The sequence below is a fragment of the Lacerta agilis genome, chromosome 4, assembly GCF_009819535.1.
Source record: "Lacerta agilis isolate rLacAgi1 chromosome 4, rLacAgi1.pri, whole genome shotgun sequence".
Lineage (NCBI taxonomy): Eukaryota > Metazoa > Chordata > Lepidosauria > Squamata > Lacertidae > Lacerta > Lacerta agilis.
Genome location: NC_046315.1, coordinates 96,191,085 through 96,263,173, shown reverse-complemented (window position 1 = coordinate 96,263,173; position 72,089 = coordinate 96,191,085). Strand labels below are relative to the sequence as shown.

Below are 72,089 nucleotides of genomic sequence, written 5' to 3'. Positions count from 1 at the left end.
GCGGGAAGGTAAACGGCGTTTTCATGCACGGCTCTCGTTCGCCAGAAGCGGGTTAGTCATGCTGGCCACATGACCCGGAAGCTGTACGCTGGCTCTCTTCGACTTTACCCTTTACCTTTAATACAGATACAAGTTATTCAGACTTTTGAGAAATTCACTTTTAGTATATAAATGTCTCTTTTTACTATGCAACACAGCCATTATTTTATCCATTAACATAACAACATAAATTTTGTAATGCCAACACAGACTTGCTAAAAGACTTCCCAACTCTTGGGCCTTTGAACAAGACCAAACCAATCGTTACGGTTATTAAATGTTTGTGTTCAGACCCAGGGAAAAAATGTATAACATGTAGGTGTGTGTTATTCAAACCTGCCTAAATAAGGTGGAATAACTATCAGGAGCTACTAACATGAGTTTGGCCAAACTGCGGGAGGCAGTGAAGGATAGGCGTGCCTGGCGTGCTCTGGTCCATGGGGTCACGAAGAGTCGGACATGACTGAACAACAACAACAACTATCAGGAACCTGGAATGGATCAGAGCTGTGTGCACTCTGACCCATCTCTAAGTGTGTGTTAACAGTTGGACTAGGTTATGAGTGGGGATTCAAATGCCACTGAAAGCAACACAGGGAAGACAGCCCAGCAGTCACATCCATTCCACTCGCCATTTGGATATACAACAGATTCACACCCCAGTTTCAATCCAGCTATTGATCTGCAAAAAACCCTGCTTGTGTCCTGTATTGCGATGACTTGTTTTGCTTCGAGGGGACTTCCTTCTGTGCCCGTCTCCTTGCAATAATGTCAGGTTCTCTACGGAGTCCCATAGGCGCTTCCATAGTTGTCACCATTTGCAGCATGACAATACAAAGACCTGCTTCCAGAATGCACTGTAGTTTCTTACTTGTCATAAAGAAAAAGATACAGGCTTGCAGTGGCGTAGGAAGGGGAGCGGATGGGGGCAGTTCGCCCCGGGTTGCCACTCTGGGAGGGGTGACAAAATGGCCCCCTGCCTCCCCCCAGCTGTAGAGCGGTCGAGGGCGCTGCATCCATACGGGCTGCCGCTCTCGCGCACCCATCTGTACCGGCATCCCATACGGTCGATTGCACAACGTCCGTACGGGCTGCACCGCCCTGGGTGCCGGAGAGGGTTCCTCTGCCATTGCAGGCTTTATGCTCCTACCGTGTTTCTCCTAAAATAAGACACCGTCTTATTTTTTTTCCCCTCAACAAAACACAGTAAGGCTTATTTTCAGGGGATGTCTTATTTTAACCGCGTGCCACGTCACTATGGCTTATTTTCGGGGAATGGCTTATATTTCGCAAATGCATAGAAATCCTGCTATGGCTTATTTTATGGCTATGTCTTATTTTAGGAGAAACATGGTATATTAAGGACATTCCCTTGCATGCTCCCTAGAAATAAGGTGATCAGAATGCAGGAGACACACAGAAGTTCCCTCTCCCCGATTTGTTTGTTTGTTTCCTGTGGTTTTACTTGATGTTCTTGCTTAGGAAGGAACAGAAAAAAGCCTATCAATAAACGATTTTAATTCAAGACTTAAGGAAGCTTAAAAATATATCTATATTAAATGTATAGATTAGGGTTGTCAAACTCAAATGGACTGGTGAGTCAAACTCACCATCCACCACTTATTCAGGAACCACACCTATAATTATAATTAGTGATTGAAAAGAAAATATCAATTCCATCTGATTTCAATCACAAATGATACATGAAATGCTAAAATTAGACACTAACCTCAATTAGATGCTAAAATTAAACAGTTGCATCTGTTAGTCACTAAAATTAGATTCCGGCTTCTATTAGATATTAAAATTGAGAGCGTGGGGAGAAATTGTTACTGCAGCTGTAGTGAATGATATGTTCTTAAACATTGTTTGGATTTTGGCAAACTGAAACCCTGAAGCCTTGAGTAGGTTACAATAAATTGCAGCACCACACCAGGAGCCCAGATTGGCTGTGCACCCCTCACACCAGCAAGCCCACCGCAAATGCGCAGCAAGAAGCAAGCTGGGATTTCTCTGGCTCCTGCTGTGGCATAAAGAAGCAGGTGCTGGGAGTCAGACCTTTTGTCCTATGAAGACCATCATCAGCTTCCTGGTCCCTCAAGGGGCACTACATGCCACACTGAAGACCTGCTAAAGAAATTATGGAAGCTGTAGCCCAGTAACATCCAGGGGGTCACATGTTAACCCCCCTCTCTTCAAGTACACAGTGCAATTCTGTACATGTTGACTCAGAAGTAAATGCCATTACATTCAGAGGGCCTTACTCCTAGGCAAGTATGTGCAGGATCGATACCACAATCACTTAACACTGCATCATCATCAACCATCATCAAAATTTTATTCGACCGTCAGTCAGAAAACAAGGATTTATCCATACAAAAATTAAAACGACTAAACATCTAAAGGAACATGACACTTAAGCCAGCAGTAAAAGTAGGTTATACATTTAGGACCCATATCAATGCTGTCAATTTTAACCTTACGGCGCCTAAGGGCCAAAAAAGGAATTTGGCCACCAAGGATGCTGTTGGTCCAGTAAGTTATTCAGCAAAACAAAACCTGTTTTTCTCTGTCTGCAGGACTAGGTTGGGATAGCAGTGGAGCTATATATATTTTTCTAAGGTCATTATATATATTTTTTCTAAGAATAGCCATCCCTATGTCCATAGTGTGAAGGGGGGTGGATGGTGGGGGCAGGAGAGGAAGAATAAAACTAATAAAGTATATCTTGGTTTCCTTTCCATCACAACAATGGTATCATTAAAATGTTATCCTCAGTAAATCTTGAAGATAGTACAAAGGGACACAAGGAGGAAATCTGCAGGCATTTCTATGTGGTCTCCACTTCCACAGAGATGAGATGTTCCAACCTACTATAGCTTTGAATTGTCATTATGGTTTTATGTAAACCTATGCCAGCAGGGAACATTAGAAGTAGCAGACTTGTAGCAACAGGAGGCATCAGAGGTCAACCCCAAGGCTGCACCCAGTTCAGCTAACCTAGGAATGCAGGAAGCTCTCTTATACTGCATCAGACCCTTGGGCCCACTGTGCTTATTATTGTCTACACAGATTGGTGGGTGGCTCTCCAGGGTCTCTCCAGGCATTACCAGCTGGTGGACAGATAAAGGGAAGAGACCTACCACTGCTGCCACTGCTATCTGCTATGTCTGTCACAGATGCGGCAGCCAGGCAATAAATATGGGGACATAGGAAGCCAAGCTATTGGTTCTTCTAGCTCAGTAATGCCTACACTGATGGGCAGCAGGTCTCCGGAATTTCAGGCAAGGCAAGGAGTCTCTTTCCCTGTCCTACCTGGAGACACCAGGGACTGAACCTGAGATCTTTTGCGTGCAAAGCATGTGTCCCCATGACTCTTCCCCAGGAGGAGTTTAAAGATAAATAGCCATGTCAAGAAACAGGAAGATGGAAGAGACTTGGAGGAGGAGAGGAGATAATTCAGACTCCAAAATGCTCCCTCTATTAGAAACACAATTGAGTTCTGAAATGTTCCCCTCGTCATAATCTACTAACGGAGAACATCAGAACACATTTCCTGAAGATCAGCATTGTTACTCTGAAATATATTGGGATCAATTATTTTCCAAAAGCACATTACTTAACTTTTGCAACTCTCCAAAATTGAATTGCTCGACAGAAGCAGTCCAAGCTGTGAATATAACAGGATTCTACTCCCAGAGCCACTATGAGAGCCAGGTCTAGGTGGAAAACTTAAAAAAAAAAAATCTACATAGAGCTGCAGAAAAGTTCCAAAGCAACAACACCACTCCCAAGATAGATTCCTATATATAATAGCATTGCCACATTAGGATGACTACAAAATGTAAGAACCAGAAATACAAACTACAATTTACATCCAATCTTAATCCAAACCAGTATAAAGAATTAGATTATATGCCTACCTTAAATGAAGCCCTTGATTTAGTCCTGAGTAACATATCTTATTTAATTTCAATGGGATCTAACTATAACTATTTTTAAGTATTCTTAGGCAGAATGTGTGAAAACTCCTGCAGTGCTAATCCTGAATTTGCTGCCGTATGTTTGAAAAAGAGCCCGAAAATGCTGTGTGCTGCCTTTCTTTCTTGGCAAAAGCTCTTTAGTGTCACCGTTTTTCTGGTAGCCCCCTCAGACAAACAGTTAACCATGGTTTTAAAGCGTGAGACTGATAACAGAAAAGGATAGCTGGTAATAGCAGTAAAACCTGCATCTTCTCCCTTATCACTGTGACAGTTCTTTTTACACTTCACTTCACTTCAGAGTCAGACCACGTTCTTGGTATTGACCTTGTGTGTGGGAAATATATCTGTGTTTGGGGAAAGAAGTGCCAGGCAGAAATGCTTAAAAGAGTTAAAAGGGGGCCTTTAGAATGTCTGGAAATAATACCATCTGAAAGTCACATGTGTATTAAATCACACAAGTCAGCCGTATTATAAATGAGCACTATTTTCAATTTAACTTACACGCCAGTTCTTTTTATTATTATTTCACTCGTGAGTTTCTTTATTTAAATTTCTGCAAATTAATCCTCGTGTTTATCATCAATAAGAGAGCAGCATGATGTAGATGAGATCCACAAATAAGCATGGGCCCATGGGTGTAATCTGCAATGTTTGACTGGAGAAGAGAGCAAGAGGGGTGTGGATGTTTGTGTGTTACACACAGACAGGCAGGCATATGCAAGGTGACAGTGCAATTAATTTTTAAGAAGCTGTCTTGGTCAGGCAGCAGAATCAGGAAGATAATTGAACCCACAGCGACCTGCCGAACATGGCTTGGTGGGTCGCAAGTTGAGTAAGCCTAGTCTAGGATATTATGGTGCTGGAGGAGACTCTTGAGAGTCCCGTGGACTGCAAAAAGATCAAACCTATCCATCCTTAAAGAAATCAGCCCTGAGTGCTCACTGGAAGGAATCATAGAATCATAGAGTTGGAAGAGACCACAAGGGCCATCCAGTCCAACCCCTTGCCAAGCAGGAAACACCATCAAAGCATTCCTGACAGATCCGCTTAAAGACCTCCAAAGAAGGAGACTCGACCACACTCTTTGGTAGCAAATTCCACTGCTGAACAGCTCTCACTGTCAGGAAGTTCTTCCTAATGTTTAGGTGGAATCTTCTTTCTTGTAGTTTGAATCCATTGCCCCGTGTCCGCTTCTCTGGAGCAGCAGAAAACAACCTTTCACCCTCCTCTATATGACATCCTTGTATATTTGAACATGGCTATCATATCACCCCTTAACCTTCTCTTCTCCAGGCTAAACATACCCAGCTCCCTAAGCCGTTCCTCATAAGGCATCGTTCCAGGCCTTTGACCATTTTGGTTGCCCTCTTCTGGACACGTTCCAGCTTGTCAGTATCCAATATAGATCTGAAGTTGAGGCTCCAGTACTTTGGCCACCTCATGAGAAGAGAAGACTCCCTAGAAAAGACCCTGAAGTTGGGAAAGATGGAGGGCACAAGGAGAAGAGGACGACAGAGGATGAGATAGTTGGACAGTGTTCTCGAAGCGACTAGCATGAGTTTGGCCAAACTGCGGGAGGCAGTGAAAGATAGGCGTGCCTGGCGTGCTCTGGTCCATGGGGTCACGAAGAGTTGGACACGACTGAACATCTGAACAACAACAAAGTCTAGGATACCTTCTTGCACTATCATATTTTCCATAGAGCTGTGACCTAAATAACGTAATTTTGTAACCTTGTTTCCAAGCTGATACCTGCACCCTGACTTTGGACAATGCGTCAGGAGAGGCACCAAATCCACCCATTAAGCTGCCTGTTTTGACCCCCATCCTCTTTGACTTCAGATTCATTTCTCCTGTGACTGTTCAGTACCTTGATGATCTCGACAATTTTGTTTTTCCTGCACTTTATGCTACCGCATAGCGGTGGAAGATCAGCAGAACTACCTAGCTGCCTAAGCAATGTTTTGCCTGTAATCTTCATAGCAACTAGCTTGATCTTTAAGGAAAACAACAGTGCAAACAAAGACAGAAGAAACATATCGAAAACACATTGATTGGGGTGGGGGTGGGGTGGGGGGGTAGGAGAATTTAACACACAAACTCCTAATCCTCTTCCCAAATTTTCTTCCGACCAATTGTCTCAGACATATATTATTAACTTGTGAATCTACATATACACATTCAGGTGATTTCTGTAATCCGCCCACAAAGCCATTATCAGTATGCAAGTGCTGAAAAAAGAAGAAGAATGAAACATGCCCCTGACCCAAGGGCAAGAGAGAATTGGTATCATTGACTGATTCCCCGCAAGTCAAAATTTTAATATGGTACAAATTGGGTACCATTCTGTGATTCATCCATACCAGTTCTGTGTTGCTTTAACGGGCATCTTTACATTTTATAAATTAACATCTCTGCAATCCAAACTGAGACCATATGTGAAGTGCTCACATTTCCCTAAAGGAGTCCATCTGTAGCAGCTTCTGTTCAACCCTTTCATCAAATCTTGCTGTGATTACATAAACCATTGCTCTGGTGCAGCCACTATCAAGCAAACAGGCTGAAAAACCCCTGCAGAGTTCCCTCCCTTGCTTGTTCATATATCAGGCAGTGGATTTCAACTTTGTTCCCGATTGTATCATTTCCTAATCTGTTCCTCCAGTGCTTCAGCCATACATGCGAATCTAGTATTACAATCTCTCGATTTCTGCCACCATCTCTCCACCAAGGAGGCAAACAAAAGGAGCTATTTCCTTGCAGATGTTAGAAACTTAAACACCACATTGAAATTCTGATAGTCAGAAATGCACAAAGAACTTGACGGAACTTGAGAGAGAGCTGCAATATTGATGGTGCGGACTCCGTGTCACAAGGTTAGCAACAGAAATCTGAGCCAAATTACCGCCCTCTTAGTGATACTTTCCCCTCCTCCAGTTGCCCTTATAGAAGCAAAACAGTGTGTGAAAGGGCTGGCTTTTGTGGCAAGGAATGCTACGTTGTGGAGATATCAGGGATTGAACCTGAGACTCTCTGCATGCAGAGCAAATGTTCTAGCGCTCTTTCCCTTACAGAACAAGGACTACCAGTGTCATGGGACAGTCCTCTGTTTTGAAGGAGCCCTCCACTTGAAAGGCTGTAGGGTTCAAGTCTGGTTTAAATGGGTGCTCCAAGAGCAATTCTATGCGTAGAGGAGATATAAACAGTCTCAAACACTACTCATGTCACTGGCTTGCTGGAAATCTCATCTTATGACTTTTCCCCATGACCCTATTTCTCGCCCTTCCTCTTCCAGTCCAAAAGCATAACAAAAAAATCCACAAGAGGTCACAAAAACCAAGCAAAGGATTAAGAGGAAAGTGTTCCTTGTTGTTGCATTGAAGCTTAGGCTGTGCTTTTTTGATGTTTTGCAATACAGTATCTGGGTTGCAAATAGGCATAGTTTATTCAACTGACAAGGCTTTTAAGTATGTTTAAAGCTGCCATTCTTTATTTATTTTTATAATTTTATTTGCAATCTTATAATTATTACAATACTTTTCATACATCAGAATCATACAGTAAATTGCATCACATTGTAACTCTACCTTACACAAATTTATTTCTTTATCCCACCACCAAAATTCCCTCACCACACCCCTCTGACTTCCCTCCGTTACCAATTTGACTTCCGCAAAAAAGAACGTTGTAAACTTACTCTTGCATTCCAAATTTTCCTTTATATTAATTTATATATTGATTCACCTAATTCATTTCTAAATTTTCTATCTTATTTACTTCATATCTCTTAATCAAGGCATGATACTATATTAGTTTTTCAGCAATATTTTACCATGTAATCCTCATAGCATTTCCATTCATCCTTTAGCTTTTGTTTGGATGGATTTCTTATTGTGGCCGTTAATTTTGCCAATGATAAATACTCACTTAATTTGCAGATCCATTCCTCCTTTGTTGGGACCCTCTGTGCTTACCAATTTGCCGCTATGACTACCCTAGCGGCAGTGCTTGCATACAGGAATATTTTTTTCTTTCTCTGTGGTATTTCTTTGTCTAATAGCCCTAGTAAATATACTTCAGGCCTTTTAGCCATCAATTTTTTAAGCATTTTTTTTTTTCATTTCATCATGTACCATTATCCAAAAAAATTAATTTGTTCACACGTCCACCACATGTGCAGTATCGTTCCTGTTTCTTTCTTACATCTCCAGCACAGATTCGACCTCTATTTATACATCCTAGCTAATTTTACCGGCGTTAGATACCACCTATAAAACCTCTTAATAAAATTCTCCTTAATCGTATACGAGGCGGTAAATTTTATATCCTCTTTCCAGAATTTTTCCCATTGCTCAGCATGAATTGTATGTCTGAGATCTTTAGACCATTTTACCAATGTTTCCTTGATTTCTTCATCCATTAAATCCCAATTTAGTAATAAATTATATGTCTTAGACAAGAATTTCATATTATTTTGGATTACTTCACTATCAAATTTGAAATCTTCTTTGGAAAAACCTTCCTTTTGATCTGCAATGAAAGCACTTCTCAATTGTATATACTGCCACCTATCTATTCCAAACATTCTTACTTCCTCAAAAGCCTTTAATCTATATTTCCCTTGTTCTTCCTTTATTAACTGTTTATAAGTTGGCCACTTTGACCTTGTATTTAACTTCTTTAATGCAAAGGCTTCAATCGGCGAAATCCACCACGGTGTTTTCAACTCTGCATACCTTCCATTTTTATTCCAAATTTAAAATAATGCTCCTCTTAATATGTGACTAGTAAATTCCTTATTTATCTTAACTTTATCATAATTAAGGTATGCATGCCATCCATATCTACAATTGAAGCTTTCAAGATCTAATATTTTAGTTTTTTTCCAATTTGATCCACTCTCTTATCCAAAAAGCTGCCATTCTTGTATGATTTGACTCCTTTTTTGCTTTTCTATAGTGGCTACTGTTTCTAGTTTAACCTGTAGTTGAAAACATTTGTTTTTCACATATGCTATTTAAGTAAGAAGATGTCATTGTCTTCTAGATTTCACAGGTGTTCAATTAATATCACAAAGGTATAAATAAGTAACACCTATTTTTTGTTGGCTTTGGTTGGTTAGAGAACAGGCATCAGGAAATGGAAAATTATTTGTAAAACTGTAATTTTAAAATCACAGGTGTATATTGCTGAGACACATCTGGCTACAAACGGTTTTGTTGTTTGATGTCATGGTCGGTTAATTACCCTGAAATAAATATGACAACAATTTACATATTTCAGAATGTAGTCCAATGCTGTGAAGGGTGAACGTACGCCTGAGTAACAGTGTTAAAGGAAATGAGGGCATGATCACCTAAGCATCAAAAACTACAGATATGTAATGAAAAACCCTTCCTGGACTGATTCACATGGTGGAATATCATGAAATAGGAGTAATCTCACCACCAGGCACTCCTGGTGAGATTTCAAAGCCCTGCAGGATTGCAATATCATCATGCAAGCATTCATTTATCACATTGATGTCAGGGAATTGAATGCACACCAGAGACCCAAAAATATTGCATCATGACCTCGATTTACAACATTCTCATGAACCTGCACTATTGAAGACATGTCCTGTCTTGCTCAGCAGTGTGAGCCCAATAGGTGAGATGAAGTTGCTGTGGGGGATAAACCTGCCATGCAGAGACAAAAGTAGATATTAATCAGACAGACAGAGAGATATCAGGATTGGTCTGACAGTTCCAAAACAGACAACTTACCACAAGAGTACTTTGGTGTTAAGATGTAAGGAATGTGTGGGGAGAAAAATGCTAGCTTTCTCCCAATCACCACTCCACAAGTTGTGTGGTGAACTTAGGAAGAAGTGAAGAGTCTCCTGTACTCATGAAGGCCCCCCCCCATTTTTTTTTTTAGGAAACCCCCCAATTATTTTTTTTAGGAAACCAAAACAGGAGGTGGGGAGGAAGGGAAAGGAGAATGTTAGCCGCTTTGAGACTCCTTCGGGTAGTGAAAAGCGGGATATCAAATCCAAATCCAAACTCTTCTTCCAATGAGGGTCATGGCTGAGTGTGGATTTGAACACCAAGACGCGGGTGGCACTGTGGGTTAAACCAGAACCTAGGGCTTGCCGATCAGAAGGTTGGCAGTTCAAATCCCTGCCATGGGGTGAGCTCCTGTTGCTCGGTCCCAGCTCCTGCCAACCTAGCAGTTCGAAAGCACGTCAAAGTGCAAGTAGATAAATAGGTACCACTCCGGCAGGAAGGTAGACGCTGTTTCCGTGCGCTGCTCTGGTTCGCCAGAAGTGGCTTAGTCATGCTGGCCACATGACCCAGAAACTGTACGCCGGCTCCCTTGGCCAGTAAAGCGAGATGAGCACCGCAACCCCAGAGTCGTCCGCGACTGGACCGAACGGTCAGGGGTCCCTTTACCTTTACCCTTTACCTCTCAGTATTATCTGAATACCCTACACCAGTGGTGGCCAAACTTGGCCCTCCAGCTGTTTTGGGACTACAATTCCCATCATCCCTAGCCACTGGCCCTGTTAGCTAGGGATGATGGGAGTTGTCCAAAAACAGCTGGAGGGCCATGTTTGGCCAGCACTGCCCTACACATTACTCTACACAAGCTGTGCTACTCTTCTAGTTACAGCTATGCATGTCGTAGAAAACAGCCTGAACATATGATCACATGAATAATAAATGACAAGATCTGGACCAGGGATCTCAGCCAGATGGAGAAACTCCATAACATCATTGCTTCTCTACAACTTCTGTGGCTATATTTAATATTGGTTTTATTTATTTTGACAGCTCAGTCAGGCATCAGTCAATAATTCTTCAGGGACAGGAAAGGAGAAAGATCTTAATTTTCCTTTTAAAACAAGGATTTAAGGGATGGGTATGTGATCAAAACTGAGCAGTCAAATCCACACTTTGACAAAGAGCCTCAGTCCTTAACAGGAGCACAGATAAAATCCACAGATAACATGAGATATGTTTTCTTCCCATGTGAGACTTTCCTGTCCTTCCATTGCGACCCTCCACTAATCTCTTCTGGTGTGTTGGGAGAACCACCAAAACAGGACAGGAGGTGGGTGGGAAGAAGAGAGGGGAGATTGCTCTATCAGGCAGGGATGAATGTTTGCACTGATGAGCCAGTTTTCTTAGTGCTGCTTTGAATGCAACCCCTTGATTTTTAAAATTCACAATTGGGAGCAGATTGTGGTCGAAACTTTTACCCCTATTACCTGGAAGTCAATCTCACTGAACTAAATGGAATTTCCTTAGTACACGTGGTTAAGATTGCAGCCTTAGCACATTTAGGCTGCTTCTGGCATCAAACAACACTTGAAACAAGAAAAGCAAAGAGGTACTAGTCAGGAAAGCTGCAATTAAATGCCAATGAATGTGTAAATAATGTGCATTGCAAAGCAATTTATGTATCTATTTTTACACACAATGTGTGCATGTTTTGCTTTGTTTTTGTTTTTAAGAAAAACAACCTTTCACTACAGAGAGCTGAGATGAAAAGTATTCACAGCAAGATTTGAACAGCAACAATGGGCTCAAATGGCCAGGCACAACTGGTAGAAGGCAATCCATTCACAGTCCCACAGTGAATTTCTCTGACACTCATATGAACAAATATGCCTTGGGTACCTCAAAAGCACAGCAAGGGCCACAAAATCTGCACCCACCCATGATAATTGCCACACATGCTTCTTATAGTTAACTTTGTTGTTGTTTAGTTGTTTAGTCATGTCCGACTCTTCGTGACCCCATGGACCAGAGCACGCCAGGCACGCCTATCCTTCACTGCCTCTCGCAGTTTGGCCAAACTCATGTTAGTAGCTTCGAGAACACTGTCCAACCATCTCGTCCTCTGTCGTCCCCTTCTCCTTGTGCCCTCCATCTTTCCCAACATCAGGGTCTTTTCCAGGGAGTCTTCTCTTCTCATGAGGTGGCCAAAGTACTAGAGCCTCAGCTTCAGGATCTGTCCTTCCAGTGAGCACTCAGGGCTGATTTCCTTCAGAATGGATTGTTTTGATCTTCTTGCAGTCCATGGGACTCTCAAGAGTCTCCTCCAACACCATAATTCAAAAGCACCAATTCTTCAGCGATCAGCCTTCTTTATGGTCCAGCTCTCACTTCCATACATTACTACTGGGAAAACCATAGCTTTAACTAAACAGACCTTTGTCGGCAAGGTGATGTCTCTGCTTTTTCAGATGCTGTCTAGGTTTGTCATTGCTTTTCTCCCAAGAAGCAGGCGTCTTTTAATTTCATGACTGCTGTCACCATCTGCTGTGATCATGGAACCCAGGAAAGTAAAATCTCTCACTGCCTCCATTTGTTCCCCTTCTATTTGCCAGGAGGTGATGGGACTAGTGGCCATGATCTTAGTTTTTTTGGATGCTGAGCTTCAGACCATATAGTTAGCTTAGCAAGCTCCAATAGCTAAGCAAACTCTGAGAGTCTTGTGTCAATATGAATGTCTGAATTAGAAAATACATTTTTGTGGGTATGTCCTACTAACTATTGTACAGACATGAAAATGTAAGGCTAAATCAGTGCTATACTTTTAAAGCAGTTTCATAAAACATCAAACCATCGTGGCTTACCCAAGGAAACTGTAGTTTGCTCAGGGTGCTGAGAGTTGATATTCCCCCCCACAGAGCTACAATTCCCAATCAAAAGCACTTCCCAGGGAATGGTAAGAATTGCATCTCTGTGAGGGGAACAAGGGTCTCCTAACAACTCTCAACATTCTTAGCAAAGTAGAGTTCCCAGGATTCTTAGGGGAAGCCATGACTGTTTAAATGCTTTGAATGTATAGTGCAGGTGGGGATATAAGTGATTTGAGAGAGGGGGGGGGTCTTTTTATTAAAACAAATTCCCTTCAAAATATCAAGCAATATTTACAGAATAACAGTATGGGGCATGAGAGCACACTGATATGAGGAGACAAGAATTTCCAATAAGCCTTACTAAGAAAACGTTCCTCTTCAACTGATTAATATTCTACAGCTTTTTTAATGTGTTTGTGGGAAGGGGTTATTCTTTTGTTTTAACTTTTTATTTGTACTTTTACCTTGTATTTTTATTTTACAGACCACTCTGAGATCTTATGATGAAGAGTGGTGAAAAGGTAAAGGTAAAGGGCCCCCTGTAAATATTTGAATTCATGTTTCTAATGTAGAAATTTGCCTCAGAATTTACTGCCATCTCTTTCAAGGGGAGGCATCAAAAATAAAATAGCAGTAGAATTATCATATGATGTATACATGTAAACCAATTTAAATGTGAATTAATTTAAATTAAGTGAATTGGCTGTCAGAGGACCATATTAGTATTATTTGGAACAAGTTAGGTTGTGTCTAAATGTAACTGGGACTGCAATGAAAACTAGTTTGACTCCTCATGCCTGAAAAGCATTTCACAGATATTTTATGAGTCTCTAACAGAGAAATTCGTCTCAGAAGCAGGCCAGGAAAAACAAGGAAGAGTTCACAACAATAGGGGAAAGATGGGGAAAGAAGGAATTGTGAGTAAATTATGGAGTTTACATCTTGTTTATATGATAGCGAAAGGAAAGTGATGACTCCAAAAATAAGCAAAGGTTATGAAGTATGATCAAAAATACTGTTATTCCATCAAAATGACTTGGGTCAAATTTACCTTTTCATGAGAAAAGTGCTTATATGAACACTTACAGCTGAATTTCATCTCATCTCTTCCCCCCCCCTTTTGCTTACATTGTAGTTTTACAAAACAACATCTTTGCTTTTAGGGTTAACTGGAAGAAATTTAGCCACCTTCAGGTATTCAGGTTAAGTAAATACCTGAGGGGGGCATGGGCAAGCTGTGCCCCCCCATCATGGTCCCATTCTCTCTCATTATGTTCATCAAAGGATGTGGTTGAAGAGAATTAAAAAAAAATGTAAAAGGGCTGTAATATTCATCATATCTCTCTTCGAGCCTATGATGGCGATGCTATGATGTTCGTCTGTCTGTTGTGTTTTGTTAAGTTGCTTTAAACTTGTCACATAGCATCTAGGAACATCAGGTCTATGTGCTTATGATTAGTGACAGACCAGATTTTATACCTGTCTACTGGTAGTTGTCATATTATTGTGAAAATTCAGTTGTATCAGTGCAGACCCTTTGTACCCTTCTCTAGAAATACATCTGAATCCATATCTTTCCATCATTCAGTATCTCAGCTTCTCTTTCAAATCCACCTCTGTATCTATACACACAGTGTATCTATACACACACACACACACACACACACTTGGGGTCTCTCTCTTTTTCCAGAATCATGGAAATCAGAAATCATTCAGAGAGGATTAAATCTGTTGGTGAAATAATAACCAGTTTTATGAAACACCAGTTTTCAAGATGTATAAATTATATTGATTGCATAGTGTGGCAATATAGCCTAATAAAATATGATTCTGCCTCCATTCCACTTTGCTGCTATTGACTGACCTTACTAGGGTACACAAAATAGTTTCTACTATGAAAACTGGAGCCTGACCATGGATATCTATGCGGTGCTAACAGCTTGAATAGATTAGAAAATTGTAATCTTTATAAGGCTGCTGATTGAATGGGAGTAGCACATGCACAAACAAATAAATGTTCTCTGTATAATATATGGCCTTCTATATGTAACGCAGGGTTGAATGAAATCCTAATACACTTTCCCAAACAATGGGAACTGGTTTTGAGCTATATCCCTTTTCCCTGGTTCCAATGAACAACCTGTAAGCTGTCCCTGCATGAATTAGCCTCTTAATAAGCTATGGTTCAACTCCACAGTCCCAAGCAAACAGCAAAAAAACAGAAGGTATATATGTAACTCTCTGGAATAGCAGTATTTAATGATTTCTTGGTAGGTCAGAATGTTGTGAAGGCTATGACACAAGAAAAGGTGCTTAAAAGTCTTGTTATAGAAACACAGGCTCAAAAAACCCACTAAGCCTCATTTGTAAATCACAAAGCATAATCATCAACTTAGAATAAAATTCCATCTTTGAAAATTGAAACAATATTCAGTAGCACTAGCTTCTGTGGTTTTGCTATGACTAATCCTATCATTGCTGTGTTATGTAGTACCGTATGACAATATTCTCTGGCTGTTAGCATAATTTAATTCATTCAGGCTACTTTTATGAGGTTGCTTTAGAACACAAAAGAAACTCTTAATGAAGTCTCTTGTGGCATACTAAATGAAAGAATACATTTGTTTGATTGTGCAAATGAGAAGTTGCACTCTATGGTCCATTTCACTCTTGTTTTCCTTATTCCCCACTGTTGCAATATTGAATCTATTATATTACTTTTGTCAATTTGGTTTTGCAAGTTAGTATACAGCTGACCAGATAATCTCTAGTTATTTTAATGATGGGTCCTCCGATGTTGCAGTCAAAATATGAAAGCTGGCTGAGCCATACATGTTGTTTTTCCCCCAAAAGAAAACCTAATGTAACTTTATTTTAATAGCTATCAATATATTTTATAGTGCTGGGAGCATTTAGTGTCCAAGTTCAACTCTGGTGGGTATTTTTGTTACTTTGCTCTCATCTTGTAGGATGTGTATGAAAAGTTTATAGGCCAAAGGGACAAAGCCTTTCTGCTCACCAGAACCCATTAATTATGCCACATATTTTGATAGATGAGCAGCAAAATCCAAACAAACGTAAAGCTACACACACAAAACCTTATTTGTATTTTTCATTTATACTTACTTCATTTATATACCAGTTTTCTCCAAGAAACTCCAAGGTGCATGTGGTTCTCCCCCATTTGAATCTCACCATGCTAATCTTTTAAATTAGGCTAAAAAATAGTCAATTTATAACTTTGGAAATGGAACCCGGATCTCCACAGTCCAAATCTGACACTTAAACCTGTACACCACACTTCTGCCATGAATTCACTAAGTTGCTTTACACAGGCCACTATACCTTAACCCCGATTTTGTTATATGTACCCATACCTCCACATGCCATATGCCTGCTGGAATGGCCAATATTTTGCTAGCTATTAAAATGAAACAAAAGAAAGAACACACACATACAAATCCAGAAAGAAAATCAAGAAGACTAACTTCACCAAAGTCATGCTGTTCCCTCAGACATCCTGAAATGCCTTATGAATTTTAACTAAGATAAAGAAATAAGTTGAATGATGGACTTCTCTGGGGACAGCTGCCCATTTTTTCTGAGGACAGAAAAAGTTACAAAATTTGCACCATCTTCCTCACATTTCCGAAACAGAAACGTAATGTGAGGGAGAAGGGGAACAACAGTCAATGAGGTAAACAAATATCTCCGCTGAGCACCCATGAGGTTCAAGTGAGCATTAAATGCGCCAAAGGGTAACAATTGGGGCCACTCGCTACTGTGGACTTTCATATGTCCTAATCAAATAGTTTGTCCCTCAACATTTCCAGTTTAGCAAAAAAAAAAAGAACCACACGAGGAAGGGAAACTGAACAATAAGACCTGTCAAGTTGCATTTTGTGTCAAGAGGCATTCTCAGTGATGACACCTGGGCTTAAAGTGCTGTCTGCTCGCATCAGTCTGATCGTGCACTGCTTGAGAATCAGATTAACTGCCGAGGTCAGGATTGCATTTGTAAGCTCCACCAGACATCTGCCATAGGTACAAACAAAAGCAGCACCAACACAGGAGGTTAATTTCTAAAACAGAGGTGCTGAGAAACACAAGAACCCATGAATTGCTTTACCGGATTTGACCAAAGTCCATCTAGTCCAGCATTCTGTTTTCAAATGTGAACAGAGCAGTGACCAGGCCCATGCTCTGGTAGTTCACCAGCAGCACATGACAGTGATAGACTTTCCGCTCTTGCTTATCGCCCTGAGGATAGGGAAGGGCCAGAGTTCAGTGGCAGATTGCATGCTTAGAATGCAGTTCCTGGTTAGTGTGATATCAGGAAGAAGGACGGAGAAAGATTTTTCCCAGAGCCCTCAGAGATGCACTCAATATAAGGCAACTTCATATGTTCATCTTTGACATTGATATTCAAGATACATACTGCCAGTCCTTTCACTGCCAAGTCTAATTGCCACAGAAGATCATAAACTCAAGAATGGGTGAAGGCTGGCTTGGGCTATTCATTAGCTAAAGCAGTTGGTACATGTTTGTGAGGACTCTGCTACCACATCATATTGGCCTATAGTGATGTGTGCACGCAAAGCTAGTAGCTATAGAAGTCAGTAAACCCTGGAATATGTAATGAAAGGCAGCATACAAATTTAGAAATAAATACCTCGAAGACAAAGTCTCCCCCCCCACACACACACACATTACAAGGAAAGCATCTGAGAATACTCAGCATCTCTTAAAAGGCTGAAAATCCCCCTCCTCCAAATTTGGTATGTGGGCCTTGACCAGATTTGGTTGTGCCCCATCACTTAACATTTTGAATCAATATGCAAACTTGAGGCTTCTTCAACTTTGCAGCACCTGGGCCTGTTCACCTCTTCTTTTGCAGTTCTTTCCCTCAGACTGTCCTTTTCTACATTTCTCTGGACCAACCCCTCTGTCTTCATTCATTTCCCATTTCCTCAGCATGCTACTTATTTCTTTCATAAGTCTCAGTTTTCTCTCCATCTTTAGGACCTCAACAGCTCAACCCAGAGCCCTTTGTTGTTGTTGTTGTTGTTGTTGTTGTTGTTCAGTCATTCAGTCGTGTCCGACTCTTCGTGACCCCATGGACCAGAGCACGCCAGGCACGCCTATCCTTCACTGCCTCTCGCAGTTTGGCCAAACTCATGTTAGTAGCTTCGAGAACACTGTCCAACCATCTCATCCTCTGTCGTCCCCTTCTCCTTGTGCCCTCCATCTTTCCCAACATCAGGGTCTTTTCTAGGGAGTCTTCTCTTCTCATGAGGTGGCCAAAATACTGGAGCCTCAACATGGTTTCCATTGCTTACTGCTTTACATTATCACTCATTAGCATTTTTGCATGATTCTTATATATTTAAATCCTGAATTCCCTTTCCTTTCTTTAAAATCCTCAAGTCATTCTGCAAGCATCATCATCACCACCTACCTTAGATTAAAAGCCAGGTGCTAGTTTTACTTTAATTTGTCCTGAACCTGCTCCTTGGACAAATTTTAAAAGTGCTTATATTCACCAAGCCAGAAACGTAACTTGTGAAACTTTTCAACATGATATAGTCTATGCAATCTAATTTAATTATTGTCTTTGCAGCCATTAAACCTTCTAGTGTATTTTCATAAGGCCTGTTTGCAAACAGGTGTTCCTTCCTTCTATGAACATTAATGGCTAGCTGCATCCTTGCATTCGCCACACTGGGGGCTCTTGTTTTGAAAAGTCTGTTTTGTTATCGTCACTCAGGTGAACTGGCATCAGGGTTCTGGCTGCAAGGTGGGGGGAAAGAGCTTTAGAAAACAGACATGGATTCAGGCACTGGGGTTAACACAGGATCAAGCTTACTTCATTGTAGTCGCTCACAGCAGTGCATGGATCACAGTAGGCTCCCTTATTATCTGCTTTGCCTTCCTCACCATCAGAATTCTTGTTCTCAGAGGCAGCCCAATCCTCCAAACACTGGCAAGAAACAAATTCCACTTAAGTATATGGGGTCTGATAACAGCAGAAACCTCAAAAGAACTGGGTTGTTGGTTTGAGTTAATAACACCCTGCTGTGTGAGTGAAGAGCTACATGAAATAGCCCTTTGTTAACTAAAGAACGGCAGTCAAGATATTTAGCAAGGTTTGAACAAAGACTTGAGTAAAAAAAGAAAGGAAAGAAGGAAAGAAAAGAGAGCAAACAGGTTTTGCAAAGCAGCATGCTGGAGACTATAGACTAGTGTGGCTGCTCTTTGGATTTTCTTATGTTTGTCCCAGTACTCCCCAAACCCTGCTAGATTCCCATTTGTCTTGCACCTCTCTATCTCCTCAGCTGTCTCCCCATTGCAGAGGACCACCAGGTGAGCTCTATGCATCTTCACCTGTATGCCTTTCTCCTTTAGTCGTGTACTTAGCGGAAGAATAGCAATAACCACGATCACAACAGGGATAACCGAACAAAACCACCACCATGAAATGTTAAAGCTACCGGGTAGCTGCTTGAGTTAGCTGAAAGCAGAATTTGAAGCAAGTTTAGAGGAGAAATATATGATGAATTTAGGGGAGGTAGTATTATTCAAGGGGATCCCAAACTGTCACCAGAATTCCACCAAAAGTGACATTTGAAGCAAATTTGGAGCCTCCTCCAAATGATTCAAAACATTAAACAATTGTAATAGGAGCACCAACGTTTCTCAGGCAGATAGTCTCAAATCTATAGTTTGGAACTCATGGGAAAAGATGAAGTATATTTCTGAATAACTACATACATAGTTATTTGACAGAGAGCTCATTTCCGAATTGTGTTTCCTATCTCTAAGATTCTGATATATAAAAATCAAGTGCTCAACATTTTTCTGCCTGATCCTGATATTATAAAGAGGGAATACAGTATGAGGCTGATGCCCCCCAAAGTTATTTTATGCCTTTACTCGTGAAGAATAACTGCTTGCATACAGAAAAGCAAATAAACTGTTACATTTCTCCTTAGTGCTGTAAAAACCTGGGCCATCTGTAGCTCATCCTTTTCTTGGTCAATAATAGATGAACGAAGCCCTGAATACTGAATGGATAATCCATCAAAGACAACCAAGGGCATAATGCTTTCTCAAAGCAATTTCACAATCAAGGTAGGAATTGCACTCATTTGACCGCCTACCTTGTTTTATTTCCCGAAGCATAAATTGTCACATGCAAAAGCATTAGCCTCCTGAGGGACATGGTGCTGTAATCCCAGCTCCTTAATTAGAAGAATGGGAGAGTAAGAATTAATGACGTTTCAAGTGACATTGAACAAATTTTAGGTAGGCTGGTATAGTCTCGTCCACAAAGCCTAAAATAATACAGTAATTGGAGCAAGACAAGCAAAGATGAAAACACAATCTTCATTTCATTTAAAACAACAGAATTTTAACCAAATGCACTGCTGGGAAAATTGAATTTACTGCCCTGGCAGCAAAAGCTAATAGGGTCAAGTGAAGAAATGGAAAATTGTATTGTGACGCTGTGCATGGCAGTTTTGTTATTCTAATATTGACAAATAAACCACTTTGCATTTTCAAATCAGAAACATAAGACTCGGTCCTTCAACACACTTGCTCAAGAACAGTCCAGAGCTTTGAATCCCATCAGTAAAAAGTGCATTGAATGAAAGAACAAGGCCTTTTCTGCTGTCTTTCTGAAACCTGAATGAGCTCCCTGTGAAGTATCAGGCAATCTATAGATGTTTGCATAAAAGAGTAATCATACTATGTGAGCACTCAGGCCTGAATTCTTTAAGGATGGATATGTTTGATCTTCTTGCAGTCCATGGGACTCTCAAGAGTCTCCTCCAGCACCAGAATTCAAAAGCATCCATTCTTTGGTGATCAGTCTTCTTTATGGTCCAGCTCTCACTTCCATACATCACTACTGGGAAAACCATAGCTTTAACTATACGGACCTTTGTCGGCAAGGTGATGTCTCTGCTTTTTCAGATGCTGTCTAGGTTTGTCATTGCTTTTCTCCTAAGAAGCAGGCGTCTTCTAATTCCGTGACTGCTGTCACCATCTGCAGTGATCATGGAGCCCAAGAAAGTGAAATCTCTCACTGCCTCAATTTCTTCCCCTTCTATTTGCCAGGAGGTGATGGGACCAGTGGCCCTGATCTTAATTTTTTTGATGTTGAGCTTCAGACCATATTTTGCGCTCTCCTCTTTGGCCCTGCCATACTATCGCTTTTCATACATATTCAGTTGCACCAACTGGGGAGTTCTTAGTTCTTTAATGTCCAAGATCTTGAATTTGTGGTCTTTGGCACAGGACCACCAGATATGTACCATGCCAGCATCTCAGCGAGGCAGAGAGAGACATGTGTGCCAACCTATGAGGGGTTAAGTACTACCTATGAATTATTTTTAGTGTTAATTCTCTGTTCCTCACTAAAATGGATTTGAAAATTGATGTCATAGTTTGGTCCAAGCACCAGCATCAATAGTGCAGCCAATTTCCCCACATCATCTTGGTGCCATTTAAGTTGTTAAATTTTGCATCCAAAAGAAATTTGTACAAAGGTGAAATTAAGCCTCTTGATTTAGTATTCTGCTTTTTAATTAATGTTTCTAAAAAGGTTAAGTGTCAAATAGCACTCTCTGAGTAAGATTTGCTGTTTGTTAAGTTCTGGAGTTGGTCTGGTTGCCTCTTTGGTCTTTTAGTTGCTCTTTAGAGATTGGGGTTGTATTTACATAGGGATTACACAGAAGTTTTATACCTTTGACACTCCATCCCCTGATATCACAACTATGGCATTTATTGAATGTTGAATAGTATTCCATGGGTAAGTGTGGAGATAGTCCAGGAGCTAAGCAAGATGGCTTTTGTGTCCAGCATTTGGAAGTCATAAATAAAAATCTGTTTTGATATTGCGACAGGATCTAAATTTGTTTTCAAAGAACCAAAGACCATGTACTGTATTATTTCAGGTCTGGTCTATGGTTTATACAAGAAGTGGAATTGCATGGGCAATTTAGTTTGTGTTATAATGTAACTCTAGATTTGGTATACTCTATCCGCCACATTTTGTGTTAATGAGTAATAGTTTTGTTGCTAGCCAAGCTTTGTGGCAGTGGTTTTTGATGAAGGACATTTTTTCCAGCTTTGCCTTGCCGTACTTTATTAAGTTGCAAACTGTTAGAGAAATCATTATATCAAAAGCCTTACAGCCAGTAAATTAATATAATCTCCCGCTACTTACTGACAGAATGTTTCTGAAACCTTGTGATAATGGCTAGGGGTTTAGCACTTTTTTTTTCTAAGAATGGTAATTCAACGAAGCTTAAAAGATATTTTACAGAAAGGCCCTGTTTGACTAAAAGATAACTGTCATAATAAAAACTGACAGCAAAAAATAAATCACTTGTGGAGATTATCAATAGTTTTAGAGAATTGACAGTTCAACTGTCAAAGTGTGTCCTCTCCCAATAAGGAATGTGAAAGGAAGGAAGGAAGGACGGACGGGCGGACTCTGGCCACTATCAAGTAGAAGGTAATGTGCTCCAGGAGCAGATTTAGCTCCTACAGGATTGTGTAAAGTAAATACCATCAAGGCATGTATCTGTAGAACTGATTCATGGGAGGGCAAGATTGAGCGTGAAAGTAGTGTGTGAATATAGTCTTACTAAGATGAAGACTACTGAGCAATACTGGCAAGTGGCAGGGGCAGTGGTGGAGCTTCATGCTCCGGCACCGGGGGACGGAGAGCAGGTGGGTGTGGGGCTGACATGCGCCCCAGGGGCGTGGTGCACCACCCACAGAGGCGGGCACGTGTCCTGGGGCGGGGCACACTGCCTGCACCCAGTATGGGCAGGGGGGCAGCCGCGATGGCACCCCACTGGGATCGTGCTGCCAGGGGCTCCCCCCGCACTCCTCTTCCTCCACCAGTGGGCAAGGGACCATAGCTCAGTGATAGAGCGCATGGTTTGCATGCAGAAGGACACTGATTCATTCCAAAACAGCTACAGTTAAAGGGAACAGGTAGGAGGTGACACGAATGACCTCCTCTGAGTCCCTGAAGCTCTTGTGCATATTGTAGTAAGCAATTGTGGGTTAGATGGGCAAGCTATGCTGAAATGGCTAAAATGACCGGAAGAATCAGAAATAAGGAAGACCTAAATTATATTAAGGAATGGGGGGAAATTATACTGGTGATTTATCTTAAAAAACCACTGTAAACAGCTAAAATCATTAGTAGGATTGGAATAACGCTTGTAGTTTAATGGTGAATCTTGGACATAATGGAGATGTAAAGGATTTGGATTATCACAAAAGGTACAGGAGGCAATGATTAACAATAGGACCCACAAAGGGGAGGAGGGATATGTGATTGTAAAACTTTAATATGGAAAACCAAATGAATAAATTTATATAAATAAGATGGGCAGGCAGCCCTACCTGCTATAAGGCCGCATTCTGTGTGCTGGGCAGGATTGCGGCAAATCCAGATTAAAGAGGGGGGAAGTAGTACTTCCCCGCTCCTCTCAATAAAAAGTGTTATTTGAAAGCCTTTATTGGTCTTTTAAATGTTATTACCAGGATCCAAAGAACCTTGCAACAAGTTCCCAGTGTCTAAGGTGATGCAGCAGAGAGTGGGGAGCCAGATTATGCACCCCCCAATCTTCCCACTCATGCAGTTGACATTGCATGAGGGATAATGTCTGAAAAGCATTCCTGTGCTATTTTTCAACATTATTTGTAGTCATAGATCAACCTTCATGCTAGCATTTCACAATACATAATCCTGGATAAAGTGACAGAAGGTCATTAGCAGCAGGCATGCAGTCAGCCCTGTGATCTCTCTGCTTCTGCTCTTTCCCCCTTCTCCCATTTTGTTTTTCCCTTTATAAATATTTTAATGCGAGCGTTTGTGATTTCTTTTTATTGATCACGGCAAGTCAGCCCAGAAATGAAGATGCAAAACATGATTGTCTGTGCTGCAAATGGGATAGAGCAGTCCAGAGAGACTCCTTGCGGATTTCCTTTTCCACCTGCAAATAATGTAACAGAAGGACCTTCGTGGCAGATCATGATGAACACAAACCAGGAAGGAAATGACAGTCTCCTTGTTCTGGTCTCAAGAGCAAACAAAAACCACAAAATGAGTGTGGCTGTCTAAGTGTGGAATTGATTGGCCTGCACAGAGGGAGGGGGGGGGATGAAAACAGACAAGGCTACTGTATATCCATCAATATCCTCCACTCTCTTGCTCACACACACTGCAGTGCACTAGTTTCAATACTCCCTGCCTCAGTAACTGAGAATAATCCTATATTCCTGCCTGCCTGTAAACTTCCTGGGTGTCCCATACAAAGTGAAAATGGCAATATAACTGCCCTTAATCCAAATGTCCAGGCTGAACTGATTTGTGAACCAGATTTGTTCCAGACTGGCAGGAAACAAAACTTTTTTTTTACTTCCCACCCCGTTTTCCAGGGTGTATTTATTTCTCCCCCTCTGCTGCATATTTCTGTCTCTTATACCACAACAACGGTAAAAGGGTAAAGCAGGAGTCAGCAACCTTTTTCAGCCGTGGGCCAGTCCACCATCCATCAGACCTTATGGTGGGCTGAACTATATATATATATATTTGGGGGGGGGACCGAATTCCTATGCACCAGAATAACCCAGAGATGCATTTTAAATAAAAGGACACATTCTACTCATGTAAAAATACGCTGATTCCCGGACCGTCCATGGGCCGGATTTAGAAGGCGATTGGGCCCCACCTGGCCCACGGGCCTTAGTTTGCCTACCCATGAGGTAAAGGTACCTCTGACTGTTAGGTCCAGTCGTGTCCGACTCTGGGGTTGCACGCTCATCTCGCTCTATAGGCTGAGGGAGCCGGTGTTTGTCCGCAAACAGCTTCCAGGTCATGTAGCCAGCATGACTGAGCCACTTCTGGCGAACCAGAGCAGCGCACGGAAACGCTGTTTACCTTCCCGCCAGAGCGGTACCTATTTATCTACTTGCACTTTGAGGTGCTTTCGAACTGCTAGGTTGGCAGGAGCTGGGACCGAACAATGGGAGCTCACCCCATCGCAGGGATTCAAACCGCCAACCTTCTGATCGGCAAGCCCTAGGCTCAGTGGTTTAGACCACAGCGCCACAACATAACAACAACATTCTCTAATTCCTTCTGTTGCTCATAATTCAAAGCCTGCTTGTGAATTCATCATACTGTAATATTTCCTTAAATAGTCCAAAATGGGCTTCTATTCTCCCACAAAGCAATCATCATTAGAGTCTCTTATTTTGGCTGTTAACTTTGCTAATTCTGCATAGTCCATCACCTTACTCATGGGTAGGCAAACTAAGGTCCAGGGGCCAAATCCGGCCCAATCGCCTTCTAAATCCGGCCCACAGAACGGTCCAGGAATCAGGGTGTTTTTACATGAGTAGAATGTGTCCTTTTATTTAAAATGCATCTCTGGGTTATTTGTGGGGCATAGGAAATTCGTCCCCCCCCCAAAAAAAATAGTCTGGCCCCCCACAAGGACTAAGGGACAATGGACTGGCCCCCTGCTGAAAACGCTTGCTGACCCCCTGACCTTACTTACCTTTAGTGGGAACTTCCTCCTCTTTCCATCTTTGTGCACAGAGAATCATATCTGCTGTTGTTACATACATAAACAACTTAATCATCTTTTTTTGGAATTTCTGACCCCATAATCCCTAGAACAAAAGCTTCAGGTTTGTTTGTTCATTTTGTATAATCACTTGAGCATGCACGTGTTATTGGACAAGTTAAGAACAGCCATTTTGTTTGTTTTTTCCTGATAAAATTCACTTGAAAAATAGAAGCAGTAGCAGAATCTCCCCCACAAATTGGATAGATCCCTATGCATAAAATATTACCAAACTTACACAGCACCCCAGGTGTAAATTAATCAAGACACGCTATATTATAATTAAACCAATCAATCTATAGATTGGCCCTTTTAATTTCAATACATAATGAATTAACACAAGATAAATGTGAGTGTGCATATAGAAGGAATCTCCTATTTAACCGACTTGTTTTCTCTGCTCCTTTGTCAGACAGCTAGCCTTCAGGTTGTAGATCAGATCCTCATTAGTGATTGAGCGCTTGGAAAGGCTGGCCTGAAAACCAAAAACAAGCAGTATTTTCACTTCCTGTTTCCAGTGCTTTGATTTAAAAGTTTGGTTTAAATTGTATATTTAAAGGATTTTTATACCTGTCCTTCAGCAAAGTTTCCAGTGCACTTTACCAAATCAGGCAAAATACAATTTTAAAATATAATGCATGCCAGAGTGTTAACATAATACCTTAAAAAGTCAGGGGAATAGAAATGTGGGTGCTTGAAAGAATAACGGTGTTGGTGCTGAAGGGAGAGAATTCAATTCTCTAGTTTTATTGTCTATAGCTTGTAAGGCCTATAGGAGTTTTTTCTTCTGTATCAATATTCTACATGCTGTGTATAGGGTGAGCAGCTAAGAGGGCCCCTCATTCTGCATAGCATGGTCATCTCGACCCAAGCTGGCGTTAAACTTTTTGGCATGAAAAGCCCATTCCAATTAAAAGGCTTCGAAGTCCTGATGAGAGGGTCATCTTGACCCAAGAAGTCCTGGCACAGAAGCCCAGCTTTAATTAGTGTTCCTACTTTCGCTTTTGAGAGGCGCATTCACCCCCCTCTCTGGGAAGTCAGTCTGTTGCCTTCCTAAGGAGAGAAAAGGATCTCTCTCATTCTGGACTTTGAGCTGGATTTTTGGGCTGAAAATCTTCTTATTTAGAAAGGGAAGAGACCCTCTTTCTTCCTGAATACAGGTAGGTTTTCTTCTGAAAGATATTTAAATTGATATTCATATGGCTGGCTTTAGAGCTGTCCGGAAGTGGAATTGCTACCAAGGAGAAACTCCTTGGTTGGAGGTCTTTAAGCAGAGGCTTGACAGCCATTTGTCAGGCATACTTTGATGGTGTTTCCTGCTTGGCAGAGGGTTGGACTGGATGGCCCTTGTGGTCTCTTCCAACCCTGTGATTCTATTCTATGATTCTATATTGATGTAAGTTCCCCCTTTTACCTTTTCTCTAGGTCCTTTTTCTTTAAGATAGTCTTTTATTTTCTGAAAGCTCTCTTTGTGCTTAAGTGCAAACCTCCTTAATGTTTCCTTTTAAGTATACTGTATTGATGTAACCTAAGTACACTGTAAACTTTAGCCCCATTTATTTGATATTATTTTCTGGCTTTTATGTTTTTATGTTATTGGTATAATGTTCAGTTTTTCTGTAGGTTCTCATTCCTTTTATTTGAAATTTAGTTTTTACCTGTTGGAGGCTCTCTTTGTGAAACTTATTTTTTTGTGTATATTCCCACTTCACTGGCATATCATTAATCAATGGAAAGCTGTAGGTCAGAAAGCCCCTTCCCGTGGAAGGTACAGAAATTGGCCAGAGATGTGAAGGGGATTGGATAATCCTTTGATGGGTGATCCTACCAATTAGAGGGAAAGGCAAAAAGTTTTAATTATAAGAGCCAGCCAAAGGGCAGACTGACCCATACCTTAAGAGTGAAAAGCTTTAACTTTCACCCAAGTAATGAACTCAGGGCTGTTCTGGCCAGGAGACAAGATGAGTCATTGAATAGGTGGCCTGGCACATGAAGACAGGCAAGCACCAGGAACTTGAGGCCAAAGTGACCTTTTGCTTTGATATTACAAATGGTGTGACGTGCATGAACTCATGAATTCATAATGAGGGGAGAGGGATTCTGAAGGGTATAAAAGCTGTATGTATCTTTTCGCCTGTTGTATTTCGCTGTGAATTATCACGCGGATGCCTTCTGCTGTCCTAGGCAGTCAGAATATAAATTCTTTCTCTATTTTATGTCTTCGGAGTCGTTATTGACCCCTTGTTCTCTCTCAACTCGTGGTGCAACGCGAACCCCAAGGTTAACGGAAATGGTCAGCCATGTAAAAAGGCTACAGTGCCACATAGGCCTTCCCAGAGAGGGAATACCCCACATGAAGTGGTGGGTAACTTTTCGGCAATTTTTGCAAACACATTCCCAAATCCCTTTTTTCTTTCCCCACTTCCCTTTGGTTCCCTTTTCTCCTTTCCTCATTTTTTTTGTAACTTTATCTTACATCTTGTTATTTATGTGGCAATCGTTCAGTTTGGTGGTGCATTTTTTAAATGCTTGATTTACTGTTTTTTAGTTTTGTTATTTTATAGTTAAGTATCTTTTCATGTTGTAAGCTGCCTTGAGCATGATTTGAACTGTGGAAAGTCAGCATACAACTAAAATGATGTCTGTCTGTCTGTCTGTATGTGACCCATTTTTTTATATATATATTTTTAGCAATGACATTGTGGTGTTGCCTTTTCTCAAATAGCCACATACTTGTTTATTTAAAATGGGCATTGCTTTTTATCAATGATGCCAAAGTGATTTATAAAAAGATAAAACACGTGAAGCAACAAACAAAATAAAGAGCCCATAAAAACACAATTAATAAAAAGAGCTTAAAATATTGAATATATTCCACACACAAAACATTTACGTCCCTATGGAGATGGCAGTACAGTACCAAATTGGTGGCGCATGCCCTTCTGGCTTGCACTCTTTATAAAGACTTGAGGAATGAGATTATCACCCCCCCTTTATTGTCCATTCCAGGTCGCCCAGCCACTGCCAAAGTGTCCTTTCTCTTGGCAGATCAAGATGAGCAGGTGACAGCAAAGGTTGCAAGGTTTTTAGCTGGGGCAATCAGAATAAGATCCACTATTTGACTATTGATTCAAAACCCTAAAATGCGTTTTATATAATTGACTTTTTATTTCTATTCTTTGTATATCGTATCGTTGTTTTATTGCTATGGCCGATGGCTGGCGCAAATAAAGATTCATTCAGCCAGTCACTGAATATAGGAATAATATTAAATGGCTGGATGGATAAAATGCTAACAAAAGATTTTTGCCTGACATCTTAAAAACAGCAAAGGTCAGACATTTTCGCCCTAGGAAACAAAATAAAAAAATTAAAATAAATTCCTTCCAGTAGCACCTTAGAGACCAACTAAGTTTGTTATTTGTATGAGATTTCGTGTGCATGCACACTTCTTCAGAAATGACAGAAATGACTGGGAAAACCATTTTATAGCTGGGGTGGCACTGCTGAAATGCCCTTTTGCTGTAGATTATGGTTACCAGACATCCCCGTTTCCTGGGTACAGTCCCCGAATTTATAAATCTGTCCCCGGACAAAATCTGGAATGTCTCCGGATTTCATTTAATGTCCCTGGATTTATATTTTAAGGATTGATCACGGTATCACCAGAGGGAAAATGGAATATGAGATTGGAAGAAATATTTAGGTATAGATTAATTTGGGTTTTTAATAGATTGAGAATTGGAATCAGAAGAAATATAGGCTATAGCATAACAAAGTTAAGTTAAGAAAGGATATAAGAGGTAGTGAGGAGATTTGAGGTTTGTTTTATAGGGAAAAAATTTTATGAAGTTAAAATGTGCTGAAAAGAATAAGGATTAAGATTTAAGATATAATGAGTAGGATTGTATGATTAAGATGTGAGGGTGAAAAGTAGATATTACAATGTTACAAAGTTACTAAAAGAGGTTTGGAAATGAACGCAGAGGAGAGGACGGGAGGAGGTCCCAATGCAATGTTAAAAACTGGGAAAAGATAATGAGATTTTTGTTTTTTGTAGTATAGGTTTGTATTTTTGCAGTTTGTAGTTTTGATATTTGTTTTCTTTTCTTGTTTGTTTGCTTGTTATTGTATGTGTGATTGTGGTTTGTATTTCCAGAGGTCTCCCTGCAGATCTTGTATTGTGTTGCCTAGAATTATATTTCAATTAAGTAAAATATAGAATGGCAAGCTTATATATATATATATATATATATATATATATATATATATAGTGTTGCAGATTTATTAGGAGGGAATGAATGTTGTGTGATTGGTTCAACGGCACAAGACACATCATATGGGAACTTCCGGTGAGACAAAATGGCATGGGCCCAGCAGCAGGCAGCTCCTGAAGCCAGCCATAGCCAACTGCACTACCAGGCTGGATCCGGTCTGCTGAGACTGCTGCTGCCGCAGCCGAGGGGAGAACCACTGACACACACACACACAAACACACACCGTGACCCAAATCGAGCCGGGAGCGAGAGCGCACGGCCAACGGACTTCTCTTTTTTTTAAAGTGTCCCTGGATTCTTTGAAAAAAATCTGGTAACCTAACTGTAGATGTGCCAACCCTGATGGAGGTGGTATTTGGAGAAGAGGATCAGCCGAGGAGCTCAGCATGCGGCAACTTGGTAAGGGAAGAGGCATGTGTCAAGTACTTGGATATGAAGCCATTTGCATTGTTTATTTATTGATTAGATTTTTATCCCATACTAGCTGACCCGGCCTCGGGTTGCTGTGGCTCATTTTGTGAAATGGCAAAGGAAGATGTAAAAGAGAAAGCGCATGCCTCCCCACAGCTTATCCTGTTGAACTCCCGCCTGCCTCCTCTCCGTATTTCCCATTTTCGCTTGCCTCCCCACAGCTTCTCCCGTTGAACTCTTGCTTGGCACCTCTGTCTCCCTCCCCCCTGCTTTCGCCTTTCTCCCCACAGCTTATCCTGTTGAACTTCCGCCTGCCTCCTGTTTGTCTTTCCCCCGTTTTAGCCTTCCTCCCCACAGCTTCTCCCGTTGAACTTCTGCCTGCCTCCTCTCCGTATTTCCTGTTTTTGCCTTCCTCCCCACAGCTTATCCTGTTGAACTTCTGCCTGCCTCCTGTTTGTCTTTCCCCCGTTTTTGCCTTCCTCCCCACAGTTTCTCCCGTTGAACTTCTGCCTGCCTCCTCTCCGTATTTCCTGTTTTTGCCTTCCTCCCCACAGCTTATCCTGTTGAACTGCTGCCTGCCTCCTGTTTGTCTTTCCCCCGTTTTAGCCTTCCTCCCCACAGCTTCTCCCGTTGAACTTCCGCCTGCCTCCTCTCCGTATTTCCTGTTTTTGCCTTCCTCCCCACAGCTTCTCCTGTTGAACTCTTGCCTGGCACCTCTCTGTCCCCCTCCCCCCACTTTCGCGTTGCTATAGGTTGTTTTTTTATGCTTTTTAAAATTCTCCTGACCCCGAGAGTATTCTGGAAGCTCCTGTTTTCATTCTTCGCTGTCCCTTTACAGCAGGAGTCAGCAACCTTTTTCAGCCGTGGGCCGGTCCACTTTCCCTCAGACCATGTGGTGGGCCGGACTATATTTTTTTGGGGGGGGGATGAAGAAGAAGAAGAAGAAGAGTTTGGATTTGATATCCCGCTTTATCACTACCCGAAGGAGTCTCAAAGCGGCTAACATTCTCCTTTCCCTTCCTCCCCCACAACAAACACTCTGTGAGGTGAGTGGGGCTGAGAGACTTCAAAGAAGTGTGACTAGCCCAAGGTCACCCAGCAGCTGCATGTGGAGGAGTGGAGACACAAACCCGGTTCCCCAGATTATGAGTCTACCGCTCTTAACCACTACACCACACTGGCTCTCCAGTGTGAACTAATTCCTATGCCCCACAAATAACTCAGAGGTGCATTTTACATGCGAAGCTGCAGCGGCCATTTTAGGTTAGGGCACTGGAGCCTTAAAGAGCATTCTCCCCTACCCCAGTCCCAAAATTACCCAGTCCCAAAATCACACACCCCAGCGACACAATCCCCTCAGAGCTTGTCTTACTTACTCAGTGCGACCTCTCAGGCATGCCTCCTGCTCCGTGTTTTTTTTTCTTGGCACATGCGAAGCTGCGGCGGCCATTTTAGGTGAGGGCAAAGGCATTTTTGCTCTGGCCAGGTCTGATGACGTCAGCAGGCAATCCGCCTTTCTATTGGATGCTGTTGGAGTCTTCATTCCTTTTGCTGGTGAGGTATAATAGGCGCGCCATTTTTTGGCCTTTATTCTATATTTTAGGCATGACAGGTCTGTTTTTTTAAAAAAATTATTATGCTATATCCTTCCTCCATGGTCATGTTACGCTTTGTCCTAAAATTGATATGATTTGGTCCAGTGGTTACGGAGCAAGGTGCGGCCGGACGCGCACGCAATGGGAACATTTATATATATATATAGATTTCCCCTCAAAAGAGCCCCGGGCACCAATCAACAAAAGAGTAAAAACAATACAAAGAGCATTTCTAAAGCATTTAGAGCTTTAAAGGCAAGCACCAGCACTTTGAACTGAACCTGGAAGCCAATTGACTGAAATTTTTCTCCCTACACCTTCCTCCCGCATATCGGCTCTGGGGGCTCAGGATGCGTTCCCTGATGGAACAGTCATAACAGCGCAACACTGCATTCCACCTTTTGTTTTTCTGAAGTCATAAATTAATCTGCATTATCTTTCTAATTATCTCTTAATCATCTGCATATCTGTAAGGCATCATTTAACACTTGTTACTCTGCCGCTTGAAAGTAGCATCGCCGTTGTTAACACGTGTTTTCTAGTCACATAAATATTTAGGTGACAAATCGGGAAATGTTAAAATCACAAATAATGGCACATACAAATCAAATTAACACTTAATAAAATTGCCAGCTATTAATGGCATGCAAGGAACACAGCATATTATTAATCCAAATAAAGTTCATTAAGTTTTCAAAGGGCTTGCATTCTGCAATACAGAGTTGAGCACTTCCTTCAGGTGGGTGAGATACTTCAATTTTTTCCTTCCACGCTGTGATCAGTATAAGAGATCTGACTACCTGTATTTTGCACACATCCTAACTATTTTTAGAGCAACATTTGCTGAGCCCGGCTTAAAATAACTGTGAATAAGCCCACATAGCCCTATAGTGTCTACTCTGACAGTTAACATTTCATATCACCTGTCTAAGAACATAAGGAAAGCCCTGCTAGCTCAGACAAATGACATTTGTTTATTTCTATATTTATTTAATAAATATCCTGCCTTTCCCCCAGAACTGGGGCTCAAGGTGGCTCACAAGCATTTAAGCAAACACAGATAAAACATAGGCTGGATCTACATTGATCTCCTAAACGTTTTAAAAAAACAATGTTCTTTAGTGCTTAATAGCAGTTTTCTATTGCCAGTGGCTTGCTGCTCTGCATCGCCCTCTGGTGTCACATTTTAATAACGCATTTTAACATTATAATTTTTTTTTTATGAAGAATTTATTGGCATTTTCAAAACAAAACACACACCCAAACCCACACCTACAAATATAAAACAAATACATATATTGCCAGGATTCTTCTTCTTGTTTGTATACATAAAGAAAAATTTCTATTTCCGAATCTTGACAGTTGACTTCCCCTGCCTTTTCACCTTCGGTTTTAAATACATAATCTACTTTTTTAACAACTTCTCTCTAAAAAATTTAACTTCAATTAAAAATTAAAAATAATGTCTTAATCGTCTTATTCTATCATAAATCTTAACAAAATATTCTCATACAATCTAAACTTATTTCTTCTGTTCTTTATCATGCTGCTATTAACATAAAATCTCAATATCTCCTTACTTATTCAGAATAAACTTGCAAATAACAACATTCACCCTCCGATTTCAGGTACCATAACAGACCATTTAAGTTTTACATTTAATGTTTCACCCCACACCCCCCCCTGTCCATTGACTTTCTCTGTCTATCGCCGGAACCAATCTTCCAATTATCTTCTTTTCCCAAATGTCCACAGATCCGGGCAGAGTTCACGGCAAACCTTGCATCGAGCTTCAGGGTCCACTCCTCTTTTCTCGGCTCCTCCGCTTCTTTGTACCATTCTTCTTCTTCTTGTAAATATCTTAATTCCTTGTCCCTTGCCCCCGAGCTCACACCTCGGGGTCTGGATATTGCAAATTTTACCGTTCCGGGACTGCCACCCCCAAAGAACGGATCTTTTTTCCGGAGTCGCCCAGTCATCTCAATCCATCCTTCGAACATCCCTTCTAGCTCTTTGCCCAGGTTTCCTTCCATTGTATAGAACTTTTGAAAAGCCTCCTCTGTGGAAAGTAGATTTTTCTTATTTATTATCCCACTCAAGACTTTCAGTTTCCGATTCAGCAGTTCCAGCCTCAAGACAGTAAGCCTTTCTTCATCCGTTAGTCCAGAGTTCAAAACAAGTGCAAACACAAAGTCCAGCATGTTGGGGGAGGGGATGAGTGTCAAATTTCAGTTCCTGTCTCTATATTCCTCCCTTTGTTTCAATTGTTTCCCACATCAGTCCAAATTTTCCATCACCATTTTTCTGAAGCCAGAGCGTAAAGACCAAAACTTTAAACGGAGATATTTTCTCCAAACTTAATCCCCAAAGGGAAATCTCAGCAGTCTCACTTTTAAAAGTTCAAACACTTTGTATCCAATACTGTAGCAGCAGTCACTTAAACTGGTTATTTTCTTTCCCCCGAAGGGAGGGAGGCAGGCTCCCTTTCCTCTTCCCCCCGGATCGTTCGAAAAATATAAAAGTCAATCCATTTCGAATACTCACAACCACCGGGTTCTTTAACTTCATTAAAGACTTAGACGCTCGTCGCGGGGGTGACCGCCGCATTTACATCCCGGTTGGGGCATGTCCCCTATAGCCCGGCTCCGTCGTCCCTTCACCCCCACTCCCCCTTTACAGGGGGAGCGAGGGAAGGGTTCGGAGCACTAATGGGCACAGCCGGGGAGCCCAGGGTGCGGGACGCTCTTCCCGCACCCCACCGGAGCCCCGCTTTGCGGTAGCGGGGCTCCAACCCCCGGGATGGACTGGGTCGCCTCGCAGCCGAGGCAGCCCACGACCTCCCGCAATGGCGTCGCCGCCGGAAGTCAACGCATTTTAACATTATAAACACTGAGTGTAGATCTGCCCATAGATTGCATGTGTGTGTGTGTGAAAGAGAGAGAGAGAGAGCACACAGTGTTTTTTTCCCCTGGGGATACGCAGGGGTACACATACCCCTAAACATTTTGTGAATCTAAGTTTGGCCTCATTGAGGAGCAGTATTTCAATGTGATTATAAATACATATAGTAAAAATCTGCTATCTATTCCAGTATCCCAATATTACACAGTAAACATGGTGAAAGTCCACTGAAAGTACCACTTTGGGCTGGATAACCCCCCCCCCCCAATAAAACATTTAGGAGCATAGCCAACCAAGTCATCTTCAGGGGCAGACACACTGAAATCAATGCACGGGTTAGATTAAAGCCCAAATATTTCAGTGGTTCTATCCTGTGTATGACTTGGTCAAATATCACCCTAAGTATTTTATGGGTGGAAATCCTATTCCACCAAAATTGGTCGTTCCAGTGGAGCTCTGCTAGACGTACAGTACTCCTGGCATTAGGTACTGAAGAAGGTAGATGAAATTTACACGGTGAGCCACGAAGATCAAGGGAATGCTGAAATACATATCCATAGTGATTAACTCTATGTGTTCAAATGATGACTGCACATCTACGCTATGTTTTTGTGCAAATGCATAGACTTTGGTCTAGGGCTAGATTGAAGTTATTTGGAATTTGTCTGGTTTGAGGCAGTTGCTGACATGCCATTGTCTTTTGCCATTCTTGATTTCCTTTCAGGTAGCTCCTGAATCTTATTGAAATGACTTGGGGTCACTTGTCATGCATTATGGAGAACAGTAATTCATGTGTCAGAAAAAGTTAACCCAACCGTCATACCCCTGTGTGAGGTTTGTGACTGGTGAAGTGAACATTTCAAGACTCCCATTGTTGAAGAAAGCCATGAGCCTCAGGGTGATGGTCCTATTGCCACTTTCTGCCAGAGTGTCATAGGCTTTTAAGCACACATAAGCTTATTTCTAACTCAGGCTGAAGAATCACCTAGGGCGGGGGTCAGCAACCTGCGGCTCCGGAGCCGCATGCGGCTCTTTTACACGGCTGCCGCGGCTCCGGGGCAGATACGCCCGCCCACTTCTCCAGCTGGCAGCGACCGCCCTCCAGCTGGCCGGCGGCCCGCCCTCCGGAGGCTGAGGGCGCTGCTCAGGGGCGTACCCAGGATCACCTGGCCTTGAACAGCGGGGCAGCGGGGCTTGGAGGCGGTGGGGACGCAGTAGAGGTGGTGCAGCTCAGCCGAGGGTTCTGGCAGGGAGCGCGCCTGAGGCGTGCACGCTCCTTCGGGAAGAGATGGAGCTGGGTGAGCGGGAGGGGGAACTTTGAAGACCCCGCCTCCGCCTCCGAAGCAGGCGCCCATGGGAGAGGCTGCCCCCCAAGCCTGCCTGGCAGGACCAACCCTGCCCAGCTCCGGGAGTCTTCCTAGCGTGGGAGGCGGCCTTGGGGCGGACTAGGGTTTTTAAAAATAAATTTTATAATCATTTTCTCTGCAGTTGAGTAATACGACGACTGCTAAGAACCAAGCACTAACTATGAGCTATCTTCAACAAGGAACTATTTGCTCAAATAAAACAGCACACATTAAGTTTGCACATGTTTGATCATTTTGCCTACTTAATTCAGCTTCCACAATTCAGGGACATGATTCATCCCCTTCCATTCACACAGCTCTAAACGTGAAGAAGCAGATTTGAAGGCAGCCTTGCAACACAGCTTCCCTGTCTCCCCACCACCATGGCCAGATGCATAGCTGTCAACCTTTCCCCTCTTTTTTTTTTTTGCAGGAAATTCCCTTATTATAGCATTGGGAAACAGCAGGGAGGGTTGACAGCTATGGCCAGATGCACAGATATTGCCAGTACATTGCGATGTGTCTACCTTTACAAGTGGGTAACCTGCAGTCAGATCCAAAAATCTGTGCACTGCAGAGGACTGATGCAACTCGAGGGGATTTCTAGTATGTAACATTTGGGAATAAATGAGAATTTGAGAGGAAGAGCTCAAAATGTGAACTTCTCTTGACAATTTGAGTTGGAGCTCCTCCAAACCCCTTTTTTTAAAGTCTGCCCCCAACTCAAACTGGATCTTACATTCCGCCTCCAACATTTCCATTTTAAATCTGAGATTATAAATTCAAGTTCCACAATCTCTGACTGCATATGAATACAATGCTCTTTCTCAGCCAAAGAACCCTGTATTCAGTTGTATTCGGTCATAGAATCATAGAATCATAGAGTTGGAAGAGACCACAAGGGCCATCCAGTCCAACCCCCTGCCAAGCAGGAAACACCATCAAAGCATGCCTGACAGATGGCTGTCAAGCCTCTGCTTAAAGACCTCCAAAGAAGGAGACTCCACCACACTCCTTGGCAGCAAATTCCACTGCCGAACAGCTCTCACTGTCAGGAAGTTCTTCCTAATGTTTAGGTGGAATCTTCTTTCTTGTAGTTTGAATCCATTGCCCCGTGTCCGCTTCTCTGGAGCAGCAGAAAACAACCTTTCTCCCTCCTCTATATGACACCCTTTGATATATTTGAACATGGCTATCATATCACCCCTTAACCCTCTCTTCTCCAGGCTAAACATACCCAGCTCCCTAAGCCGTTCCTCATAAGGCATCATTTCCAGGCCTTTGATCATTTTGGTTGCCCTCCTCTGGACACATTCCAGCTTGTCAGTATCCTTCTTGAACTGTGGTGCCCAGAACTGGACACAGTATTCCAGGTGAGGTCTGACCAGAGCAGAATATAGTGGTACTATTACTTCCCTTGATCTAGACGCTATACTCCTATTGATGCAGCCCAGAATTGCATTGGCTTTTTTAGCTTTTTGTAGCTGGGAACTGTAGAACTTGTAGATAAATCACATGATCTCAGATGCAAATGACAGAAGTCCTTCAATATCTAGTTACTCCCTTCCCAAGGGCTTGGAAGGAAGTGAAGGTGAGTTGGCACCTAAATCAGGCTTTTCAAATGTTCCATTAAACATTCAAATAACCTATGAAGGTTGTCCAAGAATTTGACTGGAGCTGTCAAAAAGCCTCATTTATTTTGGGGGTTAGGAATGAGAAGCAGCTTGTGTTTATAGGGATATTCCAAGCTTGCACATAGAGCACAAACAAGCCAAGAATATGCTTTACTCACAATTGGTTCAATTTAGAAGCCACATTAGGTGACAGTGTGATTAAATTCTAAGAGAAAGCTGGCAAGTTATGATACTTGCAGGCACCAGCTAGGGGTGGGGAAACAGTTCCAGTTTGTGCCACTTCCACAATTTTCATTCTAAACTCCATTCCATCTCATTTCTACAGCCTTAAAAAAATTTGAAAAAAAACAAACCAAAAGAAATTACTTGCTTTTATGAGGTGGTCAAAGAACTGGCCCCTTTTCTGTCTGTCTTTCAAAGCAGCTGCCTTGAGCAACCAGCTAGCATGGCTGCTGCCACATTAACTTTTTTTGGGGGGACCGCAGATGTCTCAGGTTGTGATGGGTGGTGATGATGCAATATCCCACTGGCTGTTGCCATGAGTCTAGTCTGGTATGAAGAAAGAAGAAGAGGAGGTTTAGGGCACTGGTAGGACTGAAGTTCCTGTGCAGATACGGTGCATTTCAACCGGCTCAAAAATAAGGTGGGAGACTTTCCAATGTGGATTAGCTGATATCCAAATGAACCTGAAGCAGTCACGAAAGTAGAAGACGCCTGCTTCTTGGGAGAAAAGCAATGAAAAACCTAGACAGCATCTTAAAAAGCAAAGACATCACCTTGCCGACAAAGGTCCGTATAGTTAAAGCTATGGTCTTCCCAGTAGTAATGTACGGAAGTGAGAGCTGGACCATAAAGAAGGCTGATCGCCGTAGAATTGATGCTTTTGAATTATGGTGTTGGAGGAGACTCTTGAGAGTCCCATGGAATGCAAGAACATCAAACCTATCCATTCTTACAGAAATCAGCCCTGAGTGCTCACTAGAAGGACAGATCCTGAAGTTGAGGCTCCAGTACTTTGGCCACCTCATGAGAAGAGAAGACTCCCTAGAAAAGACCCTGATGTTGGGAAAGATGGAGGGCACAAGGAGAAGGGGACGACAGAGGATGAGATGGTTGGACAGTGTTCTCGAAGCTACTAACATGAGTTTGGCCAAACTGCGGGAGGCAGTGAAGGATAGGGGTGCCTGGCGTGCTCTGGTCCATGGGGTCACGAAGAGTCGGACACGACTGAACAACTGAACAACAACAACAACAAAATGAACCTGAAATGAGCTGGGGAGAAAGTGGGTATTGGGGGGGGGGAGGCATCAATAATACCAATACTAATTCTGCTTTTCAAATGTGTGTCATACTCACAATTGCTTAAGTCCTTAGAGCCTGTGTATAATTTTCCCATAGTTGGCTCTGGAAGTGAAATATTTATGGATAAAAAATTGTTTTGGCTTGTGGTCTTGTTTGCAGACTGTTTTGTTACAGCTGAACATTACAGAGCCCAACCCCAGCCTCAAATGTGTGTGTACATGTGTTTGCCAATGTTTTCCTTAATTATAAAGTAGCCCTTTGGAACATGTCACATTTTTCTCCATTTCAAAACACAGCGGTGAAAAATTAATTTTGAGGACAAAAATAAAGTAGGGCTGTCTGCACAATTTCACTTGTCTTTGCTCTTTGAGTTAAACAAGAGAAAATTCGCTGGTTGATTGTGGATATGATTTTCTAACACAGTATTGAAATAAAGTCACTAATTAATGATATAAAAATACCTGTTTGCTATTAAGCAAAAGCAACCAGATGCTGCACACACATGCCAATTAACATTTGCAACATTTTTTGCAGATTAGCATGGGGGGGGGGGATGGGCAGGATCCAATTCCATTTTAAGCTGTTCCAATTCAATTTTTTCCCCAGATCATCTATGGAATAATGTCAAGCTTCAATGTGCAATATGGACAGTATCAATGTGCATTTTAATGTTATACAGGTATTTGCAATGTTTTGGGGCAATGAAGAGTTCCTCAATTGTTGAATTTTTGCTTGGCACTGTAGTAAAAAGGTAAAGGACCCTGGACTTTATCAACATGTATAAATGAATTCAACTATGGGGTGCAGCACTCATATTTTTTCAGGCCGAGGGAGCCGGCATTTGTCCACAGACAGCTTTTCCAGGTCATGTGGCCAGCATGACTAAACCACTTCTGGTGCACAGAAACACTGTTTACCTTCCCGCCGCAGTGATGCCTATTTATCTACCGGCGCTCGTATGCTTTTGAACTGCTAGTTTCGCACTGTAGTACTGCTGGAGAAGATAGCAGCCTTTAGGTATAAACAGAAATCATAAAATAAGGACAACACGGTTCTGAGTATTCTTTCTTAAATCAGCTGACAGTGAAATCCTATGCATACTCATTGAACCAACACTTCTAGAGTTTGGCAAAGAAAGTTTGGAATGGGAAGCCTGCTCATCAGATGTAGACTCCTTGTGCATTTTAGAACCCTATTCATGGATCACACCACTTTAAACCACCATGGCTTACCCCAAAGAATCCTGGGAACTGTAGTTTTTTTTTAGTGTGCTGGGAGTTGCTAGGAGATCCCTATCCCCCCAGAGAGCTACAATTCCCAGAGTTCCTTGTCAAGAGGGTTTGATTGCTACTCTGAGAATAGCAACTCTCAGCGACCTTAACAAACTACAGTTCCCAGGATTCTTTGGGTTAAGCCACAACAGTTTAAAGTGGTGTGATACTGCTGTTAATGTACCATGGTGATGGGTCCGTAGTCCCAGTGCACATAACTAATGCCGAAAGAACAAACAAAGCATCATGCAGGGGTAGGAATACCACTGAACAGGCTCATTGGAAGGTGAATTTTTACGCAATCAAATAGCGTTTCCAGAATAATTGCTCCATCACAAAAATCACCATTTCTGATGCCAAACACCTGTTGCAGCTCTATTTAAATAACTGCCATTAAAATTAAAGGAACTTAAAAGTCCTTAACTCAGCGTTATCAATTGCAGCATTAGTTGCAGTATGAAGCTTATTCTGGCGCACATAATATGCAAAATTGGCCTGACCAGATTAAGAAGAGAACCACAAAGTTATGAATGTCTCAATAATTAGACATTGTTAACTAGGAAAGCTGAACAGACGCTGGGAGATTGCTGCAATATGCTCCTAATTTCCCACAAGTATTTGCGGCAGTTCCCCGAGTAACCAATACGTACCAGCGCATCTACACATTGATTAAGATTGCATTAACTGTTGTTACTTGTGTACCCTGCCTTAGGAACATAGGAAGTTGCCTTATGCTGAGTCCCGCAGAGTCTCTTTCAGGCAGGAGTCTCTTTCAACCCTACCTGGAGATGCTGAGGTTTGAACCAGGGACCATCTGCGTGTAAGCCTTCAGAGTAGCTTATGCTCACAACCATGAGTTATTCCTTGAAAGACTCTCATTCTGAGTTTTAAAATGTATCTTCTTCATTTTTGTTTACTGTCTTCCGGCATCTTCCGCATGTCTACAAGGGCAAAACCAATCATAATTCCTAAACTGTATAGAAATTGCAATACCCATTTGATTTATTTCCCCTCTGCTTTCATCAACTCTTCTCCACATCTCATAAATAAGGTCCCAGATAATGTCCTAAATAACGTCTCACTCAGGGAGTGCTCATATGCCACAGTATTTATCAACATGTATACATGAAATATATGTTTAGTTCAAAATAATGGTACTTTGATCATTTATTTATGTTAAGAGGTGGCCGTTATACCCGAGCATAGCATCTGCGGTTTCATTTACGGCACAGAAACAGAGTGATTACTGCATTATGAGGTAACCGCACTCGGGGGTATTACAAAACATGAAATACAACTGAGTTGAGGAAGTTCTCCTAATTTTCCAGGCCTGTGATTATCTCATAGGAGCTCACAGCTTGCAGTTACCAGATGTTTCACAATATCAGTGGCTCTGGAGTTGCTTCCGTGTTATAACAAGAAGATTTTACAGCACAGACGAAGGCTGGCATTTTCTCTGCTGGAAGAAGACAAAATTGCCAATTTAGAACAGCGGTTTTAGCTGAGCAGTTTGGTTAACACCAATTAATCTAACTTATTAAAACATTAAGGAACCAATCACAACCAAGGCCTACCATAGTTCTTATATGTGCCATGTATATCTGTGGCTTAATATTCTTTCATTCAAGCTACAGCAGAAAACATAGGATCTAAGCCTAAACCATATAGATGCCCAGCTTCTGTGGGATTATTTGTCTGTGTGGACTTTGCCCTCCACATACATACATACATACGCTTCAGGTTACATACTCAGCTAACCCAGAAATAATGCTTCAGGTTAAGAACTTTGCTTCAGGATAAGAACAGTTTCAGGTTAAGAATGGACCTCCAGAATGAATTAAGTTCTTAACCCGAGGCAGGGGCATAGCAAGGGGGGGGGCGAGGGGTGGTTCGCCCCGGGTTCCATAATGGAGGGGGTGACAAATTAGCAAGGAATATTTTTTTATTTTATTTTTTAAATGCCTGCTCCGAAGGTCTTATTTTACTATACTAGGGATTATATAGCTATATATGAAATTTCATGCATATTGGTTAATATCTTGACCCTCCTCCACCAAAATAGCTGTTCACTAGGCTGTTTTCCTGTGTCATGAAGGCTGAAATTTCAGTTCAAAGAACACTTGGAAAGCCATCTAATCAGACTTTGAGAGGTTTTTAGGAGGTAATGTAATTTTTGTTTGATTTTATACCAATGTTATGTATCTGGTGTTAGCCACCCTGAACCCGACTTTGGCCAGGGAGGGTGGGATATAAATAAAAGGGGTTTTATTATTATTACTTGTTATTATTCCTTTGTAAGAAAATATGAAATAATGTAAAACCATTTTTGCGGGGGGGGGTCAATGGGGGGGGTTGACAAGAAATTTTCCGCACCCGGTACCACCTGACCTTCCCATGCCTTGGGGGGGGGGGGGGGTGACAAAATTTTTTTTGCCCCCGGGTACCAATTTACCTAGCTACGCCCCTGACCCGAGGTACCACTGTAGTAGCTGATGGGCCAGGTTCTATATTATTAAAGTGAGGGCTTCAAAGCTATGAAACAGTAACTTGGGTGACAGGCCTTGGTTGTGATTGGTTCCTTAATGTTTTAATCTGAAGAAGTGTGCATGCACACGAAAGCTCATACCAAGAACAAACTTAGTTGGTCTCTAAGGTGCTACTGGAAGGATTTTTTTTAATTATTTTTTATTTTGTTTTGGGTGACAGGTGTTACATACAAAATGCAAAAAGCTGATATAGCACTGCAGTGATTTGGTTTGCATGTAAAGCTAAGCCAAAGCCTAGCTTAGCATGAACAAGTAAACGTGGGCTTCCAAAGGGAAAATCACAGCCAGTGTGCTGGCCCCGGGGGAGCCTGGCCCTGAGGACTCTGGGTGGGAAGAACAGAAACTCACCCGGGGCCAGTAAGGTCAAGGCTTATTGGGAATCCATTTACAATGAACTTAAGAAGATGTTTAAATATACTTTCCCAAAAAGACCTGAGGCCTTTCTATTGGGGTTGATGGGAGATGAAATAGCCAAGAAGGACAAAAAATTGTTCATGTACGCAACAACTGCAGCGAGAACATTGCTTGCCCAAAAGTGGAAATCACAGGAATTGCCAACGATTGATGAGTGGCAGACGAAGATGGCGGAATATGCTGAACTTGCAAAACTGACCGGCAGGGTCAGAAACCAGGATGACTCGAGGTTTCGAAAAGAATGGAGTAGTTTTGTGGAGTACTTAAGATCGAACAGAGGAAGTTTAAAAACACTGGTAGGAATGGAATAAACCTTTGACATAGATTAATATCGATGAACAAAAACTGTGCGATAAGATTGGACTAGAAAGCCAGCTGACGTGGGGGAGGGAAGTCGTAGCTCGGCGGAGCAAGGGTTGAATATATTTTGTATTTGTTATTGAATTGGTTGTAATTTTGGTATATTTGGGGGGGGGGAATTTATTTTTTTTTAAAAAAGAAACTCACCCGGGGCCGAGCAGGGCATGGCCAGCAGTCCTAGACAACAGCGGTGGGTCCAGCGAAGCAACCAAGTCCTGGGACGGGACGGCGGCAGGGGCAGGTAACAGTCTGTGGGTCCTAGCATCAGGCTGAAAAACAGTGGAACGGTGCAACATAATTTCAAGTAAATGAACAACCAACCACTTAGTACTGAAGCAACAGTAGATCAGGGGAAGAATAGCTGTGAATGGGTGTGCAAAAATGTGCAAAAGAGTGGGAGGTAGGTCTTTTTTCACATAACCCTTTGCTCTTTCAAAGTGGCAATTTTCACAAGGCAAATTGAACATCATGAAAATTTAGCGCAACACTAAATACATTTAATAGGACTATTCAATGTTCATAATGCAGTGTGCAAGCTACAGAATTACGCAGAAGAATTACAGTGGCAGTATAATTCTGAATACCACATAATGGAGACAGACACAAGGGGAAGGCCCTCTCCTTTGTGCCCAGCCTTGTGGTCATCCAAAAGTTTCTTAGTTGGCTAGTGGTGGTAAGAGAATGCTGGACTACATGGAACTTGGTCTGATCTGCTTGAAAGTTCTGTGTAAGTGACCACATGAAAACAGCCACACTTTGCCGAGAGTCCTGGGATGTCCTCTGGTCAGTCAACAAACGGAAGCACTTGGTTCACCATCGGTGATTGGTGACAAAAGCCACAGCTCAGTAGTAGAGCACACCTTTTGCGTGTAAAAGGTCCCTGGTTCAACCCTTGGCATCCTCTGAAAGGGCTAAGAAACACCCGGCTTGAAAATGTGGGTAGCTACTGGCAGTCAGTGTTGAGAATACTGTGCTACATGGACCAATGTTTATGTGGTAACATGTGGTAATTTCTAGGATACCCTCTGATTCCCTTTTTTAAAAAAAATAAAAAAAATAGTGTTACATTGGTCACTTTCCAATCCTCATGGATGGATGGGTTATTTGTCCATTTGCTCTAGTTTGCCATCGCAGCCACTTATTACTGAGCTGCTTTTAAGTAGATATTTGGACAACCAAGCGATTGTGAGATACTTTAAATCAAATCCGGGGGCCATTGGGTCTGTCACTGGACTCCCACTTGTTTGCTGAACTATTTCTGCAATGGATGATCTCTTGTTGAAACAGAAGTAACTGCCCCATAATACTAAATTTGTATAATGTTGCAAATTCTTATTGATTAAAGCTCAAACATTAAACAGATGACTGAAAAATCATAGTCGAAACAAAATAGGAAATTCTTTCCAGTAGCACCTTAGAGACCAACTGAGTTTGTTCTTGGTATGAGCCTTCGTGTGCATGCACACTTCTTCAGATACCTATTTTGTTTCGACTATGGCAGACCAACACGGCTACCCACCTGTAACTGAAAAATCATAGTGACTTGGAACCCTTAAATTACATGCAGTTCTGATACCTTAACAAAACCTGAACAAAATTGAAATTAGTGCTAGTGCTGTCTGTTTAGATTATAAATAGGTTTCTTGGCAAGCTTGCATCTAATAAACATAATATATGATGTGTAGGGGGAAAGGAGTATGAAATGAAACAGATGTTCATCTTCAAACAAATACATTCAATATCACATTTGAAGCAAGCATTCATCATTCCTTCACCGAGAAGAATCCCACTGCGGTTAACCACATCTTTAAGAACATAACAGTAATATCTACTTACAAGCCAGCTACATCCATAATGGAAAGGAGTAAAAGATGGAAACAGCTGCAGCTGAGGTTTAGTGGACTTCCACAGATTGAAAAAGGAAATCATGACTCTACTTAGACAGGTTTTATTTGGCTATAATCAGGTTTGGCTGTTCTGCTCCCCAGGGAATACAGTAATTATGGCTCACTAGACTGAAGATAATTACTGCATTCCAAGGGGATTGGCACCTGCTCTCCTCTTTCATGCTGAGTTTAAGAAAAGAAGAATTTACTGCTGGATCCAGGACTGGATGGATCCATAACCTGTCCTGCTTGTGTTCCGTGTGCATGGTTAAATACCAGTGGTCAGGGATCTGTATGAATGAAACAACACCTCAGTATGAGCAACTTTTCATTTATTTATTTATTGACCTATCAACTTTTTATCCTGTCATTACTCCCCATTTTATCCGCTCAGCAACCTGGTCATGAGTGTGATCAGGGCACATACACTCAGTGAACCAATACCTTTTTAATCTACATACATTTCCCATACATTCCTGCCTGTTCTCTGAGATCTGCTGGAGGAACGGTTCTAACCGTTCCTCATGGCATCTCTTTGGCAGCTGCAAGAAATGGGGCATTTAGCACAACCAGGACCTGTATTGTGGAAATTCATTGACTTAGTCAGGTGTTTTCTGTGTTTAGTTTTAGACTACTTGAAAGGAGGGGGGGTCCTTTCTAGGCCAGGAGACTCAGCTGCAGAAGACAAGGGTGGGGACACTTAGATCCGTACCCTACTGTAGCGACCACTGTATCATTTACTTATTTTTGTCTTTTAAATATGTTGTAAGCAGCTTCGATAATTTCAGTTATTTGCAGATTATAAAAGCTCCTAAATAAATAGTATCTATTTATTTATGCACGCTTACTTTGCCATCTGACCCAGTTTTGTGTTCTTCTTCACTTTTCCTTTTATGTTTTTGTGATTTTTTTACTTTTGATTTCATCATTTTCATGATGTTTTTATGTACACTGCTTTGAGAAGAAGAGGAGGAGGAAGAGTTTGGATTTGATATCCCGCTTTTCACTACCCGAAGGAGTCTCAAAGCAGCTAACAACCTCCTTTCCCTTCCTCCCGCACAACAAACACTGTGAGGTGAGTGAGGCTGAGAGACTTCAGAGAAGTGTGACTAGCCCAAGGTCACCCAGCAGCTGCATGTGGAGGAGTGGGGAAGCGAAACCAGTTCACCAGATTATGAGTCCACCGCTCTTAACCACCTCACCACACTGAGAAGATCTTTTTCTTGATTTCCTGATATGGAACTGTTTGTATAAATAAAGTAATAAAATAAAATCATAACAAGGCCTTCATTGTTTCACTTTGTGAAGTGCTTGCAACTAAAACAAAACGCAACAAATACTGAATTGTATAATGACGTTTTCTGTTGGCTTGAGAACAATACTTAAGGACAACAGCCAGTCTTTCAGCAGTAACTAGCTACTGTTATTATGAATAACATTTTTAAAGAAACAGCTTCACCTTCATAATTATGCTTAGGTCTGAAGAAAAACCTGATAATAAGTTATTTTTATGCATTACTGGAGATGCCCAAATCAATGCCAAAGAAATAAACAATGAAGGAAGGAGGCAATGAAAAAACTAGACTGAAGATTTAACTTCAGAATACATCTGAAATCTGAAAACAATGGTGACCTTGAAACCCAATTGCATTTAGGCAGCTGGAAAGGACACATTTATTTATTTATTTATTGAGCATGGAAGGGTATGGCTCATCAGTGAATATTTTAGGATTGTCAAGGGAGCTAACAAAGCTGCAACAGATGGTAAGTAACTCTGCTGGGAAGAGAGAGGTACTAAAAGTTGGTTATTAGTGTTCTGTACAGAACGTCAGCTCGTGTAATACTGCAGGACCAGCATAAGTGGGTTCCATTTTAGGAATAGGAATAGGAATAGGAATAATTTATTATTGGTCAAGTACATTTTCCAACATACTTGGAATTTGTTTCGGCTACATTGCAATGTAAACATACAGACACTGTTCCTCTCACAATACAAAAAAGCAAAGAAACCCCACCCATTATTTACCTCCCCTTCAGCTATACAACTACGAATTTAACAATTTAATGGCACAAGGGAAAAAACTATTCTTGTGCCTGGCCGATTTTGTATATGAAGTCCTGTAGTGACGTCCAGATGGAAGTAAATCGAGCAGATGATGACCGGGATGTAAAGGATCTGCTACAATTCTCTCTGCTCTCTTTCTAACTCAGGTAGCATAAATTGTCTCTATTGAAGGCAAGCTAACACCAGTTACCCTTTCTGCAATTCTTACAGCTCGTTGGAGCCTTTTCTTGTCTCTCTTGGAGGCTGTACCGTACCAAGCTGTTATAGAATTACAGAGAACAGTTTCAATGATGCCTCTGTAAAATTGGATCAACACTTCCTGGGACAATTTAAATTTCCTTAATTGACGCAGGAAATACAGCCTCTGGTGGACCTTTTTTAATAATACTATTGATGTTGCTTGACCAATTTAAGTTATAAGAAATTATAGAGCCCAGGAACTTAAAGGACTCTACTACTACAACCATGTTACCAAGAATGGAAAGTGGTGGCAGGACAGAAGAGTGCCTTCTGAAATCAATTACCATTTCTACTGTCTTTTGGGCATTTAGTACCAAATTATTTTTGGTGCACCACAAGACAAGATGGTCTACTTCCTGCCTATACACAGATTCATCGTCCTCCTGGATAAGCCCAATAACTGTTGTGTCATCAGCAAATTTCAAGATCTTAACCGATGGATCAGTTGAGGTACATTCATTTGTGTATAGAGAGAAAAGCAGTGGGGAAAGGACACACCCCTGGGGAGCACCTGTATTGATGGTATTGTTGCTCGATATAATTTCACCCACCCAGCTATCCTAATCCTTAAACTACCCTTCCCACCAGCCAGCCATTCCTGCTTTTATTGTAAATTTTACTTACTGGGTATCGAAATGGGAGAAGTAGTGGGAGCCAGTGATGAGAAACAGAGGAAGAATCTTCTTGTGACCATGCAAGGCAGAGAAAGCATTTCATTCAAGGGAACTCCAACAAACTTTTCCAGTGTCAAACAACTGCAATTTTTCATGGATTTAACAAATTAGAAGCCAGCACTTCAAAAGCCTCCAGAACCTCTAATGATCTTTATGGAATCTGCCTTTCTTTTGTCCCAACTTCTTCCCTTACAATTCTACAGAATGAGGATCGCTTTACAAAGACCTCAGTGTGGTTGATTTTCTACCATGACTGTTCCCAAGCCATTCCTGACATGTGCTGATTCTTTTCGGAAGTGATGTATCTCTCCAAGTGATCGGAGTCGTTAGTTGTAGATGGCTGGAAGTAATGTTAAAATGACACTAAAATTAACAATTTCAACTTTGGGGTTTTCATCAGCTGTACGCCATAATCATCACAATTATAACAAAGGCTTGACATATCTCGCTTTGCATGTCATGAGTCTATCTCATATATTAAACTCCAGTAGCTAATGAAAACAATTGCTTACATAAATGGACTTTTCCACCATATTCTAATTTTTTGAGTTTCACCTGTATATGAGCAGGCTCATGAGGAGACAAGTAGTCCTTCAGGTGTTCTGGTCTCAAGCCATGACAGATTTAGGTTGAAAATGGCTTGGAGCCACTGCAGTTGACAAAATACAAGCAAAATGCCCAGTCCCGTTTAACAGCATTTCAGTTATACTTGGGACTAACTGCACTTTCTTCAAACAAAACCCACATATAGCAAACTTCAGTGGTCTAATCTGGAGGTTCCCATGGTATGGATCGTTGCTGGCAGATTATCTCTGTCCAGGTTGAACCACAGCTGGTGCATAAGCCGAAGCAGTCCTCCAATCTGCAATCTCCAATGACCAAGTTAGATCAGTAAGCACCCCTGGACTGTGAATGTATTCCTCCAGGAGGGGTGCAAACCCATTCAGGGTGAGTACATCATCATTATTTTTATTAAAAGAATTTTATGGTCCCCCTTCATCACACACACAGCTCAACAAGATAATGACAAAAATCTACCGACGGCATACAAATCAATATGGCTAACCTGATCCAAAACACCCACCCACCCCACTCACACAGGAAACCAAAGGCCACCACAGCCAACCACAAATGAACAATCACACCCTACGCCAATCCCGACCTCTCCCATCGCCAAAGAAACACAAGCGAACAACAGAGAACCAACACAAACGATGCTGACACCAAATCCTACATATACTAAGGAAAAAAGAAACATCGCCCCCCACCCCACCCACCTCCTCCCTCCCTTTCTGCCTAATGTCTCAACAACCAAAATTGATCTGTAAAAATGTTACATGGAAAAATGCGAGAGACATTGTACACACTTTTGTAAACCAAGAAAATCTCTAATTAAAAAAAAGAATTTATACCACCATTCGTTTCAAAAAAGAAACATCAAGGCAGTTCCCAAATAAATAAAAGTCAAGAGCAAAATAACAAGAATAAATATGCAACTATTCATAAGAAAAATACATAGCAAAGGAACTACATTAAAGCAACACACACACACACACACACACACACACACACCAAGCCCATTAACCTATCCAGTCATGGTGTCTATTGTGGATTGCTACTGAAAATGGCAGTCGTGTGCCAAAACTTCCTTTCTCAGTAATATGCATCTCCTGCCAATTCATTTCTTGACGCAAACTTTTGGTTGGCATAATGTAATCAAGGGGGAGAAGCCACGCAGATGGTCTCTGGTACAATCCCTGGCACCTCCACTTTAAAAGGCCAGGTAGCAGGTGATGGGAAAGACCTCTGCCTGTGAGACCTTGCAGAGTCGCTATCATATAGGTTGATAATGTGCAGGGTAGACAATATTGGGCAAATAACTTGAGCTGGTATAAGGCAGCTTCCTATATTCCAGGTTGAGGGCTGTTCCTAATGCCACATTCTATGCTTAGCAGCATTTGTGCAGACTTGTGGCTCACAGAACCCTGACTATTGTTCCTACCAACGAATAACATTAAACTGTCAAGGGAAAAGAGAAAGGGCAATATAATTATGGGCGCATTGTTGACTTGTCTTTCAACCTCCCTCCACAGCAGGACAACAGCATTTATTCATTGTTGTGCTGAATGAAATAGCAAGAGCAGTAATGCTGTAGCAGACTTTTATTATATCAGATCTGCAGCGTGAGGATTGTTTGACCTGTACAATAACAATGATGTACAAACCTCCTCGCAGAATCTATTGTTCCAATTTCTAGCCCTTGATAGGTAATGGATTTTGCTGGTTTTCTCTTTGACATTTTGCATCACAAAAACAAAGGAGAACTTAGCTCATTAAAATCAGGAGTGCTCCATTCAGAAGGAATGGCAAATTACTATAGTTTGGAGCTTTTTATGTTCAGAGGAGTTCCTCCTGAAGTTTATCAGAGTTTTCTATTACTCAGAAGTTAAGTGCCAATTGGCCACAGATGCTTAAAAAGCAGTGTAAATCCAGATATGTCAGTATCAATTACTCGATCTTGAGCTCAGCTAACGACATTAGCATATAAATTTGTTAATTGGGATTTTTCAGTATGTTCGGCTGTTTTGTGCCACTCTGAAAGTGCACAGCTGATAAATATCGGGTCCAAACAGTCTGTTGCCTCTGCAAGAAACAATGCCTACATTCTGAATCTTCATAAAAGGATGTAGCTGTGTTTGATTCTCCACGCAACGTAGGATGTCAGGGTTAGGACCGGTTGTCCAAAAATTACCAGTTTTAGAGGTAATTAAACAATACCCATGGAAATTTACAATATCTGGAATTGTAAATGTTTTAAATCCCAGAGGGATGAGTTTGGTTTGAATATTTTTAGCCTAGGAGTGGGAAGAAATTATGTCTAAAATCACTATTGTGGATCAACAGATTCCAAATAAATTTTGCAAGCCTGATCTACTTAATATCCCTCAGTTGTCTACAAAACAAGAGCTACTTTGAATTACATTGTAGCCATGGTTTGGGGAAATTTTGTCAGCAGCAGTCACATTCCCTTGCAGGAACAATAAACTGGGCTGTCTTGGTTTCAAGTGGTGTCAAGCTTTTAGTCTATAATTAATCTGCTTTTGATTACTGCTTGGTATGGTAGTATATTATATTAAATAAATTTTGAGTGTGTGCGTTGATGTATATATTATATATTGCCTGTATTATTGTTTTGGAAATCACACTCAGACTACAGTGTAATGAAGGGCAGTTTCTAAGTCTGGGAAATAAATAAAGGAGGGAAAAAACCACACTTCTCATAGGTAGGTAGAGATGGGATGGAAAGGAAAAGAAAAGCATATATTGCCAGCATCGTTGCTTCCATACTGCTAAACATGTTTTTGTACTAGAGCATAATGAGAATGTTCAGATTTCCAGGAAGTTAAATCATTTTCACAAATGTACAGGAAAGAAAGTAAATGTTATCATTAGGGGAACCTCCATAGGAAGCTCCACTCCAGCTTCTGATTGGATTCCATAGGTCTATATATCTAGTAATGAACTTCTCACTCAAAAGGTTTCATGCTGAGGAATCATTGAAAGCAACACAAACGTTGTCTTTAATGAGGACATGTTAACAAAGAGCCTGCAAGGATGATTCACTAATCACCAAGGATACTTCTGTGTCTACACACATAAGTAAAAGGAACTGAAGATTGAATTAGAGGTGACTCATGTTTTACATGGCAAGAATATGTGTCACATATACAGGTATACCACAACATAAAGTGTAATGCAAAGATGTGCATTTCTTTTTTTTAATAGCTCTTAATAAAACTTTTTTGAAAGTACACATTAAAAATAGAACAGATTCAAAGGATGAGTTATTAACACAACAGGCTTAAGACAGTTCAATAGCTATAAATACTAATAATTTTCTTTCTTCTCTATATTTCTATTTTACAGAGTTTTCTTACAGTTTTTCTTTACAGGGTTTTGAGATGAAGAGATAATTCAAAAGTTTATATTGGGGTGGAGGGGCAATGTGGTGTAGTGGTTAAGAGCGGTAGACTCGTTATCTGGGGAACCGGGTTCGCATCTCCACTCCTCCACATGCAGCTGCTGGGTGACCTTGGGCTAGTCACACTTCTCTGAAGTTTCTCAGCCCCACTCACCTCACAGAGTGTTTGTTGTGGGGGAGGAAGGGAAAGGAGAATGTTAGCCACTTTGAGACTCCTTCGGGTAGTGAAAAGCGGGATATCAAATCCAAACTCCTCCTCCTCCTCCTCCTCCTCCTCTTCTTCTTCTTCTTCTTCTTCTTCTTCTTCTTCTTCTTCTTCTTCTTCTTCTTCTTCTTCTTCTTCTTTCTTGTTGGCATCTGTCTATCTTGAGGGGCAATGGAAGAGTGCACCATGGGAAAACCAAACTCTGAGGCAGTGTGTAAGGAGGTCCTGAGCTGCCCAGATGACAAGATTCCCCTCTTGGCCTCACTGATGTAGTCTACAGGTAAAGGAAAGCAAAACAGTACATTTGGCACCATCTTGGCTGCAGGAGTTGCCGGAATGAGCCGTCCAACTGTCTTGGGGACCCCACTCCCGATTTGTATTGGGTTTACTCCTTAGCCTTTTCTTTTCCTGAAGATGCCGCACAAGGCAGTGGGTAGATGTCATTATTCAGGGTTTACTCCTGAAGCCTATCTCATGAATGAGTATAATCATGAAGCAGTAGAGGCTTAGGATCAGAGCTTTCCTTCTCCTAGATGGGCTCCCTTCCCATGCTGGTGAGCTTCTGCCACTCACTTCCCTCTACAGCATGTGCAGAAACCACCATCTTGACGGTTGAACCTACTATTGGTCTTGCCCGCTTCATCCACCGGAGCCTGTCTTTGCATGCAGGGGAAATCTCTAACTCAGCAAGGGTTTGAGACCTGTATTCTACCCTCACCTAGTATAGCTGGTCCAGTAAAGCCTTTTCCCAGGGTTTTGGTGCTTTCACATGCTGATAGCTTCTCGGAGCCACAGGTGAGAAGAGCTGAGTGCAAAGTGGTGGAAGAATTACCCAAGAAGGAGCACAATGATTCCCGTCACCTCTTCTAAAACCCCATTCACCTTTATACCTTTATAATCAACACACACTTCCCATGTTTTGTCAAATAAGTCCTTTATCTTTTGCCCCCTGGTCACCCTTAGTTTTTGTGTTAATTTCTTTAAAAGAGCACATTGCTAAAGGTTTTGGCACCACTGGTCAATATTTACTGTATATTCTGAAGTATTTTCCCATTCTGAGCTGTTACTACTGCTCGTGCTGCCCAGAGAAAATGACTCAACAGCTCTTTATGACTAAGAATCTAGAAACATATTTAGCAACACAAATGTCAGAGATGGATGTTTCCATTGACCAGTAATCTCACTGATCTCCTGCTATGCCAGCTTCCAAACCCCTGGTAACAGGGGGAAATTCCACCATGTGTGGAGGCATGTGCTGAACATATAGAGGAAATAATAAGGGTTTATTTTTATTTTTTACCAAATCATTTTTATTAGAGTTTCCAATATACCAAAATCACATTGAAACATTCCAAATTACATTCCAAATTATTTGTCCAATTATCAATTAAAAAAAAGTTCCAAATCTACCAAATTATTATTTAAATATTTTTTTTTTTGTTTGTTTGGGGGTTCCCAGGAAATAATAAGGGTTTATTAGAACTGCCTTCCTTGGTGTCACATACCATTTGTGTAATATTTTCAGTGACAGCTCCCTAGCAATGGCAGATGCTATCGTAGAGAAACCTGTTTCTAAAAATGCATGTGTGGGGAGGCCCTGATTGGCACCACTCTCGGAAGTTTTCTGCTGTGACCAAGACAAGAAGGCAATTCATTCTTTAAAGGAGAGATTAATCGAACCAGCCCCATCAGTGAAAGCAAGTACTTCTGCTTGTGCAATGGGGACCCCCTACTCCTCCCCGTGTGCCACCTGAAATTGGCTCTGGGCAGGGTCAGGAGACTCCCGAGAACAGCAGAACAGGTGGAAGTATAACATATGAATGGCTCTAGGATCCGTTGTCCAAAACTGTGGCCCGTTCCTCTCCCTTGTAAAATACAGCAATGGCATACAGGCAGTAAATGTATGATGCAATATCAGAAATTTCCAGGGCTTTTTTTCAGCTGGAACTCACTGGAACTCAGTTCTGGCACTTCTCAGGTGGGTGCCATTGCCATTATAAGAGAACAAGGAAGGTGATCATGGCAAGTTCCAGCACCTCTTTTCCTAGAAAAACAGCACTGGAAATTTCATTGCCACAAGTTACATGGTAAAGATGAACACATGACTGTTGTGTTAAGTGGCAGTCTAATGTTTAGTTCCTCCCTGGTGTTTCTGGAAATATTCTCTTATACTCACATTTTGCAGACGACTCTGCTGATCATATAGAATCATGGAATTGTAGAGTTGGAAAGGTTCCCAGGGGCCATCTAGTCCAACCCCCTGCAATGCAGGAATATTCAGCCTTTCTCCAGTGTGATTCCAAGTCTTCCAAGATTACACACTGTGCTGCATTAGTTAGGAGTGGAGGTTTCCTCTAACTTCCAGCCACAGCAAGAAATTTGGCTTTTTGTTGGCACTGGGTGAGGGACAAGTGATGCATACTGAAGAGAAAATCAAGTCCCTTTTTCACAATTAAAGCAGGTATCTCCTCTCAAGATAATGTTTGAGAATATCAATTTTAAAACTTTATTTTCAGCCAGGAAATGTTAATGCCATCCAGCAGGGCACTTTATGTCCAATATTTCTTTTCTCATCGGCCAAAATACTTTTGGGAGAGTATTACATTAAACAGTTGATATATCCATTATAAAAGTACTTAGTGCCCATTAAACATATGGGCTTTATTCTGCTAAGTGGGAGAGAGAGAGAGAAAGAGAGAAGAATCTTCCGGTTTAAAAGGAAAAAAAAATAAGATGGTAACAAATTCACTCATTGACCAAAAAAACATGAAAATTCTAAGTTGAGTGCTTAAAACCAGATAATGATGTCACCAGGCTGCCTACTATCTAAATATTGCACCCCTTGGGCTCTGTGCCTTATGTGGAGGAGACCTCTGCACTGCCCTAAATCTGGCACTGCTAGGTGGATAAACATTCCACAAGGGGGTAGTCACTTCTGATAAGCCCCATTACAATCAAGAGAACCGCTCAAAAGTTTCCAAGCATTGGACAGTAATGCTCAAGAATCAAATGGATCTTTAAGGTCAACGCCTTGGTCTTGTTCACCCATTTCCACTACTGTAGTCTTACAGATTGTGCTCACTTCTGTCTTAGCCTTCATACATCTCCCCACTGGTCATTCGGTCCCAATTCAAGCTCAGGATACTGTGAGAACCGTGGCTTCCTAGCTGAACACTGGCCCTCAGCTTCTCCTCTAGTGCAGTGGACAAGGTTGCCAGAAGATGTGTAGAAGAACAAGACGGGGGGCAGATGGGTGATGGTGCCAGTGTCTGAGGCAGCACAGAAATCAGCAAAAAAAAAAAAAAGGAGGAGGTGGCTGATGTATTTAGGAGTTAACAAACATGGACTGGTCCCTTTCTGTTAAGTGTGCTCAGCACACATAAAATTTGAATTAATGGGAATTGAGATCTGCTGTAACTTCCCACACATATCCATTTAATGTGATTCCTTCCTTCTTTATCACTGTTTCTTATATATAATGCATTGGCCACCAGACTATTAGAAGGTTCTGGTTGGTGTGAACCAATCTCTGGAAAGGATCTGGTTGCTGATGATTTCCTGTGGGTTTGGGGTCCTTTCTAGACTTGGTGTATGAAGGAAAGTATTCTGATTATCATATGTGGATATGTCGCAGGCCTCGGTTGTGGTATGGGACCAATAAGGATAAGTCTAGTGTGGTATAAGGTTGGTGGGCACCCTCCAATTAGGGCATGTTCCCCACCTACCCAACTCCTTTGCCTTTTCACACGTTTTAACTGGCAGGGGTACATAATCAGGCTGTGTAAAATGATTAAATTAATGTACTGAGCATTAATATAGTGAGCGGGTTTTTATAAATCTATTGAAGAATACAACGTTAACCTTTGTTACGTTGTAAAAAGAATCATTAGAATTTTGCTGATGAATATTTAGCTGCCTCTAAGTCAACAATAAATTTGAAAAGTGCACATTACTCTACAGGAAAATAGGAGACTACATAACTATAAAAGGAAATAAATACCCCACTGATTGCCTCCTTCCTTTTGGTGTATAGTTATCACATTCTGTCTCTCTATATGCGGCAGGAAATAATGAGAGGGTTTATTTCTTGAGTGATTAAAGCCACAGCTGTTACCGCTTATTGAATTGCTTTAACCCACAAACTGAATTAAGGAGCACGATTCTTTGTTTTATGCCACACGCCTTACATTGCCTTGTGGATATTAAGGGCCAAACTGCACATTACATACAAATATATATGTCAATAGGTTGAGGGTTCTTTTTGTTACTGTCGTGACCAGTTGCTTTTCCTTCCTGCAAATAACCTCCTATCAGCTTTTCCCGCAAAAAAAGAGAGGTTTGTTTACTGTTATGTACATTAACATCTATTGGTCCTAGGAATGCGGGTATTTGGGCTATGCAACAGGGTGGGGTGTCTTACTATAGACTTAATGCCAATTAACCAGATTGGTTGGAGCTAGCATTTCCTTGCGGAAGAGAGATCTTTTCCCGCCATGGTCAGCCTTATTTGTCAACCTGGGAAGGTAGCCCATCTAGGAGAATGAAGACTCTGATCCTAAATGTCTGCTGCCTTGCAGGATATCTTCAGGAGAGGAGAAGGCTAAGGAGCAAACCCCACACAAATCTGGAGTGGAGTCCCTATGACAGTTGCTTCTTCCAGCAAATCCTGCAGCCAAGCTGGTGCTAAACCATAGCTGTCAACCTTTTCCTTTTTTTGCAGGAAATTCCCTTATTATATATAGCATTGGGAAACAGCAGGGCGGGTTGACAGCTATGTGCTAAACATATTGCCTTGCGTTCCTTTGGACCACATCAGCAAGGCCGTCAGGGCAGGCCAGGACCTCCATGTGGGGATAGCCAGCAGATGGGACGACCAGTAATCCCGGGGTTCCTGCTCCCACTGCGTCATGAAAGGGTCCGCTGGCTATGATATGAAGGTAGTTGTCGTGAGTTCTGAAGGTTACTGAAGGTTTCCAAAGGTTTTCTGCAGGTATCTGGAGGTTCCGAAGATTCCGGAGGTCTCCGGAGAAGAAGATAGGCTAAGCTAGGTAGCAGCCAAAACTTAGAAGGCCAAATAAAAGCTTTTAAAATAAAAACTAAGAGACTGCAGTCAATGGTGAAGAAGCTCTCAACTGCTCTGTGCGGCTGGTTTTGCTTTCGGTTTCTCTCTGGCTTGTCTCGCACGTTCTCCACACACGCTACAGAGAGCGGAGGCTATTTATTAAGAAATCAAACATCGTCACAACATTTACAAGAACCAATCACAACCTTGTCTCTAAGCTAGTTTCTGGGCGGGAAACTATCAACTGACCGTTACATTGGCTAAATTGGCGCGCTTTGCCCAAACGCGGAGGGATCCATGCAGCAAACTCTCTGCTGGATCCTTTGCCCTTCCTTCCTAACGCGGAAGGTTACCTTAAAATAAACATAAACAAACAGGTGCAGGAGCACCGTAAAAATGTATTCCCACACCTCCATACTCACTGCCCAGACTTGAGCCCTGGGGAAGCCACTTCAGTGCTGTTAATGTAGCAGTTTGACTTCGCCCCCAGAGGCACATTCCATTGCCTCTTGAGACAGATGGATGCCAACAATAACTTAATTTACAAGGGCTCTCAAGACAGCTCACTATACAATTGACCAGATCATACAGAAACAAATCCATATGAAACAATGTCGGGTCCAACTGAGAAGCCCTGCTCATATTAGTTATCTGCCTAGTCTCAGAACATACCGTAAGCAGTGCTCTGCTGGATCAGGCCAATGGCCCATCCAGTTCAACATTCTGCCCTCATAGAGGCCCCCAGATGCCTAAAGGAAGCCCATGTGGCAGTGGCAGGCCAGTGAAACGAGAAAAGAGCCGGCATCTCGTTAGGGTTTTCAGTTTGATTTATAAGTTATATATATTCTTGTTTAACTCGTCACATAGCTATTTAGGGGCTCTCACCCCATATTTTTTGGATTTGAGTTTAGTTTAGTTTGGGTTTATATCCTATTAGTATCTCCATCTCGTTTCAGGGGTTGTCACGGCTGAGTTTCTTATACTGTTTTTGGTCATCTGGGGCAAGTGAGCAGGGCATGCCCTGGAGGGGGGTTGCTCAGAGGGAGCCTGTTGTGGGGGAGCTTGGTTGTGCCCCCTTAAAAAGGTGCCTGGCGCTATGGCTCCCTCAGCCCCCCTCCCACACTACGCCACTGCCTTCTGGGAAGTCACACCTCTTGAAAAAGAAGCCTTCCCAGGGGAACGATATTAGAGATGCAACTTCAAATCCCGTAACACAACCATCACTTGGCATTTACTGCATTTGCTCCCATTGGCTTTTCCTCTTTTCTCCTCCTGCTTTGACACAAAGTGCTTTCTGTCAGGGGTGCCAACTTGAATAAAATATTTTTTGGGGGTGTCAGGTAAGCCCCACCCCACATAATTGCATGCACACACACCACTTGAATGCCCCATTAACTTTGAGGGGCCTGGCCCCTCAAATATTTTATTAGGGGGTCAAAGACTCCTATGCTTTCTGTTCTCACCTACCTAGGTACCTGGGGATATTGTAGGCAATGAATTCTGTCTTTGCCTAAGCAGACAATGGGGCAGTCTTACAGTCACTGCTGACAGAATTCCTCTCTCTGTTATCAGGGATCTACGCTTTTAAATAAAAGCTCTACAATGCTACCAATATTAAGCAAGAAGTGAAGATTCCTCTTAACTCACCCACTTGCTCCTGGTGAAAAGGAGTTGTAATACAGCAAGGTATTTCTGGACTCTAGACTAAATGGTCTAACGGGGCACTCTTTAGATCAGGGGTCAGCAAGGTTTACCTCGCCTGGGCTGGTTCTGTTGAGTTGGACCCTGAACTTCTGGCCCAAAGGCCTGCCATGGTAGCAAAAATGGATGGGAGCTGGGCGAGAGCTTAGCTTACACAGAGTATTATTTGCTGGTGCACTATAGGAAACAACTACTTCTAGCATGCCATAATTTTTCAGAAACACTTCCAGTCTTTCTTAAGCAAAGTATAGCTTGACCAGTGTGGTGTAGTGGTTAAGAGCGGTAGACTCGTAATCTGGGGAACCGGGTTCGCGTCTCCACTCCTCCACATGCAGGTGCTGGGTGACCTTGGGCTAGTCTCACTTCTCTGAAGTCTCTCAGCCCCACTCACCTCACAGAGTGTTTGTTGTGGGGGAGGAAGGGAAAGGAGAATGTTAGCCGCTTTGAGACTCCTTCGGGTAGTGAAAAGCGGGATATCAAATCCAAACTCTTCTTCTTCTTCTTCTTCTTCTTCTTCTTTTGAAACCCAACAATTACATAAATGAGATCAGAGATTTCTTGGATATTCAGATTCTATAAAAAGTTAAGAGAATCTGTGCTGCATTGCGCGTTCAAAATCATCGAGGAATACTGGAATACTGTGTCCAGTTCTGGGCACCACAGTTCAAGAAGGATACTGACAAGCTGGAACGTGTCCAGAGGAGGGCAACCAAAATGGTCCAAGGCCTGGAAACAATGCCTTATGAGGAACGGCTTAGGGAGCTGGGTATGTTTAGCCTGGAGAAGAGAAGGTTAAGGGGTGATAAGATAGCCATGTTCAAAGATATAAAAGGATGTCATAGAGGAGGGAGAAAGGTTGTTTTCTGCTGCTCCAGAGAAGCGGACACGGGGCAATGGATTCAAACTACAAGAAAGAAGATTCCACCTAAACATCAGGAAGAACTTCCTGACAGTGAGAGCTGTTCGGCAGTGGAATTTGCTACCAAGGAATGTGGTGGAGTCTCCTTCTTTGGAGGTCTTTAAGCGGAGACTTGACAGCCATCTGTCAGGAATGCTTTGATGGTGTTTCCTGCTTGGCAGGGGGTTGGACTGGATGGCCCTTGTGGTCTCTTCCAACTCTATGGTTCTATGATTCTATGAGGATAAATAGCACGTATTCGCTTGGCTTAAAGCCATGTCCAACTAACCAGTTAGAATCATACTGATCTTTGAAGTAAAACACGTATGCAAAAACTGTTTGCTTGTTCCAGTGGTAGGTGTTGGACTCGGTTTTTGTTTGTTCTCACAGCCATCATAAAACCATTAATTAATTAATTGCAGCCCTTCATCTGAAGATCGCAGGGCAGTTCACAACATAAAGTTACAAAATGAGGGCACAAAATACATAATAAAACAAGAAAAAAAATAAACCAATAATCTTCTTCCCACAAGCACATTATAATTATCTATTGCTTTTCTTTCTTTCTCCAAACCTTTATTAGGCATTACAGATATAGACCATCTTAAAACATCCACATACAAAAATTTTAAAATATATACAAAGAAGCAGCCATATAAAATATATAAAGGTAAAGGTAAAGGGACCCCTGACCGTCAGGTCTAGTCGTGTCCAACTCTGGGGTTGCGGCGCTCATCTTGCTCTATAAGCCAAGGGAGCCGGTGTTTGTCCACAGACAGCTTCCGGGTCATGTGGCCAGCATGACTTAGCCGCTTCTGGCAAACCAGAGCAGCGCACGGAAATGCTGTTTACCTTCCTGCCGGAGCGGTACCTATTTATTTACTTGCACTTTGACGTACTTTCGAACTGCTAGGTGGGCAGGAGCTGGGACCGAGCAACGGGAGCACACCCCGTGGCAGGGATTCGAACCACCGACCTTCTGATCAGCAAGCCCAAGGCTCAGTGGTTTAGACCACAGCGCCACCCACGTCCCTCTATAAAATATATAGTAACAGAAATTTTCATTGGAGTGTCTTCCTGCTAACCCGTGCCATTCACCACTATAGGAGATACTTTTGGCAGAAACTCAACCACCCTTTCAGTTACCTCTAGGTTAATATCAGACAGGTAGAATCTGATATTTTCATTGATTATTTATTATACTTTTATTATTATTTTTCTTCCTGATATTTGGCTACCTGCTCCCCTCAGCTTAACAGATGTTCTCGGCAGCAGTATGAAGAAAACCAACTCAAATTCACACTCACACATATTGCAGTTTCATACATGATATGTGGAATGCTGTTTCTCATTGCGATGAAGTTTAGTAACCAAATTCAGTGTGAATAGGTAGACTAAGCAGTTCACACACACACACAGTGAAAATGCTGCTGCTGAGCTTCGCTCAATAAAACCTGGCAATGTCTGGTTTTTATACACGCATGAAAATGGCCGAGTAGCCCGGAGGTTAAATAAACACTCATCTGAGCAATTTTTCCTCTGACCATTTGGCATCCTCCACAGAGGATGGTTCAGAATGTTTGTATAATAAAAAACCAAGAAATCATTTATTTCCCTTCAGTGGAATAATAGCCTCAGAAAGAGGTTAGCATCTGACTGGAAAACGGCCTTTAAGGTTTCCCTACGTTCTAACAGAGAACGTTAGAGAGATCAAAAGCTCTTGTGGGGCATATTCATAAAGAGAAGCACAAAGAAATAAATGGGAAGTCCACCAGGGAAAGAAGACAAGTATATGTACCGGTAACTAACCCTTGCTGCTTTCCACTGGCTCTATCATAGCATTATTACAGTTATTGTGACCTTTTTTAATGAAGAAAATGGGAGTTGCATAGCATTTGCTAATCCACCGGCAATTCTAGAGTTCATCATTCTCTGCTGGTGGTTATTGTTATATACAAGGGTTTTTATTAAATCTGAACGAAATTCAAGCCAATCTGCCTCTAATAAGACCTAATCCTCCATTAGCTTTCTCCTTGTTGAGTCATTTATGCCTATATGAAAGGCCTGCGTGCAATACTTCAGGAGCGCCGTTGAGGCAAAATATGTGCCAGAATTTCCTGGGAAGTTAAAAGTATTTTGATAAGATTAGTGATATTTCATGGAGTGGTGTGCGTATGTTCGAACAACTCCGAGGTGATTTTTATGACCAGCTACCAGCATGGTAGAAGCTGCTTCCTGCATGGCAGGAACATGCTCATACTCAAAGACCACGGCATTATTCTGAGCACCATTGCCCCACATATCTCTCTCACAGACACTGGGAAATGGCCGTGAAAAGAAGCTCTGAGCAGCCACCAAATTTCTAAGGGATTTTTGGGGTTCATATTTCAGTACTTATTAGAATAGTATCTCCCACCTTTTTCTACTTACCAGAGTAGTGTTCAAGGCAACTAACAACATTCAAAGATAAAGCTATCACCAATAAATAAACCATTAAAAACAGTAAAAGCATGTTCGGGGGTAGCAGGCTACCTTAGGGACTACAGGGTACGTTTCATGGCCCACATAGCTTTGCCCACTCAACAGCAGCCCACAGCAACCACCCCTTTCTTAATCTGACCTGCTAAGGAGGACTGGAACCAACATAAAAGTTGCCCCTAAGACCCATCCTTACCTGGCAGTCAGTGGCAATGAAAACCACTGAAAGATCCAGCAGACCCAACAGGAATCCACACTCCTGCCCAGTTCCTAGTGTAGGTTACCAGTCAGTATGACCATAATCACCTCTGTCCCAAACTCAGCACTAAAGCTAAATAATCTACTTCATGAAAGAACGCTGGACGCCGAGATGTCACAGCACATTTGAGCATTTGAAACACACCTATAAAGATCTAAATTTGCATGTGATGAGACCTGGCTGGGACCATGAATACCCAAATTTAGACTGGGAGAGTACATTCTCTCTCTTCATCCTGGGTCCTGGTTTGCTGCTGGATCTGAGAGCAGGTCTCAGGTGTCAATGAGTCAGAAGGGTATGATCTCTTGATAAAGTGAGGGCAGAGGACCTAGATCCCAGTGTTTATACAAGGACTGGCCCATCCAGGATTTCATACTGTCTGTCTATAGCAGCTCAGTTCTCGTCCTTCACCCATGAAGGTAATATGCTGGTGGTGTAGTAACAAAAGGTAGGAAGGACGTAGGAATATGGGGAAATCTCATTCAGACGCAACTCTCAACCTCTGCCATATTTGAAAATTTGGGTGGAGGCAGGGAAGAGTCATTTTTCTATTTTCTGTTATTAGTGGAAACCATGTCCTTATCCCAACCTGTCTCCATTACATTTAAGGAAACTCGATGTCCTCATACAGTGATATCTAAATCAGACTTCCATGCTGAGAAGCAGCATACCTGGAGTGAGAGAGGTAATATGCTAAAATGTCGACAAAAATAATCTCACGCCTACCCTAAGCTACCAACTCTGCAACCAAATAAAGATGTCTCGTGGTGTCTCTGATAGATGTTTAGCTTCCATTTTCAAAGAATGGGCTACAGAAATTGAGTTCAGTTAGAGGGGAAAACATCACGTCATAGTTCTAAGAGTCAAACAGGATTACTAGTAAAATACATTGTATCCAATTTCAGTACAGTTTGCATCTAGATTAGCATCAAATTAGTTTTATTGACCAGTTTTATTTGAGCAGTAAAAATTAATCATTATTATTGGTCTCATTTTTATGATCCCACAAGTAGTGAATAAAATACCACAAATAAGAACACATTTCCAAATTGCAGTGAAAATGGATGCTAGATAGAGTTTTGCTATTTTGACCTGCCTCCATACCATCCAGATTAATACTGTTTAGGGAGATTTTTATTACAGGGAAGAAATATTGAGGTTGGGAGAGATACTATTTTGTAATCTCCGCTTAAAGGAGGGGGGGGGGGGAAACAGCTCCTTGCTGGAAATAAGATGCTACTTCACATGAAGCCAGGATGGTATTAATGTAAATGTTACAGTGGTTGTTTACATACCGAACATTTCCTCACTGGTTCTCATTTCCTTTAAAGTTCAAGTATTTTTGAAATGAAAAGTCCCAATAATTTACAAGGAAAATAAATGTTTGTAAGCTACTTCAAAAGCACTTGAGTCAGAATTCACTTTTTATTTTCTAGCAAACTTATTTGTTACAGTTGAGGCTTTGTAAACTGGAATATTTGTTTTAAATGGTAGATTCTACCTTGATGAATATGACTGTAGTGTCTTTGGTGTATTATTTGATTCACTGAACTCAAAGAGTGCTCATTAATGGTTCCTCGTCACCCTGGGAAAAAAGTGACAAGTGGGGTGATGCAGGGGGCCCGTTGTTGTTCAACATCTTCATAAACTACTTGGATGAAGGGATTAAGGGGATGCCAGTGTGGTGTAGTGGTTAAGAGCGGTAGACTCATAATCTGGGGAACCGGGTTCGCGTCTCCACTCCTCCACATGCAGCTGCTGGGTGACCTTGGGCTAGTCACACTTTTCTGAAGTCTCTCAGCCCCACTCACCTCACAGAGTGTTTGTTGTGGGGGAGGAAGGGAAAGGAGAATGTTAGCCGCTTTGAGACTCCTTCGGGTAGTGAAAAGCAGGATATCAAATCCAAACTCTTCTTCTCTTCTTCTTCTTTGCAGATGATAACAAACCGGGAGGGGTAGCTAATGCCACAGAAGAGAGAATCAGGATTCAAGATGACCTTAACAGATTGGAGAACTGGGCCAAAACAAACAAAATGATTTTCAAGAGGGACAAATGTAAGGTTCTGCACTTAGGCAGGAAGAACCAACCACACAAATATAAGATGGGGGACACCTGGATTGCCGATAGTAGATGTGAAAGGGATCTACGGGTCAGTGGAGCAGTGTTGCTTAACTGCTCTTCCTCCAGCAGGGTCACTGCTGCATACTGCGTCAAAGAGAGGAGAGGTTGGCACAGTGAGAATGTGCTGGCAGAACTAATGCAGTGCTTCTGCTGACACCTTTGCCCAATTTGCTGTTCCCCATCCTGGTTGTTGTTTTTCAGTCGTTCAGTCATGTCTGTCTCTTCGTGACCCCATGGACCAGAGCACGCCAGGCACTCCTGTCTTCCACTTCCTCCCGCAGTTTGGTCAGACTCATGTTGGTGGCTTTGAGAACACCGTCCAACCATCTCATCCTCTGTCGTCACCCTTCTCCATGTGCCCTCCATCTTTCCCAACATCAGGGTCTTTTCCAGGGAATCTTCTCTTCTCATGTGGTGGCCAAAGTACTGGAGCCTCAGCTTCAGGATCTGTCCTTCCAGTGAGCACTCAGGGCTGATTTCCTTCAGAATGGATAGCAAATGGAATAGAGAAAGATTAGGCAAATGTGCCATCCACTACTGAGTGGGACTGTGCCATCTGTGAATATGGATGCCGTATAAAGGTAAAGGTAAAGGACCCCTGACCATTAGGTCCAGTCATGTCCGACTCTGGGGTTGCGGCGCTCATCTCGCTTTACTGGCTGAGGGAGCCGGCATACAACTTCCGGGTCATGTGACAAGCATGACTAAGCCACTTCTGGTGAACCAGAGCAGCACACGGAAACGCTGTTTACCTTCCTGCCGAAGCGGTACCTATTTATCTAGTTGTACTTTGACGTGCTTTTGAACTGCTAGGTGGGCAGCAGCAGGGACCGAGCAACGGGAGCTCACTCCATCGTGGGGATTCAAACAGCCGACCTTCTGATTTGCAAGCCCTAGGCTCTGTGGTTTAACCCACAGCGCCACCCGCGTCCCGTTAGATGCCATATACATCCATGCAAATCATTTGCTATGGAGAAGTGGTTGCTGGTCATGCAAACAGGGCTTACTTGCATATGGATGTACATACACACCACAAGGACCTGGGTACAGCAAGGCTATTATCATTCCTATTATTAATATTACAGGCAGTGACCATTTTAGGTGCATCCAACTGACGTGTGATTGCCAATTGCCAAGTCCTTTTGGACCTGGAAGAAGGCAGAACAGGGGTAGATGGGGGCGGAATGGGGAGAATGGAATGGGAGAGAGGACTTCCGGTGGAGCTGCAGCCATCGTCGGATCGTGGAAATTCCCTCTTGGGAGTTCCGAGCGTACTGAGGGGGATAAGGGGTCGCGCAAAGGCTAAGCGGACCCGGTCACCTCAAGGGGGGTTACCTTGAGGGCTAAGGTACCCGGCAGCGTCATTTGCTGCACCCCAGAACCCAAGGTTTGAGCATAGACTTTGGGAAAAGGGGTGAGAAGCGGACGCGAAACGGGAACATCGCACCCCCTCAGCAGCGCAAAGCCTCGAGATCCGGATGAAAGCAGCCCGCTTCCAAATTAAAAGATTAAGAAAATAAAAGAAGAGCGGGGCAGCGAGAAAGATCGGAGCTACCCGCACTCGAAGAATTGGCACTGGTGCAATTTTGGACGGGAGTAAGAGACGCAAAAAGGGAGTCCGTCCTTACTCTGGCGTAAAAATGGCGCTGGGCATGACTATGCAAGGCGAACAGAGAATTGACGTACCTGTGAAGTGAGTAAATATTTTCTCAGACCGATCTCCCGGGAGGCAACTTATCGGGGGGTGATCGGAAGGTTGAAAGAAAAGAGAGAGGGGACCTAGAGTAAGCAGAAACCAAAGATCCTAAGGGGGGTAAAAGCAAAGCAAAAAGAGGGAAAGAATTTAAAAAGAACTGTGAGAGACTTTTACATCGGTTTGCCGCTGTGCTAGCGAACGGAGAGAAACGGAGGACAGAGTATTAAGGACAGAGTAAGTGAGAGGAGAAGAAAGTTTATGTCGCGGCACGGAAAAGAAAAGGCTGTCTCTGATTTACGAGAGTCTGGCAGAGCTTAAAATTTGCTCTGCTGAGGCTTTCGGAGGCGTTGAAACATATACCCTCCCCCCCTCCATAAAAGCAAGAGGATTAAGTCGACAGGCGGAGAAGAACGATCCGACGGGCAGCGAAAAGAAAACAGGGGTATCGACCCTTTGGATTATAATTTACTCTGCGCTGGGCTGGTTTAAAGTTAAGGGGTAACGACCCCACGGATTACAATCATCATTTGACCATCGGCAGAGGGATTTAAAAGCATCGGGAGGAAAACGGGACTATAAACCGCCGGACTGCCGGACTGAGTTTCTGGGGAACCTTGTGGGGGGGAAGGGGCTTTACTTTGCAGGTGGACTTTTGACTTTTTATGGACAATCTTCTTAAACCGATTGCTATCGGAAAAACTACTTAGGTGACTGGTAGACTTTTTAGCGTTTACAATGTGGCGAGGAGAGAGGAAGGTCTGAAACAAAGAAACCAAAAGTAACTTTGGGTAGCTGGTGAACAAAGAAATCGAAAGTAAAGTGAAGGGACTGCTGAACTGAATGATTGATAGACGCTCTCCACAGGATATTTGGCGCCACCTATAGGCTCAAACTAGGTTGCAAGGGGAAAATAGTAAGGCAAGCGCGATTTGGGCCCCCTGGTGGTTGGGAAAATAAGAGCAGGGTCCAGATTCGGAATTAGGAATTAAAATGAAGGGAGTTAAAGGGAGTGCAACACCAGGAGATAGGAGGCCCTCAAAACAAGAGGAAGGAAAGGAAGGAAAGGAATGGGAAAGCTTATTAGCAGAAATTAAAAAAGAAATAAGACAAAGTGAACAGAACATTGAAAAAAAAATTGTAGATTTACAAGAGTCAATGGACCAAAAATTTGAGAAAGTAGTAGGAGAGTTATCAGAACAATTAAAAGATCTGTCTACCAAATCTAAGACAATAGAAAGTTCAGTAAAGAGAGTTCAGAAAGAAGTCAAACAATCAAAGAAAGAGACTGAAAAGGTGAAAGAGGATATAGGGGACCTGAATAGGGTCCAGGAAGAAATGCTGGACAATATTGCTATGTTAGAACTTAGGCAAAAACAGCTTAATCTTAAATTTCGCGGGATCCCGGTGGAAGCTAATGAAAACATAAGGAAAAAAATAGTGAGTGAATTGGCCAGATGGTTAAATACCAAAGAAGAAAACGTGGAATATTCAATCTTAAATGTGTTCAGAATTGGGGTTAAGTCGGCGAAAGCAAGAGCGAGAAAATTACCGGGTGATTGTTTGGTAATGTTCAATTCGATGGACATTAAGAATGAAATTCTGAAATTAAGTTATTCGCAGAAATTAATAATAGGAGGAAGGGAAATCATCATATATAAAGAAATACCCACAAGATTTCTGAAGAAGAGAGAGCCGTACCAAATACTGGTAGGAATTCTGAGGAAAAAAGGGATAAGTTTTCGATGGGAATTCCCTGAGGGACTTACTTTCTATTTTAAAAATAAGAGATTTAAGATTAAGAGTTTGCAAGAGTTAAAGAAGTTCACCAGAAGATATCCGAAAGAGCTGGGACTGGAGGAGGATAAGAAGGGAAAGAAGGCGAGCGAAGCAGTAGAAGGAGCGACGGAGGAAGGGGCAACAGGAGGAGTAGAGGAAGAGGAAGAGGAGGAGGAAGAAGGAGGAGAAGAAAGCGATCAAGAAAGTGAAGAGGGAGAAGAGGAAGAGAATCAGGAGAAGGAAGACCGCGAGAATACCAACACCTAAGAAGTTCAAATAAGAAGACTTAAAGGATAAGAGAATCGGAAAGAAGATATGATTTTAAAGCTTCAGTCATGGAATATAAATGGTTTAAATAATAAATGTAAAAGAAATAAAGTTGAACATGTTTTGAACAAACAAAAGCTAGATGTTATATGTTTGCAAGAAACCCACATTTCCAAAAAACACAGAAGAATTTTGATAAATAAAAAATTAGGTTTAGACTTTGTAACAGCAGATAAAAAGAAGAAAAGAGGGGTGGCCTTCTATGTAAAACAAAAGTTAGAACCCAAACTGGTTTACAAAGATGAAGAAGGGAGAGTAATAATTGTGCAAATAATATGGCAGGGAGAAAAAATACAGCTAATAGGAGTGTACGCCCCAAATAATAAAAAAGCCAAATTCTATAAAAAACTTGAAGAATTAATGCTGGAATATGCTGATCAAAAACAAATCTTAATGGGAGATCTAAATGGGGTAGTGACTCCGATGATGGACAGAACATCGAGAAGTCGGGGTTCAGAAGGCAAACTACCACAGACTTTCTTCACACTAGTAAACAACTTAAACCTAATAGACACATGGAGAGCAAAACACCCAACAATAAAGCAATATACACACTTTTCACAGCCCAACCAAAGCTCAGGAAGAATAGATTACATCTTGGTTACCAAAGGAGTGATGTCAAAAGTTAATAGAATAGAGATACAGCCGAGGACTTTATCAGACCATAATGCCATATACATGGAGTTAAGAGGAGAGGGTGCCAAAAGTAAATGGAGAATGAACGAAAGCCTATTTAATGACGAAAAAGTGGTAGAGAAAGCAAAGGATGTAATAAATGATTATTTTGAACTAAATGCAAATAAAGGAACAGATCTGAATATAGTCTGGGATGCCAGCAAGGCCGTGATAAGGGGCTTCATGATTGCACAAGAAATTAGAAGAAGGAAAGAAAGAGAAAAGAGGAAGGAAGAAATCCTGAAAGATCTTGAAGATAAAGAAAGGCAGTTAATTGTAAAACCGGAAAATAAGGAATTAAAACAGAGTATCAAAGGATTAAAAAAACAATTTGATGCATTGATAAATCAGGAGATTGAATGGAAGTTAAAATGGCTGCGACAAAAGAATTTTGAGTATGCAAATAAATCGGGAAAATTTCTAGCATGGCAGCTAAAAAAAAGACAAGAACAGAATATAATAAATAAAATTTAAAAAGAAGAAGTTGTAATAGAAAATCCAAAAGAAATTAGAAATGCTTTTCAGGAGTTTTATAAGAACTTATACCAGAGAGAGCAGGAGAAGGAAGAAGAAATGGATTTATACCTAGAAGAGAATAAACCAAAGAAAATTTCAAAAGAAGACCAGGAACAATTAAATGCCCCAATCACGGAGGAAGAACTGAAACGTGCTATACAAAAATTAAAAGGGGGGAAAGCCCCAGGCCCCGACGGTTTATCGGCTAAATATTATAAAGATTTGGCACCGCAATTAATTCCGAGATTGTTGGAAGTGATGAATAAGATTTTAACCAGCGGAAGAGTTCCGGACTCGTGGAAAGAGGCATTTGTGACATTAATCCCCAAACAAGGCACAGATTTGTTGAATGTGAAAAACTATCGGCCTATCTCATTATTGAATTTAGATTATAAATTATTTACTGATATATTAGCAGGAAGGTTGAAAAAAGTCTTAAATACAATAATTCACAAAGATCAAACGGGGTTCCTCCCTGGACGCCAAATGAAAAGTAACATAAGAACAGTTGTTGATTTAATTGAGTACCTGGATTTAAAAATAGATAAAAAAGCAGCATTGATCTTTATAGATGCCGAAAAGGCATTCGATAACGTATCATGGCAATTTATGATAAAAATTCTAAGAAAGATGGAGATAGGAACTGAATTTATGAATGGGATATTGGCTATATATAAAGAACAAACGGCAAAATTGGTGATTAATGGCACATTGACAGATAAATTTGGTATAACAAAAGGCACAAGACAGGGCTGCCCGATTTCACCGCTTCTATTTATTATTGTTCTGGAAATTTTAGCAAATAAGATAAGAGATACAGCAAACATCAAGGGTATTAAGATTGGCAAAAGAGAATTCAGAGTAAAAGCATTTGCGGATGATATGGTCGTGACATTGGAGGAACCAATGCAAAGTTTGGGGAAAGTGCTGGAATTGATGGAGGAGTTTGGAAAGCTCGCGGGTTTTAAGCTAAACAAAGGGAAAACAAAGATACTGGTTAAAAATCTAGATAAGAAGGAAACCGAAGATTTACAAGAAAAATATGGCATTATGATTGTTAAAAAGGTAAAATATTTGGGAATTTGGCTGTCTCCAAAAAATATAAATTTATTTAGCGATAATTATGACCCAATATGGAGAGAAATTAAAAAGGATTTAGAAATCTGGAATAAATTAAGCCTATCACTGTGGGGAAGAATAGCGAGCGTTAAAATGATGGTTCTACCAAAACTCTTATTTCTTTTTCAAATGGTGCCAGTAATTAAGGGCACAAGTCAATTAAAAGACTGGCAGAAATTTCTGTCAAAATTTATCTGGCAGGGCAAACGCCCGAGAATTAAACACAAACTTTTGATAGATAAAAAAGAGAGGGGAGGATTTGGACTGCCAGATTTAAAAATTTACTATGAGTCATCATGCATGATTTGGTTAAAAGAGTGGATGGTGCTGAAAGATAAGGAGTTGTTAGATTTGGAGGGTTTTAACAACAGGTATGGATGGCACGCCTACCTCTGGCAGAACAAAGTGAGAGTTCACAAAGAATTTCTGACACATGTATTCAGAAAACCACTTTATGAGGTGTGGCAAAGGTATAAAGACCTGGTAGAAAGAAAGACACCCAGATGGTTGTCCCCCACAGAGATACTGACAATAAAAAAAATAAATACAGAGGAAGAAAATTGGATAACGTATGAGGACTTACTAATTGAAACAGAGAAAGGATGGAAAATTAAATCATATGATCAGGTGGCTGGAAATTTGACAGGTTGGATTCAATATCACCAAGTGTACAATCTATTCAATGAGGATAAGAGAAAATGTAATTTTGACAATAGAAAATCGAAATTCCAGGTAGAAATATTAGAAGGAAAGGAGAAATTACTTTCAAAAATGTACAACTATCTCCTAGAATGGTACACAAAGGATGAAGAAGTGAAGGAGGCAATGGTGAAATGGGCTATGGATGTGGGTCATAATATACAATTGGAAATGTGGGAAAAACTCTGGAAAGAACACATCAAATTTACAGCCTGCATAATCTTGAAAGAAAACATCATGAAAATGATGTACCGATGGTACTTAACGCCAGTAAAATTAGCGAAAATGTATAGGAAGTATGACAAAAAATGTTGGAAATGTGAAATGAAAGATGGAGAATTTT

The 72,089-nt window shown here is 41.7% G+C and overlaps 1 long non-coding RNA gene across 1 annotated transcript; it reads right to left on the bottom strand.

Annotated features, from left to right (window-relative positions):
* Positions 1-18,581: 18,581 nt before the first annotated feature.
* Positions 18,582-25,784, bottom strand: LOC117045111. Its single transcript, XR_004426398.1, has 3 exons — positions 25,699-25,784; positions 19,812-19,892; positions 18,582-18,631 (listed from the first exon to the last, which is right to left on the bottom strand). It is a non-coding gene; the product is annotated as an uncharacterized LOC117045111 (long non-coding RNA).
* Positions 25,785-72,089: the final 46,305 nt, after the last annotated feature.